The 72,089-nt window shown below is 38.7% G+C and overlaps 1 pseudogene; it reads right to left on the bottom strand.

The window, feature by feature from the left end:
* Positions 1 to 1,409: 1,409 nt before the first annotated feature.
* Positions 1,410 to 1,762, bottom strand: LOC147608415 (large ribosomal subunit protein eL28y pseudogene; annotated as a pseudogene).
* Positions 1,763 to 72,089: the final 70,327 nt, after the last annotated feature.

The raw sequence follows: 72,089 nt of genomic DNA, 5'->3' as shown, positions 1-72,089 counted from the left end.
TATTATTGTTGTGGCTACATGGGTGGGCGATAAGTTTGTCCCAATCTCCTAAGTACTAGGTTAGCTATCTGGTCTAGATTTACTAGTGCGCTAGACCCTGAACTTTGGTCATCACCCCACTGATCTCTAGGTTGCACCTCAGGGCCAGTACCATCTTGGAATTTGAAGTTATCTATGAAATCCATAGCATCATATCAACACTCATTGAAATTTGTATGCTTCTTTGCATAGAGATGTGTGTGTAGTGTTGAATTTTTGAGTCCTTTTAAGAAGAGAGAAATCAATCGACTCTGGGTGGGCTTCTCATCTTCTGGGCAACGATTAATGTATTGCTTCATCCTATTTACATAGTCTCTAACACTCTCAGTCTCGCCTTGCTTGAAAGAGTAGATGTTTGCTACTGTGTCATGCTGAATCCCCATCAAGGAAAAAGCAGCAATGAATCTCTCTTCCAAAACTCGTTAAAGAAGATTTGTCTGAAGCCTCTAGTGCCTGAAATCAAGCAAGGGCCTTTCCCTCGAGTGAGCCCAAATCCTTCAATTTGCGTATGCTTGTCACTTGCTCAGCTCGAACTACTTGCCTAAATGCTGCTACATGGTCATATGGATCTCTCGACCCTTCATACTTCTTTACCAGTTTCTGAAGAGTTGATGGCCTTACTCGTTGGGAATACTCATCATCAGGCCTACGGCCTCTCACTCTCAGTGGTTCCTTTCTTTCATAAGATGGTCCATATGCATCCCAACTTGGTGTGGGTCCCCTATTACCTACCTCACCAACCCTCTCCAAAGATCTTGTTACCCGCATTTCAGGAGGTGCATTTATGGGAGGCCGAGTTGGCTCCCATACCCTCCGATTGTCATAGTGAGAGAAACGTTATTGTGGTGTCGAAAAGTTAGAAAACCTCCCAATTTTTTGCGCCAAAAAATGAAAAATTTTCCAGACTTTTTTTTTGCACCCCTTTATCCGGTGTGTGGGTCTCTCCACGCGGTGCGCTATTCACGCACAGCCGACTTCTTTTATTATATATTTTTTCTTTTTTGAAGTGCGTACTCAATGCGTGCGTAGCTGTGAGATTTGCAACAACGAACTCAATGCGTGTGGCAGGGAACTCAATGCGTGTGCAGTTGTGAGATTTGCAGCGAATTCGAAATGTTCAATCTTCATGTGTGTACAGATTTCACTTTCTCTACAGGTGCAGGTTTAACAGAGAACTAAAATGTACAAAATTAAAGATGCAGAAAACTAAGCTAAGAACAGAAAATAAAACGAACATGCAAAAAATTGAAACTATAAAAATTAACCTCAGACAACAAAAATTCTCCTCAAACAGAATGAGAGAAATGCAAATTAGGCCTCTCTTTCGCACACAAATTAAAATTGGCAGGTTTAGCGCCTACCTCTAATCTTTAATCAGGGCGGTAGCCATTTTCACCAACCTGGTTTTCAAGAACCTTGGCCATGCGCCTAAAATCTCTCTTGAGGAGGGACCTGTTGATGCAGTCTTTGGGCTTGTAGCCCTTTTTAGTCTTCGAAGTACCAAGGACAACAGAAAGGTCAGCACCGCCAACAATGGAGACCGTCTTCTTGTTGGCTAAACCTGAGTACTTGAAGGTGTTGAGATTGTAGAGGTTATTTGGCTCGCTACTGAACTGCATAGAGGAACTGCAGTTGCCGTTCCTTTTCACCAGGAACTTGTTGTCTTTTTCACCAGTTGCCATAGCAGATCGGGAGAAACGCCAGCCATTCTAATGAGCAGTGCAGAACGAGCGTTCCCGGGCAGAGTTAGAGAGACGCGAACGTAAGAAGGGTGACTGGCCGGCTGTAGAGGAGAAATCAACGGCGACTGGCGACTCAAAGGAAGGCGGGCGCAAGCAAAAGGCAGTCGAAGCAGCTGACGTGGCCATGGAAGGAGGCGGCGTGTGGTAGCATCGAAGCAGCTAGCAGTTGAAGGCGTGTGGGAGGCGTGTAGGCGGGCTGTAGCTGCAGTTGTGAAGGCGGGCTGTGGGAGGTGTGCAGTTGGAGGCACAGCAGCAATTGGAGGCGCAGCAGCAGTCGGAGGCGAAGCGGTATTGGCCGGTGTAGGAGACTGGCCGATGAAGGAGTAAAAAAAAAAACGAGTGGTGGCTGCAAACTGGTCACGTGGAGTGAAGTCGCCTGCACAGCAGTTGAAGGCGGTGGGTGAAGGCCAGCTGTGAAGATCATCAAAGCCGAGCACGTGAAGGCAACGGGCTGCAGCACAGCAGGGGAATCCGGAGCTGATAAGGTTAGTGATTTTTTGTTTTTTTAATTATTTTTTAATTATTATTTATTTTTTGTTAATTTCCTTTTTAATTACAAAAAAAAATAAAATAAAAATAAAAATCATAAAACAAAAAATTTGAAAAAAAATTTAAAAAAAGGAGAGAAAAGAAAGAAAGAAAGAAAAAACAATTTTTGTGTTTGTATTTTGAGTCTATTTTTCATTTTTTAAATTTTTGTAAAATTTTGCATAATTAAAGTAACTTGCATTTTTTTAGAATTTCTATAATTTTGTACATAATTAGTATTTTTTTAGCGTAATTCATATTTTTGTGTAATTAGAAAAAAAGAAAAAAAAGAAGAGTAAAAAAAATAAAATCATTAAAAAAATAGGATAGGTACTTATACACATATTCATTTTAGTTGCATTTAGTGGTTAGGAAGGGTAAAAAAAATATATATATATATACATATATATATATATATATATAAACAAAAATAAAAAGAAAACAAAAAAGAAAAAAAACATAAAAAACCAAAAAACTTTGACCTTATGCACTTGCGGTCAGGGACGTCTTATAGACTCTGCCATAGGGCCTAGGGCACCTTCTAGAGTACCTACGCAGGAAAGTGGGACCCAATCGGTAGGAAATTTGGTAGATATTACTGAAACCCTTTTCGAATCCCAATCTGATACCCTTTCCTCCAGAACAACTAGCTCATTGTCCATGGACAATCTAGGGCCGTCAAATAGTCATCCCTTAGCCCCAAATAGAACACCCACAAGATCTTTTAATCCATTTGAAGCCGACACCATGGGGTTAACACTCAATGTGAGACTCCAATATGTCTACACGAATGCTCAAGGAGCTGAGATCTTTAGGGATCCACAACAACGGTATCTTGTTAAGATCGCCGACTTTTTCTCAGAACTTGTTGATAAAGCACCTCTAGTTAATGACCAAGGTAACATGTACATGGGTGGAGATGGTGTTCGCCCTACGAAGTCACCTATCATCCAGAGAATGTAGACAAATTAGGAGAGCTCTCTAAAACCGAGTTCTTAGACTTATCGAAGCTTTCCAAAGCAAGGGAGTCTAGAGATGACTGGCTCATTGAGCCAGACATGCCTGGACCCTCCAATGCCCCGTCCTCAAAGCCATCCATAGATGATTTACTTCTTGTAGATCTAAATTTGGAAAGGGATAGGAAAGGCAAGAGCAAAATGGATCAGGGGGCTGAGAACCAATGGGAGTTTGTACGACAAATTCCAGTGACAAAGGTCTTACAGGATGACCCACTTCAAGAGGTCTATAAGGACTCTTTAGAGGGATATTATGCCACAACTAGATTGCCAGAGCTAGATCTCCCTCTAGCACTGGTGGTGGTAGTTGAGAAGCTTGCAGGACACATGAACTGAATAATTGATAAATGGGCCAATGAATACCGAACCTTAGATTGGAAGGAGATTCGGGAGCTCACGTGGAAAGGACAACCATTATTCATGGAAGTTTTCTCAACAAATACAGCTAAACCAAGAGAGACAGCCTTTCTTGGAGAAACTGTTGCTCCTCCCCTACGAGAGTTCACTAGAGAGGGACCCTCAACATCAAAGTGGACAACTGCTGGTAGCCCAACTCTAGCACCAAGATATTGTCCTACGCCAAAAGTGCGACCTCAGATCACACCACAACAACGTCTTTCTCACTATGACAATCGGAGGGTAGGGGAGCCAACTCGGCCTCCCATAAATGCACCTCTTGAAATGCGGGTGACAAGATCTTTGGAGGGGTTTGGTGAGGCTGGTAATAGGGGACCCACACCAATTTGGGATGCATGTGGACCATCTTACCAAAGAGAGGAACAATTCCCACTGAGAGTGAGAGGCCGTAGGCCCTATGATGAGTATTCAAGACAAGTAAGGCCATCAACTCTTTAGAAACTGGTAAAGAAGTATGAAGGGTCGGGAGATCCATATGACCATGTAGCAGCATTTAGGCAAGCAGTTCGAGCATACTCAAATTGAAGGATTTGGGCTCACTCTTGAGGGAAAGGCCCTTGCTTGGTTCCAGGCATCAGAGGCTTCAGACGAATCTTCTTTACGAGTTTTGGAAGAGAGATTCATTGCTTCTTTTTCCTTGATGGGGATTCAACATGACACGGTAGCAAACATCTACTCTTTCAAGCAAGGCAAGACTGAGAGTGTTAGAGACTGTGTAAATAGAATGAAGCAGTACATTAATCGTTGCCCAGAAGATGAGAAGCCCGCCCAAAGTCGATTAATTTCTCTCTTCTTAAAAGGACTCAAAAATTCAACACTGCATGCACATCTCTATGCAAAGAAGCATACAAATTTCAATGAGTGTTGCCATGATGCTATGGATTTCACAGATAACTTCAAATTCCAAGATGGTACTGGCCCTGAGGTGAAACCTAGAGATCACTGGGGTGATGACCAAAGTTCAGGGTCTAGCGCGCTAGTAAATCCAGACTAGATAGCTAACCTAGTACTAAGGAGATTGGGACAAACCTATCGCCCACCCATGCAGCCACAACAACAGCAGCAGCAGAATGAGGAGTGTACTACCTAGAGGTCCTCATCTTTGTGGAGCATGTGGCGGTAACCATAAAATTGAAGAATGTAATACCTTTTCTCCTCTAGTCACAAACCAACCCACAAAAAAGTGGTGCCATACTGTGCTTGGAACTTTACCCATACCACACAGGAATGTACTCACATTGCAAGAATGAGACAGGAACGTGAGCAGCCAAGGGGTGGAGTGGCTCCACAAATGTATCAACATTATACTAATTTTGAACGTAAGCCACTGATGGCACAAGAGCAAGCACAACCTGTTCTTGGTGCTCAACCTCCTGCTCCTGGGACTGCTCCTGTGAGGGTTGTTGACTAACGACAATTCAAATATGTGTAGAGACTTGGTAAAACTAGGCTATGTGGAGGAGGAATACGCATCCAAGGAAAATCTCTTTGAAAGTCCCGCATACCCAAGCCAAGCACTTGGAGACTCAACCAGGGGAACAAAATTCTTTAATGTTGCTAGGCGGCTACCAACCTAGGACTCTAGGCCCCTCAGGTCAATGGCAGCAAAGGAAAGTAGAAGCCAAACTAATGGGCCCCTATTATGAGTGCGGAGAACCCCATTGGGCTCGTGATATTGTCCACATCGCTCAAGGCAAACAGCTTGATCCAATACAACAGTACCACAGTTTCCACCAATTGAAAGATATTGTCTAGGGTGTTGTGTAGAACACTTCCCAAAGGATTGTCTGCTGAAACCACATGAGGAAGGCACCTCTCAACCAAAGGTCTCACTCAACCTTGTAGGGGCAGTTCCATCACCACCTTCATCTGAGAATGAGGATGTCGTGCCACTTAGAGTCATGATGACTAGATCACAGACACGAAATGCCGAAATACAGACTGATGAGACACCTCAAACTAGGGATGCAAAGGCAAATCTAGTGGACAAGACCCTACAGTCCAATAGAAAAAAGACCACTAGGAGGAAAAAGAACCGCAACAAGCGAACTAAAAGTGCATCCACTAGTTCTCAAGAAGCCTCTAAACAAAACATGAGGGATCAAACTTTTACATCCCAAGAAGTGCATGAGGAGCATCTACCTCAACCTGGGCCTAGTGCTAAACAAGATGAGGCTAGTACGACTGAGGATAGTTCTGGGGGTTCTGTTTTTATGGATAAGGTGAATGAGACTTTAGATGCCATCATTGATGCTCATAGAAGTCGCATTGCAGCTTTATCTGAGCTACCCAAGAAGCTTCAAGAATACCCAAACCCTCGTGGGAGGAGAAGATCAATCTAGCTGTACATCAGCAACTCATTAGGGAAGCTCAGTCAATACTTGAGGGACCACCACCACCTATTCCTCGGGGCCCAACCTCTCTTAAGCCAACATTAGAAACCATACTAGAAGTGTCATCAAGTCGGGAAATGAGAAGTGAGCTCATCTCACAAGCTCATAGCAAGAGGTCTACACCAATTAACACCCCATTGAAAGAAGGAATTTTGCCACCACCTAGCCTTGTTTTCCCATGCAATGATGAAGTCATTGATGCTAACGAGGACATGGCAAATGAGATGTGGGCAGCAGTTCATGAGAAAGTTAATGAGAACATGTCCTCTATCAGTTCACCTCCATTCTCTGAGGTGGATTTTACCAGGGGCACGGAAAACAACTTTAGACGCCTAAGCATCCAGGAGGAAGTTCAAACAATTGTTTCTCCTAGAAGTAAGCATACAATGAAAACCTTACCGTCATATTTGGGAGAATATGAGGACTGTTCTCAAACCTTGAGGATACCCTCCATGCATAAAAGGTTGACAAAGGAGATGGATATGGGTATCGTGCAAGCTATTTTGTCAGCACGAGTGGCTTGTACCTTACCTTTTCTTGATGTGATAAAGCTTCAACGTGAGTTGTGGAATGATATTGCCACATGTTTGTCAGAGCAGGTATTGCTACAAAAGGGTCACCATCAGTGTACTATACTCCCTGAGGCAAAGCATGTTATGCCAATTCCTATCAACAAAGTAGGAAAATTTTGTGAGGACGATCAGGGAAATGCTACCCTCCCATTAGAAGTGCGAAAAGTAGCTTCAACTGCAATACTTGATAGTGGTGCAGGAGTGGGCATTGTGACAAGGTCCATTTGGGAAAAGTGGGGCAAACCAGCTATTAGGAGTACCAGGATGCGCTTGCAGCTAGCAGATGGAAGCTTAGAACATCCCCTTGGGCTGCTTGAGAACATATTGGTCACCACATGTGGGATTGAATATGAGCACACCTTTGCAGTAGTGGATTTTGGAAAACATCCAAACTATGAAGTGATATTGGGTAGACCATTCATGCGACAATTTCAAATGATTCAAGATTGGGGATACAATTATTTGTACCTCCGACATGATTCTGTCATCACAAGGGTCAACCTAAGGAATCACTCATATCGTGATGTAACAAGGTCTCCAATAGATGAGTTTGATTCTGCTTCATCTGAGGGCTCAAGAGTTACATTGTCAGACGGGCGAGAAGATCTGTGGATGTGTGGAGCCTCATGTAGGGATTTCAACACTGAGAGACTTAAGGGTAATCGAAGTGTATCAGATGAGGCATACATTCCCTGAGCATTTAATTGATCCACTAGAATGGACTCATGTCCTTGCAACATTATCAACATGTGCTTTACCTAAGCCAATTCAATTTTGTGACTCAGATGGATATGACATTATTCCTATACGAATGGTACAACCACGTGACCTTCTAGATGATTTGTACTATAGGAATGCATCCACAATAGCTCTGTAGGTAGAGGAAGTCTCAGTGGAGGATTTAACACTCAAATCTGCTAATGATGCTGATAAGGAAGATGGATGGGACTCTGATTTTGATAATGATGTGATAATCCCTGAGGAAGAGTTAGGAAAGGCACGCCTACTCTTGAGAGGAAGGGAGGTTAAAGTAGAGATCCCTCGAAGCCGACCCAAACGTAAATGCTGTAAGAGCCATAAGAGAATCCGTAAATAAGATGAGAGGGAACGACGCGAGAGACTAAAAAAAGAAAAGGAGGAGTCTAAGAGTGAACACTCTCGACCACCACCTCACTTCTCAGGAAAGAATGGATATCTATACTATGTCCAAGCACAAGATAGTATCAAAGACCAAGTAAAACGATCAGATGGATTCCAAGAAGAAGAAAAGCTAAAAACTGTTAGCAAAAATCGTAAAAAAATGAAGAAACAAAAACCAAAACTCAAGTCTAAAACCGATTCAAAAGAGAGTGTCGGAAGTGCAAAGACAACGGTTGAACAAAAAAATCCGATGCAAGATGGCAAAGGAGAGCTCAAAACCACATGGTCTTCAATGAGTGACGACTCAAGTGGACAAGAACAAGGTCTCAATGTTCTCCCCAACTTCACATAGTACACTCTTCAAGATCGGAAGATTGTTCTTCAACAGCCCATGCGACAAAAACCAAGCATGCCCAGGGGTTTCATATGATGGTCCAGAAGATGCAAAAAAGATTGATATTGCTAAGCCAGGAGAAGAGCCTCGCTATGTGTGGATTGCCACAGACTTGTCCTTAGATGAGGAGAAGTTATTAATTCAAACAATAAAGGAGTATCGCGATGTTTTTGCTTGGAGTTATAAAGACCTCAAAGGAGTTGATCCAAGCATATGTCAGCATACAATTCCATTGTGAGAGGATGCAAAGCCTTCCAAGCAACGTCCTTATACTTACAATGAGAATTTTGCACGGAAGATAAAGGAAGAAATAGACAAGCTCTTAGAGGCAGAATTTATCTATGAGATTGAACACACTGAATGGGTCTCCCCTATTGTAGTGGTGCCCAAGAAAAATGAAAAACTTTGAGTATGTGTAAACCTCAAGAAGGTAAATACTGTACGTGATCATTACCCACTTCCAAACAATCACGGATCATGTTCTGGAACGAGTTGCAGAGAAAAGGCATATAGTTTCTTGGATGGATTCTCCGGTTACAATCAAGTGTCAATTGATCCAAAGGATCAACACAAGACAACCTTTGCTACTGAAGATGGCATCTTTGCCTATCGTGTTATGCCATTTGGTCTAACAAATGCACCAGCAACCTTTCAGCGGTTAATGAGTCATGTATTCAAGGAGTACCTTAGGCAATTTCCTGAGATCTTCATGGATGATTTATGTGTTCACTCACAAGAGCGTGATGATCATATAGAACACCTCAGACTTGTGTTTCAAAAGTGTCAACTTTATCGTATATGCTTAAATCCTGACAAGTGCAAATTCATGGTAAGACAAGGGAAAATCTTGGGCCATATTGTTTCTCGCAATGGGATTTCAACGATGTCATTGTCTCATTACCTCGACCTATCAACCCTAAAGGGGTACAAACATTCATGGGACATTGTGGCTATTATCGTCGATTCATCTACATGTACGCCGTCCTAGCCAGACCATTATATGCTCTTCTTGTAAAGTTTAATTGGACTCAGTGAGTGTGAGGAATCCTTTGAAAAGTTGAAGCAAGCATTAGTGACTACACCCATCTTACGGGCACCAGATTGGAACCAAATCTTTCATGTCCATATTGATGCTTCAAACTTTGCAATTGGATGTATTTTGGCTCAATCGGGAGAACATAATAAGGATTTCCCAATCTCATATGCTAGTCGACAGTTGAACAGTGCTGAGAAGAATTACACCACAACAGAAAGAGAATGATTGTCCATGATATATGCAGTGAAAAAGTTTTGCCATTACCTATTGACAAACAAATTCATATTTTTTGTGGACCATCAAGCACTGCTATATTTGGTCAATAAGCCTTGTGCAACCGAAAGGATTGTGAGGTGTTTTATCATCCTTCTTGAGTTTGATTTTGAAGTGGCAGTCCAAAAAGGAACAACTCATCTTAGGGCAGATCATTTGTCTCGAATCACCTCTAGCGAAGCTCCTGTGGGGTGTGGATGATGATATGTTAGATTCAACACTTTTCCTTGTAGAGACAGCTCCTAGATGGTCTGAATCCATCTTAGAAATTTTGACAAGTGGGCAGATACAACTAGCGGGTCCTAATGTGGACCTATGGCGACCATTCAAGTTAATCTCAGGGAGATTATATCGTCAGGGTAATGATGGAGTGTTGCGGCTTATACCTAACCCTGACCAATATGAGGAGATCTTGGAATGGGCACATGCAGGTATCGGTGGAATCCATACATCAGCTACTACTTGTGTGCGATGTATATCTCAGGATGGGCAATGGTGGCCTACCATGCATGCGGATGCTGAAAAATTTGTTCGTAACTGTGCTTCATGTCAAATTCAACAACCAATTCATAATGTCACATTATTCCAAATTTCAACTACACCAAGTTGGAGTAAGTATATTGTGGACTATCTTCAGCATGGTCATACTGATCAAAAAATTCCTAAACATCGAAAGCGTGCTATTGAAGTTGAAGCGGGCAACTATCTACTGATAGAGAACCAACTCTACAAGAGGGGCAAGGATGGCAACTTACGCATGTGTGTATGTGAAGCTGACTACTTGAAAATCTTGACTCATGCACATGCAGGTGTCGGGGGTGGACACTTTTCGGACAATACCACAGCTAGGTTGATTAGGTGGTCTGGGCTTTGGTGGCCAACCTTACAAATGGATGCCGAAGAATATGTGAAACGTTGTGACGATTGTCAAAGGACCAAACCTCCCATCACAAAGGACAATATGCCATTGCGGCCTATGTTAAGCACACGTGCTTTTGCAAAATGGGGTATTGATTTCGTCGGTCCCATTAAACCTCCAGTTTGTCACACGCATGCAGAATATATTATAGTCATGCAACTGACTATTTGACCAAATGGGTAGAGGCAAAGGCTATAGTTAAAAATGATGCCAGAACCACAGCCAAGTTCTTGTATGAGTATGTGTTTACACGCTATGGCTTACCCATTAAAATCGTTAGTGATCAAGGTGTGCACTTTGTGAATGAGGTCATAGAGTTTTTGCTTCAAGAATTTATGGTAATTCATAAGCATTCTGCACCCTATCACCCCCAGACCAATGGACAAGCTGAGAGTACTAACAAGATTCTCTGCACAGCACTCACCAAGATTGTTGAGGGACATAGGACTGATTGGGAGCAAACGTTGCACTCAGTTCTTTGGGCGTATAGGACAGCCTATAAAACATCTGTGGGCACAACCCCATTTGAGCTTGCTTTTAGGCTAGATGAAATTCTTCCCATTGAATTTCTTATACCTACTCTTCGAGTTGCCAAACAATTGGATTGGACTGGTCATGAGCTTTCACAACGCATTGACGAATTGGAAAAGCTTGATGAGACCCGCTTATTGGCGGTAATGGGGATGTATGTTGAGAAGAGGAGACAAAAGCAATGGTATAATAGAAATGTAACAACTGGCCGATTCAAAAAAGGGGACCTTGTGCTCTTGTACACACTTAAGAAGCATAAGAGAAAGCTCAACAAACATGGCCTAGGACCGTTTGTGATTAATGAGCTTACTCCAAGTGGTGCAGTGCGTTTAGAGACACTAGAAGGTGAGCAAATGCCTAACTTCATTAATGGAAGTCGTCTCAAGAAATACAATGAACCATTAACTAAAGCCATGCTTCAACAAATGCATGTTGCACAAACACAGAAAGAATCATGTTGACACTAGAAGGTGAGCAAATGCCTAACTTCATTAATGGAAGTCGTCTCAAGAAATACAATGAACCATTAACTAAAGCCATGCTTCAACAAATGCATGTTGCACAAACATAGAAAGAAGAACTTGACCTACTTAAATGTCAGGCTCAAGAAGAGGCTAAAGCTAGAGTTGCAAAAGCTAAGGAGCGTCGCAAAGCTTCTATGTTGGCCTTACAATTGGCTATTGATGAACCATATGTCGATCCTTTCAATATTCAAGTGTTACTTCATCTTCATGAGACTACCTACTTTGTCTCTGCCTTAATTGACTCTGGTGCAAATTATAATGTTCTCTCGTTTGACACATGGAAAGCCTTGGGACAACCAACACTTGTGCACATTCCTGTTGACTTACGAAGCTTCTCAGGTGACGATAACCCTATAGAGGAAAAATGTGTCATTATGATGTCCATTCAGGATCACCAAATGTCAGTACCCTTTTATGTGGCAAGTAAGTCCAAGGCAGTGGTAGAGGCTATTCTCGGTCGATCGTGGTTAAGTGCTACCAATTGCTCATTAGATTGGAAGAATAGACAATATAAGTTGCAAATTGATTCTGATTGCATCTTGGGATCTGCTACTCCACGAGTGTAAGATCCCTGTTCCCACCGAGCAACAGGTTCGGGGTACTGGCAGCGGAAGTAGCGCTTCTCGTGCGGGACAGGGGTCCCACACTCAGGGCCTCGCCCACGGATATCCGGATAAGAGACTAATCCGTCAGTTGTTCCAAAACCGAACCCGGAAAAACTTTCTTAACCGGAAGCACAGGCGATTCCACCAGGATAACTTTTTACTCTAACATAGTCAAGATCGTTTCTGATCGAGATGATCCAATTACATCTAAAAGATACTTAGTCAGTTCAAGGAAGAAACTTGCACTTGCATCATTGGGATCAACGCTTTTTTCCCCATTCAAGAGGCACAGCCGTTGATTCCTATCCATAGAACAGTTACTATCCGGGAATTTTTTTTTCTATCGTAAAAACAAAAGTTTGAGTCTCGATTTACGGATCCATCAGTCCAGCCTAACCCCATCCAGTCCCATGGGTTAGCCAACCGCCCAACCACTGTAGTGATGGGATCCAATTAAGAATTTGGTTAGGTTTTGTCCCGGGTACCAAGGAAAAGAGTTCCAAGGCCCCCTAGCCGGAAGTTCATGCAAAATAAAACTAGTCACACCACTAACACACCCAATATGAAATTTCCTTTTTCAACCAGATTCAACCAGTTTAAAACAATCCTGTAATAAAACCATAGTATCACTGATCACAATCTTCCAATTTATCCAATTGATTCTTAATTTCCCATCATTCCTTCATCAGAGTATCTATGGCATCATTGGCAACTAGAACGCTCAGGGGCCGTTTCGATAGTTCCTAGCCCTTAATACTCGGCAATATAATCACTTATCAAGATGGACTCTCGTTGAAGATCAGCAAGATCAACCAACAGATCCATATAAGGAGCCATGGACTCATCCATTGAAGACCAGCAAGGTCAATCAACCAGATCCATGCCTGATTTCAGAAAACAACTCCAACTCTGTTCCAATATCTTCCTCGACGCACGCGTGGGTATCCTAGGCGACCCAGAGCCCGAGCACCGTATGGTCAGCACCCTCTAGGATCCTTCGCAGGTGACCTAGTGCTTCACGCATAGGCCGCTTCCTTGGCCCCTCATCCACCGTACCGGAAGCTCACCATTTTAATCGCACCGAGGCTGGTCAAGACCTCGGCCGACCTTGCTACGCGAGACGTCCTTCATTGACTCCCCGTCAGCAGTTGCAACTTTACCATCACGACTTTAATCACAAGACGGTCAAAATGCTCCCCCCAACATTCTTGACATAAAACAATCATTTACAAACAGTATTTACAAACAGTTTACAATACAATTTCTATTTTAACTTTCATTTTTCCACATTATCCCTCATCAATCTACATTACTTATTCCATATTCCATTTATATGTATACTCATCCCATCACATCATTTCCATCTCATCACTTCAGATTCCCTCACATCTCATATCGTATAATCACATCCATACATCCACATCTATATGCGTACATTCACATCTACATCTCTATGCATACATCCACATCCACATTCACATTCACCTCCATACATCTACATCTATATGCATATATCCACCTCCACATTCACATCCACACTATACATCTACATCTACATGCATACACCCCCACCTCTACATCCACATCTACATCTATACACCTACATCTACATGCATACATCCACATCTCCATTCACATCTACATCTATACATCTACATCTACATGCATACATCCACATCTCCATTCACATCTACATCTATACATCTACATCTACATGCATCCATCCACCTCCACATCCACATCTACATCTATACATCTACATCTACATCTACAGGTATACATCCACATCTCCATTCACATCTACATCTATACATCTACATCTACATGCATGCATCCATATCTCCATTCCCATCTACATCTATACATCTACATCTACATGCATCCATCCACCTCCACATCCACATCTACATCTATACATCTACATCTACATGTATACATCCACATCTCCATTCACATCTACATCTACATACATCCATCCACATCTCCATTTACATCCTCACCTACACATCTATTTCTACATGCATACATCCACATCTCCATGCATACATCTACCTCCACATTCACACTCACACCCATACCTCTACATCTACATGCAAACATCCATATCTCCATGCATAATAATATTCTTTTAATTAATCTAGGATGATAGTTCCTAGAATATGGTAGGAAGTCCTCTTTTTATGCTTTGAATGAAATTATTTTATGCGTAATTTCTATAAAAAATTTGCCATAGCTCCGCTACTATGACTGATAAATCTCAATTTCTTCTAAGGGATAAGCTTATCATTAAGGAAATAATTAGAATGGTCTCTAATTGGATCATCAATCCATAATGGATTGAATCATCAACATGCATAAACTAAAAGCATAGAAAAAAGCCATTAATTTGGTCTCAAGCATAGCTTAATCTTGGATTAAGGAAAAGCTTTATGAAAAGCTTCATTTGGATTGAGAATGGGTCATGAGTATGACCATTTCTTGAGTGAGAGAGAGAAATTACATAAAAACCATTAGAATTTAAACATAAATGGAAATTAACTTCAATAGCATTTATTAAATTATGTAACTCTTCACTACTATTCACCACTTAACTTCAATAGCATTTAAAAAACCATACCAATTAAGCTTCTCAAGCTTGAGAGGGGTTGAGAAGAGAGAATCATTGAGAAATTATAGAAAAGATCAAAATTCAATATACTTACCTTATAATTTGCTTGATTCTTTATTCACGGTAGAGGCCCCCAACCAATCAATTGGTTTAGTATGTTGATGGAGCCACCAATGGGGATTGAAGAACGAGAGAAGTATCAAAAACTAGTGAATTATTAAAGAATTCACAGTTCTTGGCTTAGGTAGAGTAGAGTAACAATGCATAAGACACTCTATATTTTGGCTTAGGTGGAGTAGAGTAACAAAGCATAAGACACTATATATTTTGGCTTAGGTGGAGTAGAGTAACAAAGCATAAGACACTATATATTTTGGCTTAGGTGGAGTAGAGTAACAAAGCATAAGACACTATATATTTTGGCTTAGGTGGAGTAGAGTAACAAGCATAAGACACTATATATTTTGGCTTAGGTGGAGTAGAGTAACAAGCATAAGACACTATATTTTTTTCAACAAGGGGAGGCTTCTATTTATAGGAAAATTTGAGCTCCTAACCAAACAAACTGATTCTAGAATTTTCCAAGTCAGTTTGGTCACTTTTTGACCATTTTTAGGTCAGTTAGGCTAACTTTTTGGAACTAGACTTGAATGAGGAGAGAGGAGAGATGAAATATCTCAATTTTTATGAGTTTAAAACTCATTCAAGCATGTGAAATATGCACCTCCTTTAAAGAACTCTCCTTCCTTACATATGTGTCATAGTTTTTTTATTAATAAACCTTGTACATTTTCAACTCTTCATCTTATGTGAAATATGCACCTCCTTTAAAGAACTCTCCTTCCTTACATATGTGTTTTTTTACTAATAAACCTTGTACATTTTCAACTCTTCATCTTATGTGAGCATTTACTCCTTTTTGGATACCCAAAATATCTCATATTTTTAATATTGCTCATAGTTTTTTACTAATAAACCTTGTACATTTTCAACTCTTCATCTTATGTGAAATATGCACCTCCTTTAAAGAACTCCTCTTCCTTACATATGTGTTTTTTTTACTAATAAACCTTGTACATTTTCAACTCTTCACCTTATGTGAGCATTTACTCATTTTTGGGTATCTTCTTTTTACAAATTGGATTTATCTCCTCCCTACACATGTATTGATGCTATTGGCCCATAGGAACCTTAATTGGACCATAGTCTAAAGATTTCTGAAAATCTAGACCCTTAGACTAAGGTTCTTTATACCTATTTCCAATTAATTCCAATTGCACATTTGAAAATTCTTTTTGAATTTCTGTTTCAGGGGAATTCATCTTAATTATATGAGATATTTTTCTATCTAAAAATATTCAAAATCTGAATATTCTCTCTCTAGAATATTTTCTCTCTCTAGGTTAAAACAGTTAGAAACAAGGTCTTTATATTTCTGAGGAGGGATTGATTACAGGGGAAGATACTAGACATCAAAAAGGGGTTGGGAGAGGAATCTTACATTCTACCCCACTTAAAAAACGCGAGATGTCCTCATCTCGCAACTTGGGATAATTTCGCAAGATGCACGAATATGAGACTTAGAGAAAAATTTTAATCAAGATTAACCACCAAGAAAAGTCTTAAGGAGGGCAAGATAAGAACAAGATTTAAACTTTATTCATTCTCGAAACTTATACAGTAAAGATAGAAGAACTCTTTACACTTCCATAAGCCCGTCCATCATATGGTCACAAAAGCAGTCCTCACAAGCTGCACAAGTATAGGGTAACTCATCTATGGGAATGATTCTGCTGGTTATTGCCGCACCTATCTCAGTGGTATGAGGTGATCTAACAAAAGGACCTCTGAGAGGTAAGCCAAAAACGGGGTAAAGGCATATCTTCTCATGAGGAAGAAAACACGCCAGTAAGAAGACCCGCTCAGAAAATCCAAGATGTCTTGATCTCATGACGCAGTAGTATCGGGGACCCAAACCCAAAGCTTCAATAACCATGGCTAAGCGGACATTGTTACGAAAGTGCTGCTGACCCCAGGGTGTTACCCTAGTTATGTTTTGATAGGTCCGCCATTTGGTCTGCGCTACAGAAGTTCCTAGGTGAGGAAAAAGTGAGCGCTCATACTGTTCTATAAAGTCTTTCTTCACAGACTCTCTTGCGTCTTGAAGGTGAGAAATCATCATGGATAAAACTAGTTCTTATTGCCAAGCCATGAAGGAGATTAAGAAAGAAAGGAGATTGATGGGAGTAAGATTACTGTGAGCGACAAGTAAAAGTTACGACTTATATAGAGGAAGGAGCTAGCGTAACCTAGAAGCCAACGGTAACTTGCCACTGAAGTTTTACCGTCTTTCCATGATTTGAGTTTGACACATTTTTCTATAGAAGGCATTAAGAATTTTGAGATGAGGAGATAAAAGAATCTTGTAGGCTAAGTCACCTACTTTCATTAACTTCAGATATAAGGCTCACAATATCTGGGGGATAACTTCTTATACTTCCCAAGAGATAAAGAACTTCTTTTGGGCCGTACTCGAATGAAATCCAAAACCTTGGTATCCAAAACACCGATTCTCACTTCTGAACTCATTGTTCTAAATCTTTAAAACAGGTGGGACTCCTGAGAGTATTCTAGGAAAAGGGTCTTCCTTTTTTTAAACAGAAACTTTCTTTTATTTTAGAGAGGGAATAATTATAAGATCAGAAAGGAAGATTCTTACTCCTGTATACCTCGAAGGCTGGGGAGGAATCTTACATTCTACCCCACTTAAAAAGTGCGAGATGTCCTCATCTCGCAAGGTATAGAGGACAGCTCTTTTTCTTAAGATCCAATTTTATTCTGGGACTCCTTATATTTTGGTCAACCCAACAGAACACTGGGATAAATATCCCTTATATAGAACTCATCATTAAATAACAATTCATTCAGATCATGTCATTCATATCTTTAACATGATAATGGTCCTTTAGACCAAAAGTTTCCTTTGAAACATTCCTCCACGGAAATTTCAGTCAAGCAAGTTCTCAATTTGACATCCCTTAACTTGATCTACCGGTCAAGTATTAACAGTAGCAATCTAACAGCACAACCCACTAACCTCATAGTGATTTGCTGAATTCATTATCATCATTCTAGTTATGAATATCATCACAGGGACTCGTCCCATTCCCCCTCATTGTGGTTTCATTATATTTCAACTAATTTTTAAAAATCAGCATTTTCAATCAGAATCCAAATCAATTCATCAATTCTCAAACAGAATTAAAAATCATATCAATCACATTCGAAATCATCATCTGGATAACATTAACGCTTATAATTTCAAGTCTTAGATTTACTCGTATATACTGTCAGTAAAGAGCTGCAGTATACTCTCGGTATATACGGGTAGTCACGGCCCTTGGAATTATAAGGTAAATACTATCATGTCTAGGCCTCAAGCAAGTCAGGGATTCTATATAATTGCGATACTTCCATCTGAAGTCCCAATTACCAAAATTATGAATTTCAGTTTGAATATCAAATTGTATGAATTATCTCACACAATTATAACCCTTTTGTGTTTCTTGATAAAATTTTGACATATTTGTCTTCTCAGTTAATCTTTATTAACCAAATGCTCTGATACCAACTGTAAGATCCCTGTTCCCACCGAGCAACGGGTTCGGGGTACTGGTAGCGGAAGTAGCGCTTCTCGTGCAGGACAGGGGTCCCACACTCAGGGCCTCGCCCCCACGGATATCCGGATAAGAGACTAATCCGTCAGTTGTTCCAAAACCGAACCCGAAAAAACTTTCTTAACCGGAAGCACAGGCGATTCCACCAGGATAACTTTTTACTCTAACATAGTCAAGATCGTTTCTGATCGAGATGATCCAATTACATCTAAAAGATACTTAGTCAGTTCAAGGAAGAAACTTGCACTTGGATCATTGGGATCAACGCTTTTTTCCCCATTCAAGAGGCACAGCCGTTGATTCCTATCCATAGAACAGTTACTATCCGAGATTTTTTTTTTCTATCGTAAAAACAAAAGTTTGAGTCTCGATTTACGGATCCATCAGTCCAGCCTAACCCCATCCAGTCCCATGGGTTAGCCAACTGCCCAACCACTGTAGTGATGGGATCCAATTAAGAATTTGGTTAGGTTTTGTCCCGGGTACCAAGGAAAAGAGTTCCAAGGCCCCCTAGCCGGAAGTTCATGCAAAATAAAACTAGTCACACCACTAACACACCCAATATGAAATTTCCTTTTTCAACCAGATTCAACCAGTTTAAAACAATCCTGTAATAAAACCATAGTATCACTGATCACAATCTTCCAATTTATCCAATTGATTCTTAATTTCCCATCATTCCTTCATCAGAGTATCTATGGCATCATTGGCAACTAGAACGCTCAGGGGCCGTTTCGATAGTTCCTAGCCCTTAATACTCGGCAATATAATCACTTATCAAGATGGACTCTCGTTGAAGATCAGCAAGATCAACCAACAGATCCATATAAGGAGCCATGGACTCATCCATTGAAGACCAGCAAGGTCAATCAACCAGATCCATGCCTGATTTCAGAAAACAACTCCAACTCTGTTCCAATATCTTCCTCGACGCACGCGTGGGTATCCTAGGCGACCCAGAGCCCGAGCACCGTATGGTCAGCACCCTCTAGGATCCTTCGCAGGTGACCTAGTGCTTCACGCATAGGCCGCTTCCTTGGCCCCTCATCCACCGTACCGGAAGCTCACCATTTTAATCGCACCGAGGCTGGTCAAGACCTCGGCCGACCTTGCTACGCGAGACGTCCTTCATTGACTCCCCGTCAGCAGTTGCAACTTTACCATCACGACTTTAATCACAAGACGGTCAAAATGCTCCCCCCAACATTCTTGACATAAAACAATCATTTACAAACAGTATTTACAAACAGTTTACAATACAATTTCTATTTTAACTTTCATTTTTCCACATTATCCCTCATCAATCTACATTACTTATTCCATATTCCATTTATATGTATACTCATCCCATCACATCATTTCCATCTCATCACTTCAGATTCCCTCACATCTCATATCGTATAATCACATCCATACATCCACATCTATATGCGTACATTCACATCTACATCTCTATGCATACATCCACATCCACATTCACATTCACCTCCATACATCTACATCTATATGCATATATCCACCTCCACATTCACATCCACACTATACATCTACATCTACATGCATACACCCCCACCTCTACATCCACATCTACATCTATACACCTACATCTACATGCATACATCCACATCTCCATTCACATCTACATCTATACATCTACATCTACATGCATACATCCACATCTCCATTCACATCTACATCTATACATCTACATCTACATGCATCCATCCACCTCCACATCCACATCTACATCTATACATCTACATCTACATGTATACATCCACATCTCCATTCACATCTACATCTACATACATCCATCCACATCTCCATTTACATCCTCACCTACACATCTATTTCTACATGCATACATCCACATCTCCATGCATACATCTACCTCCACATTCACACTCACACCCATACCTCTACATCTACATGCAAACATCCATATCTCCATGCATAATAATATTCTTTTAATTAATCTAGGATGATAGTTCCTAGAATATGGTAGGAAGTCCTCTTTTTATGCTTTGAATGAAATTATTTTATGCGTAATTTCTATAAAAATTTTGCCATAGCTCCGCTACTATGACTGATAAATCTCAATTTCTTCTAAGGGATAAGCTTATCATTAAGGAAATAATTAGAATGGTCTCTAATTGGATCATCAATCCATAATGGATTGAATCATCAACATGCATAAACTAAAAGCATAGAAAAAAGCCATTAATTTGGTCTCAAGCATAGCTTAATCTTGGATTAAGGAAAAGCTTTATGAAAAGCTTCATTTGGATTGAGAATGGGTCATGAGTATGACCATTTCTTGAGTGAGAGAGAGAAATTACATAAAAACCATTAGAATTTAAACATAAATGGAAATTAACTTCAATAGCATTTATTAAATTATGTAACTCTTCACTACTATTCACCACTTAACTTCAATAGCATTTAAAAAACCATACCAATTAAGCTTCTCAAGCTTGAGAGGGGTTGAGAAGAGAGAATCATTGAGAAATTATAGAAAAGATCAAAATTCAATATACTTACCTTATAATTTGCTTGATTCTTTATTCACGGTAGAGGCCCCCAACCAATCAATTGGTTTAGTATGTTGATGGAGCCACCAATGGGGATTGAAGAACGAGAGAAGTATCAAAAACTAGTGAATTATTAAAGAATTCACAGTTCTTGGCTTAGGTAGAGTAGAGTAACAATGCATAAGACACTCTATATTTTGGCTTAGGTGGAGTAGAGTAACAAAGCATAAGACACTATATATTTTGGCTTAGGTGGAGTAGAGTAACAAAGCATAAGACACTATATATTTTGGCTTAGGTGGAGTAGAGTAACAAGCATAAGACACTATATATTTTGGCTTAGGTGGAGTAGAGTAACAAGCATAAGACACTATATTTTTTTCAACAAGGGGAGGCTTCTATTTATAGGAAAATTTGAGCTCCTAACCAAACAAACTGATTCTAGAATTTTCCAAGTCAGTTTGGTCACTTTTTGACCATTTTTAGGTCAGTTAAGCTAACTTTTTGGAACTAGACTTGAATGAGGAGAGAGGAGAGATGAAATATCTCAATTTTTATGAGTTTAAAACTCATTCAAGAATGTGAAATATGCACCTCCTTTAAAGAACTCTCCTTCCTTACATATGTGTCATAGTTTTTTTATTAATAAACCTTGTACATTTTCAACTCTTCATCTTATGTGAAATATGCACCTCCTTTAAAGAACTCTCCTTCCTTACATATGTGTTTTTTTACTAATAAACCTTGTACATTTTCAACTCTTCATCTTATGTGAGCATTTACTCCTTTTTGGATACCCAAAATATCTCATATTTTTAATATTGCTCATAGTTTTTTACTAATAAACCTTGTACATTTTCAACTCTTCATCTTATGTGAAATATGCACCTCCTTTAAAGAACTCCTCTTCCTTACATATGTGTTTTTTTTACTAATAAACCTTGTACATTTTCAACTCTTCACCTTATGTGAGCATTTACTCATTTTTGGGTATCTTCTTTTTACAAATTGGATTTATCTCCTCCCTACACATGTATTGATGCTATTGGCCCATAGGAACCTTAATTGGACCATAGTCTAAAGATTTCTAAAAATCTAGACCCTTAGACTAAGGTTCTTTATACCTATTTCCAATTAATTCCAATTGCACATTTGAAAATTCTTTTTGAATTTCTGTTTCAGGGGAATTCATCTTAATTATATGAGATATTTTTCTATCTAAAAATATTCAAAATCTGAATATTCTCTCTCTAGAATATTTTCTCTCTCTAGGTTAAAAGAGTTAGAAACAAGGTCTTTATATTTCTGAGGAGGGATTGATTACAGGGGAAGATACTAGACATCAAAAAGGGGTTGGGAGAGGAATCTTACATTCTACCCCACTTAAAAAATGCGAGATGTCCTCATCTCGCAACTTGGGATAATTTCGCAAGATGCACGAATATGAGACTTAGAGAAAAATTTTAATCAAGATTAACCACCAAGAAAAGTCTTAAGGAGGGCAAGATAAGAACAAGATTTAAACTTTATTCATTCTCGAAACTTATACAGTAAAGATAGAAGAACTCTTTACACTTCCATAAGCCCGTCCATCATATGGTCACAAAAGCAGTCCTCACAAGCTGCACAAGTATAGGGTAACTCATCTATGGGAATGATTCTGCTGGTTATTGCCGCACCTATCTCAGTGGTATGAGGTGATCTAACAAAAGGACCTCTGAGAGGTAAGCCAAAAACGGGGTAAAGGCATATCTTCTCATGAGGAAGAAAACACGCCAGTAAGAAGACCCGCTCAGAAAATCCAAGATGTCTTGATCTCATGACGCAGTAGTATCGGGGACCCAAACCCAAAGCTTCAATAACCATGGCTAAGCGGACATTGTTATGAAAGTGCTGCTGACCCCAGGGTGTTACCCTAGTTATGTTTTGATAGGTCCGCCATTTGGTCTGCGCTACAGAAGTTCCTAGGTGAGGAAAAAGTGAGCGCTCATACTGTTCTATAAAGTCTTTCTTCACAGACTCTCTTGCGTCTTGAAGGTGAGAAATCATCATGGATAAAACTAGTTCTTATTGCCAAGCCATGAAGGAGATTAAGAAAGAAAGGAGATTGATGGGAGTAAGATTACTGTGAGCGACAAGTAAAAGTTACGACTTATATAGAGGAAGGAGCTAGCGTAACCTAGAAGCCAACGGTAACTTGCCACTGAAGTTTTACCGTCTTTCCATGATTTGAGTTTGACACATTTTTCTATAGAAGGCATTAAGAATTTTGAGATGAGGAGATAAAAGAAGCTTGTAGGCTAAGTCACCTACTTTCATTAACTTCAGATATAAGGCTCACAATATCTGGGGGATAACTTCTTATACTTCCCAAGAGATAAAGAACTTCTTTTGGGCCGTACTCGAATGAAATCCAAAACCTTGGTATCCAAAACACCGATTCTCACTTCTGAACTCATTGTTCTAAATCTTTAAAACAGGTGGGACTCCTGAGAGTATTCTAGGAAAAGGGTCTTTCTTTTTTTAAACAGAAACTTTCTTTTATTTTAGAGAGGGAATAATTATAAGATCAGAAAGGAAGATTCTTACTCGTGTATACCTCGAAGGCTGGGGAGGAATCTTACAACGAGCTTTATCATGTCAAAAGGGTGGTGTTTCTACCCTACGCAACCCACTTTCAAAATCTGCTCTTGAAGCTCCAACACAAATGATGTGGATAATTGATGATGAGTACTCAAGTAAGGGCCATGGTTGGCATGTTCCAACTACTCTAGTTGCTGCTCAAAGAAGGCCAGGCAAGAAGGAATTATAAATTTGGCTACCCAAAGATGCGTACAAACTTGTACCATCTAGCAAAGTTGCTAAGCCTCCTAAAAAGCACATCTTTTCCAAGCCTAAACCTCAGATTGTTACTCGTTGGGTCCCAAAGCATGTTCTTAGAGCACAAGGCTATTATGAGGGTGCAACAGCAATTTGGCTTCCTAAATGCCATGGTTTGCTAGGGGTAAAAGAGTGTATCAATAAGATTCCAAAAACCACCCTAGGTTTTCCATATCAATGGGTGAAAAAGAAATCAACACAACCTCTTCAAGATAGGATAGGTGGCTGTGATAGCACCTACAAATCTACTTGTGTTGATCTTCCTAAAACATGTATTGAAACACCAGTTGTCCCAATTTCTCCTTGTTACACAATTCCACCATCAACTTGTGTACCTAAGACAAGTCCAAATGAGTCTCATTTGAGCATAGATTCTAGCACTTCAATGCCTAAATCCTCTTATCTTGCTCAAATTCCTAGACAATTGCTAAAACTCCCACCTCTTAAGAAGGACATACCTAAAACCAAAGATAAGACATTAACACTACAATTGAAGCTCAAATTCCTAGACAATTGCTAAAACTCCCACCTCTTAAGAAGGACATACCTAAAACCAAAGATAAGGCATTAACACTACAATTGAAGCTCTTTGGTAGATCAATGTTTGAATAGTGTGGTTCCTTATGCCTTTAGAGGATTGTGTTCTTTTTTAGATGATCTTATCTAAAATGTTTTTGATTGGGATTGTAATGATGGATATGAGTGTTTTAAATTTCATTGTTCTACGTCCAGATAACTCCTGATGGATATTTGGCGAGATACATGTCCACCATGCATTGACCCTGATAGTACTCGACCTGATCATCGTCGCGGGGGTTATAGTGCTCCTCCTTTTCAAACTCATTCTAGGTACTTCTATGCTCCCTTAGGTGAAAATTGCTGTGGGCATCACTTTGTCACATTATTCTATCAACAGCATCACCCATTTCCACATTGTCAAGAGTGTGCACAACTCGTATTAGGAGAAGCTTCACACATTTGTTGGATATGCTGCTCTTACTTTAGACGATATGGCACGAGCCTAATGAAACAAATTGTGGAAATTACACCCCAACACCATAATCTTCTTAATGTGAGAATACCAGAGAGAGGACCAAATCAACGTAGATTACCTGAGGAGGTTGAAGCACAACAATGGAGGGATACAAGCTTAAATGACTTGCAACCACCGATCTTGCAAGCCCTCCTTCCCCAAGCCTCAACATGTCAATATTGGATCAATATGAGTACCTATATTGTGCAGTTCCAAAATCAAAATTGTCTGCTGAACCTTCCCATAGAACCAATGCCATATTTTAGTGAGGAAGCACTCCTTCCTCTACCACCTTCTCCAGAGGCCGATTTTTGTAAAGAGTTGTCCCTGCATCCTGAAGAAATTGATACCATCTTTCCAGCAGACGTGGACACGGATCCACCACCAGCGCAAGGGTAATCTCAGTGACTCCACAATAAGATCAACAAGCCAGGGCACTTTTCTCCCACTGGGTTTTTTTCCCTCGGCTATATTCGGTGATTAGCACCAATAACAAATTTTATTCCTTTCTTTTCTTTTCTTGTTTGTTAATAAACATTTTGCAAAGATCTCAGCTAAACAAGAGCATCAAACATGCCCCAACAGTCCACCTACCGTGCACACAAATTAGGAAGGGGGGAGACATGCAATGCCTACAAGAAGCAAAAAGAAGCAATCAGCAGCATCAGCAATGAATCAATGCAAACACACAACATCAACGAGCACTACAACAAGTGTATTCAAATCATAATCTTTTGTTCTTTATGTGCTTTTATCTTTTGAATATATGGTTTGCATGTTCACACATAGTTGGCTGGTTTAAATTTTAGATTAGTTGTTAAAATGTGGTGAGTGATTTCTAGGTTCTTAGAGGACTTAGTAGAAGATAATTCTATTTAAAGATAGTGTAGGATATATACCAATGGAGTATACCAAGTTCTTATGCTCTCAAGGTATATTAGTTATCCATGGGGTGAACACTGACGTCTAAAAACTTCAGAAAAAGACCTTCAAGGAATCTATCGCCTTGATAGATGTTGGTAGGACACTGGGGTACACTATGGGCCCTCAAGACCGATGCCCTCATCTTCATGGGGTACTCCTTATGTCATAAAAGAAAGAAAAGGGTCTGTCGCCCTTGAGATACTTAGCGGCCTTTAGATTCTCTTGGCGGAGGTCTCTTGGCCATTGCTTGGGTCTCATTGGGATGGAACCTTAATCTTTATCATCCTCTACACACACATCAAAAAAAAAAAGAAAAAAAAAAGAAGAGGTCCAATCACCATTGCTCATATTTAGGAGTAGGTTTGCCACTTAGGAATAACTTAAATACTTGTAGGACATTGAGACTGCGGTCATAACCTGTGGTGTGCAAGCACACTTGCCTTTGCATAGCACTATCTACCACTTAGTCTCACTTTGACTAGTCTTTACTCACCTATTTTAGTACTCTTTAAAAGTCTAATCAGCCTTTCACTTGTATGCTCACGTGTGAAATTATCATTGCTGTTTTTTTTTCTTTTCTTTTCTTTCCTTTTTTTTCAATAAAAGGCTTTACTTGTATCCATTGTTTTGCAGCGCTTGCTTCTACCGCGCTCGAGGACGTGTGCAAAATAGGAAGGGGGGAGTGTTGCGTGACGAGTGAAGATCAATGCAAGGATGCAACAAAAAGATACTTAGGGCTCTTGTAAAGAGTTCCAAGTTGTAGATGAATGTGGGAGTGGGCTTGACAATAATCCCACATGGGAACTTTTGGGAGTTTTAGAGTTTTTGTATAAAAAGTGGCTCATTTGAGAGCTTAGGGACACATTGGGCAAACTCATGTTTGAGCTCTCTTGAGACTAGCTCTCCCTCTTTTTCCATAGAGGTGCAAGCTCTTGTCTCTCCCCATCTACATTGTTGTAAGTTCTATTTTTTGTTAATTCAATGCAATGAGTTGATATTTGTCTCTCTTCTCATGTCAATTCTCTAGTGTGCATGTTTCTTATTGATAGCTTCAAGGTTTGTGTGCATGCTAGGGAAATGAGTATTTGAGAATGAAAAATGCTTTGATCTTGTGTATGCAATAGCTAAGCTTTCTTCTTGTTTGGATGCATGGTTGAGTGGAATGTGGAGATGAGTGAGCAATAGCAAGATTGAGCTTGTGTGTGTGTTAAGTCTATGTCAGTAGTAGTAGTATTCCTAGCATTCTCTCCATCAAATGGATAAGCTTTTGTGCACCAGTACGGGTTGAATCCCTAGCTCCGAAAGGGATGCAAATCCCATTGGATTGAGCTACGTGTGGATCATACTACTCTTGCTACAAGTGAGAGAGTTTTTCGTCTCTCCAGTGCCCAATGCCTTCGTTAAGATGTGAGCCACCTGATCCTCTATGCTAACGTATACCAGATCTACATCTCCTGATAGAACCTTGTCTCTCACAAAGTGATAATGCACCTCAATGTGCTTTGTTCTAGCATGATATACTGGGTTACTGGCCAATTGTATGCTACTCATGTTGTCACAATATATGACAACTGCCCTATCCACGGGCTCTCCCATGTGAGTAAAAGTAGCTTCTAAAACCAAGCTACCTCACAAGCTGCCATAGCAGCACCCCTGTACTCTGCCTCTGTACTTGACAAGGCAACTGTTGGTTGCTTCTTACTGCTCCAACTCACAGCTGTACTCCCAAATGAGAACATAAAACCATTGGTAGATCTCCTGTCTGCAATACTACCAGCCCAATCAGCACTGTGTACCCATGCAACTATATCTATGTACTAGCCTCATAGAAAAGTCCATAATCAACTGTGGACTTTATGTACCTAAGGATCCTTCTAGCTACATCCAAGTGTGGCTTCCTAGGGGCCTGCATAAACTGACTCACAAGTCCAGCAGCATAGCTCAAGTCTTGCCTCGTATGGTCATGTAGATGAAACTACCCACCACTATGCGCCTGCAGGTAGTGGGGTCCTCCAAAAGCTCACCTAGTATCTGCGAAAATCTTTGTGTTCTACTCCAATGGCACTGAAATAGGCTTACAGCCTATCATACCATACTTGGACAACATGTCCAAGCCATACTACCTCTACAAGCAAAATGCCATGAGGTGATATCACCACCCCTATGCCCAAGAAATACCATAGCTCACCCAAATCCTTCATTTCAAACTTCTGCTTCAAAAGCATCCTGACATCATGTATGTCTGCATCACTATCACCAGTGATAATCAAGTCATCCACATAGATGACTAATAACACGATCCCTCTATCTGGTTTTTTCACATATAGTGAAAAATTTGCATTGGATATCTGAAATTCAATGGTAACAAGATACTCCCCGATCTTGTTTGACCATGCTCTGGGTGCTTGCTTCAAGCCATACAAGGCTTTGCATAACCTGCCTTTATCTCAGACATGTTCACATCCAAAGTAAACATGCTACCATTTCTATTACCCTTTGAAACCAAGCGACACTTATTTTTGAAGTCTTCCATAAAACATCCTTGAGGATTAAACCTCACTTTGCAGACCCTGCTCAACGATCTGTCCACCAATAGAAACCAAGTTCTTTGTAATATTCGAAACATGAAGTACATCAGCCAAGTACTTCATTTTGCCATCCTGCATAGACAATGGCACTTTACCAACGTGTGCAATGGGATGCGCAGTATCATCACCTATTTTTATATAATCTAGTTTTTCCATTTTCTGCATATCTCTAAACCACTCAGCATGACTGGTCATGTGGTTAGAGGCGCCAGAATCCACATACCATATATCTTGAGATCTTGACACATCTCCTGTTATATGGAACTAAGCATGTGCTGCATCACAAACAGCTGCTCACTTCTGTTTGCGTATAGTTGCCTTATTAACTTCCCACTTTTAATGTCATTCTGCTTTTTGTAGTAGTCCTTTGCCATGTGTCCTAGTTTGCCACCACAATAAGAGCACTCTATGCTATTTGCATTCTGATTTCTTTACCAACAACCACCTTGGCCTTTTCGGCTCCCATTGCCTCTAGGCTAGCCTTTTTGGCTCCCATTGCCTCTAGACTAGCCTCTTCCATTTGTGTATGATTGCTATTGTGAATCATTGGACTATTGTTGTCCAGAATTTTGTCTTCCTTGTCGGCCACCAGCTTGGCCTCGTCGACCCATGGCCTCTACATCTACCTCTACCTGAATTAGAGTAGAAGGCTTGTTCTGATGTGTTCTTGCTTTGTGAAGAAGAATCCTTACCTAAAGCCTTTTCTTCTATGATCAGCATAGATATCAAGTCCCAAAAGTTGAGAATATTCTTCCTAACTCCAATGGAGGTATTGAATGGCTTGTACTCTTTGCCAAGCCCATTCAAAGAGACACTCACCAAATCATCACCATACATTGATAGACCCAAGGGATTCAACAATGCCCTTGATCTTTAACACTAGTTTGGTACCAAAACAGGACACTTGAGTGTCCTTTTTTGGGGGTCGCAGAAAAAAAAATCAAACTCCTAATGTAGGCTTTAAAAACCAAAATGCTTCATTGGGCATGTAGAACATAACCCTATGCTTATGTAAAAAATGCTAAACATATAAAATGCCTTTTTATTTGGAAGTACATAAGCAACAAAGTAGCATATGTCTTGAAAATGAACATTTTTCAGGATTTTTTCAAATATGCAAGCATCATTCTCTCAAAAAAAAATCCAATGATATCAATAGCATTTTTCCCAAGATATTTTGATAGCATACATCAGTCCAAGGAGGTAGAAGTTCACCAAAAAAATCATTTTTCTTTCCTAGAATTTTTTCCAAAAAAGTTGCATAAAATCAGCAAAAGTAATGCGTATTATCAAAACTCAATCATGCCACTAAAAAGTAATGTAGCCCTATCAATGAGAATGTTGATTATTAGTTTTCATGCTTGAGATGAGATAAATAAGCCATAATTTGATGTGTATGACACTAACTTAGCCTCCACTTAAGTAGGTTCTTATCGCCTAGTTCTAAAAAAACTGTAAAAAATAAAAATATAAAATTTGATCATCTTTTATCAAAAACTAATCATAACTATGCTTGCACAAGTAGTCTACACCTATAGTTACAACAAATAATGCACTTACACAGCTTTTCCCTTTTGATGAAAATCAAAATTAGGATCATAATTAGACATTTTATGTATTAAAAATAGGTTGCGCAAAAAGGCCATGTATGAGAAGAGGCCCAAAAAGTGGCTCTAAAGTTTTGGAAAATTCAAAACAAAGTAGTATTTACCCTATATAACATGGGTGCACCTCAAGTTTTACATTATTAGCTTGCATATGGAAGGAGAAAAATTCATGCTCCACCTGTATTAAAAAACGTCATTTCAATATTAGCGAGTCAAAAATTTATCCTATAATTGTCGTTTGATGATTCCAGGATTTAGTTTGCATCATGGGCTTTCCATCAAGCCAAGTTTCAAAACTATGTCCCTTCTAAAAGTTATGTCCAAATTACTACTATTTTGAAAACAGCAAAAATCATGCGTTTTATCAGCATGTGTCTAAGAAAATTAAAATATTGCCTTGTAAAAGCTAAGAAAAGTGCAATTTAAAAAATCTCAAGGATTTTTTGGGTCTTGAGGAACATCCGTGGATGTTAAGCATTTCAAAACTCTTAATAGATTGCCCACAAAAATTCAAGAAAAATGCTAACTTTTTAGGACACTTTAGTGTCTTAGGACACTTAAGTGTCCAATTACAGAACTAGTGTTAAGGCATATTCATTGATGGACATGCTTTTCTTTTCCACAGTATGTAACTCTTGCTTTAACTGCAACTTCTCTGCCTTTGTGTAGTCTAGAACATCTGAACCAGATTCTGCCATCATGCAATTGCTGGAGTGTTTGCATCATGTATGTGTCCTCTCATAGTGTCTGTGACACTAATTGAAAGCCAATACTACATGACTTTTCTTACACCCTGATTCCAATCCTTGAATGCCTTTATATTTACAGGAGTGGCATTCTCCTCAAATAACTCTGGAGGCACCTCATTGTCTCATTCTACATAATCCCAAAATCCTTTACCCATTAAGAACTTCCGGGGGCATGGAAGTTAATCTTATCCACCTTCTCAATAACAATCTGATTAATTTCGTCAGACATGTTTTCTTACAGCAATCAAATAACCTACAGACATACAACTTCTGTATGCAACTTGTAATACAACAGTATCTCCTGTAAAACTGAGTAGCAGTGGTACTTTAGCATAACCTGTGTGTCACCAAATGTGACTACAGTACATGTACATACACCCAGTATCAATAATACATGTGCAAACACTATCTTCACTTCCAAAATGCACTGTTACCAGATTTCAAAGCAGAAATAGTTCTCTACCAGAACTTCCAAAAAATACCGAAAATACCTTACAGTGTGACGAAACGGGGCTCGTAACATGCCCGAAATGCTTTTCTGGCTGAAAAATTTTGTCTAATAGGACGATATACCTACCTTGTAGCTCTGCTTGCGTGCGAAGACAGCTCCCCAATTGGAGATGTGTAGCTCCCAGCACTATTGAGGGGGTGTTGTACTTGAACCAAGAAGGGGAAAGAGATGATGATGCTTTTACCCGTGTAGTACCGCTTCCTTCCTTGCTTTTTCTTGCCTCTTGCTTGCCTCCTTAGCTCTCACATGAACTAGGCTCTAATACCATAAAGAGAATGTGGGGGAGAGGGAGGGATTCAAATCCTTGCAAGCAAACACACACGCACACACAAGAGAGAGCGACACAAGAGAGAGACGGATGGTTGAATTTTCTTCTATCTTCTTCTCCTCTACTCCACCAACATAACATAAAGATAAGAGTACACTATATGGGTTAGTACTCAACTACTACAACATACAAGGGTCGGTCCATAATGTGAACCCAACTAAATGGGCTGGTGCTATAACTGTGCCAGTCTCTAGTAATCCAAAATGGCTATCACACAGCCTGTCATCCCATTGGCCGCATATCACCCATAATCTCACCAACCATGCTAGTGGTGTAGATGTGGAAGCTATCACCAAGGCGGGGCATCAATATCTGCCATAGCACTAGTTGAGCTCGATGTCTCAATAAGAAGACCTTGGAGGATCTTGAGGGGTTACCTCTAAGCTAGCAACATTAGAGGCTTCAGTAGTCAGAGTCAAGATAGGTCCTAAGCTAACAAATTGTCATTTTTTTCCAATGCACAAGTTAGTTGCACAGGACCACAAAGACCCACTTGAAGATTATTTTGGCTCACTAGAAACTCTCTAATGTTGTTCGTATCATCAACAATAAAAGAAACAACATCATCTCTCTCTTCCCCTCTATAATCCACTGTATCATCAACAATGTTGTTCGTATCATCAATAATAAAAGAAACAACATCATCTCTCTCTTCCCCTCTATAATCCACCTTTAACACTTTGACACAAGACTTTTGACCTTTGAGAAGATTACCCTTGCTAGAGTGCCTAGCAATGATGAAAAAAAGACCACCATCCACCATCAACCCCAGAAAGACTTCACTCATGTTGAAGATAAGAAAGAGATTTAATTGATGCACCTACCTATACTGAGAGTTGAGGTCTATCTTTTGGTGCATTTATAAAACCATGAGTTCTTCCCGGGGGTACATAATATGTTGTTGTCTTTGTCCTAGCTCTCAGTGAAACAGACATAGGTTCATCCTCCTTCTGATTCTCTTCTTCATCTTCATCAACAGAGGATGGTGATGAAGCTATAAATCTCTTTTGGGTGAAGGCTTCAATCCTCGCTGCACCTCGGGGAGGAAAAGTGGCAATCACTACAAGAGGCGGGGCCATTATCCATGTTTTTTTTAATGCTTTAGAACTAAGCTTAAAATCCCCTAAACATCAAAATATGCGTTGAAAAAGCGTCAAAATGGAAACGTTGAAATAGGCGCTGAAATAAGCATCGAAACAAGAGTCAAAAAAGTAATTTTACCATGCATTTTTTGACATTATTTTTTATTTTGACTTTGATTTTGATTGATATTTCGACTCTGACTTTGACCGGCATTTTGACACTTATTTTGACTATCATTTAGACGCTCTTTTTGACGGATACATGAAACTTTCGACGCTATTTTCGATGGATGCAGGAAACTTTCGACGCTATTTTCGATGGATGCAGGAAACTTTCGATGCTATTTTAGACGGATGCAGGAAACTTTCTGTAAGATTCCTCCCCAGCCTCTCAGGATGTCAAGAATCTTCCCGTGTAATCAATCCCCTCTTCAGAAATATAAAAGATCTTGTTTCTGCCTGTTTTGGCCTAGAGAGAAAAAATGTTCTAGAGAAAGATTATTCAGATTTTGAATATTTTTGGATAGAAAAATTTCTCACCTTATTAAAATAATTTTCCCTGAAACAAAAGTTCAAAAAGAATTCCAGAAGTGTATTAGAAATCAAGTATAATCTGTTCAAGAGGCCTTACCCTAGGGATCTAGATTTTTGAAAAATTTTAAATTAAGGTTTTGAGGGACCAATCAGATTCATCCAAATGTGTAGAGAAGATAAATAGAAGAAATAAAGGAAATCTCCCCAAAAATGAGTAAATACTCACATAAGATGAAGAGTTGACTAAGGACAAGGTTAATAGTTAAAAAAGAGAGATATTTAGAACAAATGATGCATTTTTGACACCTCAGTATGGGGGAATTTCCCTCATGAAGGAGGTGCCTATTTCACATGCTTGAATGAGTTTTAAACTCCCAAATAATGAGATATTTTTCGCTCTCCTCTCTCCTGTTTCAACTAGATCCAAAAAGTGAGAAAAACTGACCTAAAAATGGTCAAAAATTGACCAAACTGATCCAAAAAAATCTAGAATCAATTTGCTTGGTTAAGATCACTTTTTCCTACAAATAGAAGCCTCCCCCTTTGTTAAAGCTTAATATTGTTTTTGCACTATTACCCTACTTCTCCGAAAAACCAAAAACTGTGAATTTAGTCATAATTCATTAGTTTTTGACCTTCCCTCTTCTAAAGATTGGTGGCCACTCTTTTTTCAAACAAGAGTAGAACCCTCAAACCATCAAGCCAAAGGAGATCTCTCAAATTCTCCATGTAAGTTGGAGATTCTTCTCTTTTCTATTCATTTTATGGTTTTTTATGATTTTTGTCTTCTCTAAAATGAATATGATGTTATGCCTCATTGAAAAAAGGCATTCCCCTCTCTTCTTTAGTAAATCCAACCATTCTTTATCCTAGATGAATGATTAATGGATAAAATCAAGTTTTTCATAATGTTTTTCTTAAATAAGTAGAAAATGTTTACATTAGAATGATTTAAATACTCTTGATGAAATTCTAGTTGATTTTAGAGAGTTAAAATTTAAAAAATGGTTGGCCATACAAAGGAGGTTATGGCAAAGTTTTCTAAAATTATGGAAAATATGTTTTATTTTTTTAATTCAAAAAGAGAAATTCCCATTGTATATGTATTCTTAAAGTGTTATTTTTTATACTAGGTATAGAAAAATGCATACTAAAAATATTTTATTATAAAAGTGTTACTTTCTTTAGAATTAAATTCTATGCATAGAAGGAAGCATATTGAAATTGTTATTTTGTAAAAGTGTGATTTTCATCATAAATGATTTTTATGCATAAATGGATGCATAAAAGAAATTCTTTTATATTAAAAGGTGATTTTCATCATAAATGATTTGTATGCATAAAAGATTTTTTTTATATATTAAAAGTGTGATTCTCATCATAAATGATTTTTATGCATAAATGGATGCATAAAAGAAATTCTTTTATATTAAAAGGGTGATTTTCATCATAAATGATTTGTATGCATAAACATATGCATAAAAGATTTTTTTGTATATTAAAAGTGTGAATTTCATCATAAATGGAATTTATGCATAAATTAGATGTATAAGAGAAATTCTTTTATTCTTAAAGTGTAATTCCTACTAAATTAAATTTATGCATGGAAAGATGCATAAAGAAGTTTTTTTAATCCAAAAGTGTTAATTTCATCAATTTTGATTTTATGCATAAATAGATGCATAAAGAATTTTATTTTTAATTTAAAAGAGTTATTTTCATCAATTTTGATTTTATGCATAAATTCAATGCATGAGAGAATTTCTTTTATTCTAAAAGTGTAATTCCTACTAAATTGGATTTATGCATAAATAGATGCATAAAGAATTTTATTTTTAATTCAAAAGAGTTATTTTCATCAATTTTGATTTTATGCATAAACAGATGCATAAAGAATTTTATTTCAAAAGAGTTTTTTTCATCAATTTTGATTTTATGCATAGAAAGATGCATAAAAGATTTATTTTTATTTCGAAAGTATTTTCATTGAAATTGAATTTATGCATAGATAGATGCATAAAAGATTTATTTTTATTTTGAAAGTGTTATTCTCATTAAAATGGAATTTATGCATAGTAAAATGCATAAAAGGTTTATTTTTAACTCGAAAGTGTTATTTTCATTAAAATAGAATTTATGCCTAAATAGATGCAAAAAAAGGATTTTTATAAAAGTGTTATTCCTACTAAAATTGTCTTTATGCCTAATTAGATGTGTAAAGAATCTTTATATCAAAAAATTAGAATTGTCATACATTCTAAAAATAGATGTACTGAGATGTGATAGGAATCAGATAGATGTAAATGGATGGATAGAAGTGATATGAATTAGATAAATGAAAATGGATGAATGGATGTGATATCCTGTGAATTAGGATGTGAATAAATTGGTATAGGATGTGAAGGAACGTGATGTCTTGTGAATTGTGGTATGAATGAATGATAAGGGTTGTGAATGAATGACGGCATGCGAATCTAATGTGAATGGATGATGTGGTTTGATGTGTGAATGATGTGGGTTGATGTAGATGGATGAATGGATGATGTAGTTTGATGTGTGAATGATGTGGGTTGATGTAGATGGATGAATGGATGTGTGGATGTATGAATGTAGATGTGGATGTGATGTATGAATGCGAATGTGGATGTGAAAATAGATGTGTGGATGTATGAATGTAGATGTGGATGTGATGTATGCAGGCGAATGTGGATGTGGATGTATGAATGTGAATGGGGATGTGGATGTATGAATGTAGATTTGGATGTGATATATGAATGTGAATGTGGATATGGATGTATAATTGTGAATGGGGATGTGGATGTATGAATGTGGGTGTGGATGTGGATGTATGGATGTGGATGTGGATGTATGGATGTATGGATGTATGGATGTGGATGTGGATGTATGAATGTGGATATGGATGTGGATGTATGAATGTGGAATGTGGATGTGGAAGTATGAATGTGGATGTGGATGTATGGATGTGGATGTATGAATGTGGATGTATGGATGTGGATGTGGATGTGGATGTGGATGTATGGATGTAGATATGGAATGTGGATGTGTATGTATGAATGCGGATATGGATGTGGATGTATGGATATGGATGTACGAATGTGGATGTGTATGTGGAAAAATGAATGCGAATGTGTATGTGAAATGATGTGACGATGATATGAATGAATCTGATGTGATGAGAAGAAAATTGATGTGATTGTATGAGAAGGAAATTGATGTGATTGGATGAGAATGGGTACATATATGAATTAAACGTGGAATAAGTAATGTGAACTAATGAGGGATAATGTGAAAGATGAGAGTTCATTATAGAAATTGTATTGTGTAGAATCAATTGAATAAAAAATCGGATTGAATCATAAATAAACAAACTTAACAATAATTTTCGTATTGATAGGAACATGGATCGAGGTCGTCGTGGTAGAAATATTAACCCCCAACTCGATGAAAAAGAGCTCGACCTGGATGTTCGTAAAACTCTTCATAGTTCGCAGTCTGGTCCCTTCAAGGGTGAAGGGGAACAGTTAGGTGAAGTTGTAAAAAAGTGGATTGAGGCCATGGAGGAATATTTTGATGTAACTGGCTACAATGAGAGAAGCAAGATGGATCTCACCATGGAGGAATATTTTGATGTAACTGGCTACTACAATGAGAGAAGCAAGATGGCTCTCGCCAGGTTAAAGATTGTGGAAACGGCCAGGGTTGCATGGAGGAATCACTGCAAGACAAACTGTCTCGATCGAAATACCCAAACCTGGACCGGCTTACCTCAGAAAGAGGTTTTGTCCCCTAGGCTTTCTTGAAACTAAGATGAATGAGTTCTTGGAACTAAAGCACGAAAATAAAAAAATTGACTACCATCAGGCTTTTTCCCTTCTCCTTAAATATTCCCCTCAATTGGATGAAGAGCAGCTGATGGCCAGCTTCATTCGGCGAATGAACGAGCCATTGGATACTTTAGTCAAGAATGCCAAACCTATCTCAATGGCCGAAGCAGTAAGAATGGCGAAGGATTTTGCCAAAACCTTTGATGTCAAAGTCCCGCCAAAACCAGCACCATCACCTTTCAAAAGGTTTTTATTCCCAAAAGGTGATTCCCTCCGCCTAAGAGATATCAGGGTCAAACCTAGGATATGGGAAGTTCCAGAATGGAAGAAATGTCCTTTTCCCGAAACTCAATCCCCTCGATTTCAACTTCAGAAGTTCCACCCTTGAACAAGAGAGTGAAATGCTATAACTATCAAGGAATTGGACATCGCAATATGGATTGCCCAACTCCTTTTGGATCAAGGTTTTCAAGGCAGGGAAATCAGGGATCAAGATTCCAGACTCCAGCCCCTTGCTTCTAGAGTAATCAGGGTTCTATCCACCAAAATCAGGGAAATCCCAGAGGTAGACCCTCTATCCAACCTACAGTTTCAATCCAAAGTAATGCAAGACCTCCACCTTAGAATAGGGGAAGCCAAAGAGAGTTGTTCCCAAATCGGTCATACACTTCCAAGGCAGTAACGCTGGAAGTGATTGAAGAAGAAGAAGAAGATGAAAGAGATCATACTCGACCTGCGAGATGAGGACATCTCGCGTTTTTTAAGTGGGGTAGAATGTAAGATTCCTCCCCAGCCTCTCAGGATGTCCAGAATCTTCCCTTGTAATCAATCCCCTCTTCAGAAATATAAAAGATCTTGTTTCTGCCTGTTTTGGCCTAGAGAGAAAATATTTTAGAGAGAGGTTATTCAGATTTTGAATATTTTTGAATAGAATAATTTTGCACCTTATTAAAATAAGTTCCCCTGAAACAAAAGTTCAAAAATAATTCCAAAAGGTGCATTAGAAATCAAGTATAATCTATTCATCAAGAGGCCTTACCCTAGGGGTCCAGATTTTTGAAAAAATTTAAATTAAGGTTTTGAGGGACCAATCAGATTCATCCAAATGTGTAGAAAAGATAAATAGAAGAAATAAAGAGAATCACCCCAAAAATGAGTAAATACTCACATAAGATGAAGAGTTGACTAAGGACAAGGTTAATAGTTAAAAAAGAGAGATATTTAGAACAAATGATGCATTTTTGACACCTCAGTATGGGGGAATTTCCCTCATGAAGGAGGAACCTATTTCACATGCTTGAATGAGTTTTGAATTCCCAAATAATGAGATATTTTTATCTCTCCTCTCTCGTGTTTCAACTAGATCCAAAAATCATAAATGGTTTTTATGCATAAATGGATGCATAAAATAAATTCTTTTTATTAAAAGGTGATTTTCATCATAAATGATTTGTATGCATAAACATATGCATAAAAGATTTATATATATATATATTAAAAGTGTGATTCTCATCGTAAATGATTTTTATGCATAAATAGATGCATAAAAGAAATTCTTTTATATTAAAAGGGTGATTTTCATCCTAAATGATTTGTATGCATAAACATATGCATAAAATATTTTTTGAATATTAAAAGTGTGAATTTCATCATAAATGGATTTTATGCATAAATTAGATGCATAAGAGAAATTCTTTTATTCTAAAAGTGTAATTCCTACTAAATTGGATTTATGCATGGAAAGATGCATAAAGAAGTTATTTTAATCCAAAGTGTTAATTTCATCGATTTTGATTTTATGCATACATAGATGCATAAAAAAATTTATTTTTAATTCAAAAGAGTTATTTTCATCCAATAGATTTATGCATAAATAGATGCATAAAGAATTTTATTTTTATTTAAAAAGAGTTATTTTCATCAATTTTGATTTTATGCATAAATTAGATGTATAAGAGAAATTCTTTTAATCTAAAAGTGTAATTCCTACTAAATTGGATTTATGCATAAATAGATGCATAAAGAATTTTATTTTTAATTCAAAAGAGTTATTTTTATCAATTTTGATTTTATGCATAAATAGATGCATAAAGAATTTTATTTCAAAAGAGTTATTTTCATCAATTTTGATTTTATGCATAGAAAGATGCATAAAAGATTTATTTTTATTTTGAAAGTATTATTTTCATTGAAATTGAATTTATGCATAGGTAGATGCATAAAAGATTTATTTTTATTTTGAAAGTGTTATTCTCATTAAAATGGAATTTATGCATAGTAAAATGCATAAAAGATTTATTTTCAATTCGAAAGTGTTATTTTCATTAAAATTAAATTTATGCCTGAATAGATGCAAAAATAAAGGATTTTTATAAAAGTGTTATTCCTACTTAAGTTGTCTTTATGAGTAATTAGATGCATAAAGAATCTTTATATCAAAAAATTCGAACTCTCTTACATTCTATAAATAGATGTGATGAGATGTGATAAGAATCAGATAGATGTAAATGGATGGATAGAAGTGATATGAATCAGATAAATGAAAATGGATGAATGGATGTGATATCCTGTGAATTAGGATGTGAATGAATGGTATAGGATGTGAAGGAATGTGATGTCATGTGAATCGTGGTATGAATGACTGATAAGAGATGTGAATGAATGACGGCATGTGAGTCGGATGTGATGGATGTGGATGTATGGATGTGGATGTATAGATGTGGATGTGGATGTGGATGTGGATAAGGATGTGGATGTGGATGTATGGATTATGGATGTGGATGTGGATGTGGATGTGGATGTAGATAAGGATGTGGATGTGGATGTATGGATGTATGGATGTGGATGTGGATGTATGAATGTGGATATGGATGTGGATGTATGAATGTGGAATGTGGATGTGGATGTGGAATTGGATGTATGGATGTGGATGTGGATGTGGATGTATGAATGTGGATGTATGGATGTGGATGTGGATGTGGATGTATGGATGTAGATATGGAATGTGGATGTGTATGTATATGTATGAATGTAGATATGGATATGGATGTATGGATATGGATGTACGAATGTGGATGTGTATGCGAAATAATGATTGCGAATGTGGATGTGTATGTGTATGTATGATTTCATATATGGATGTGGATGTATGGATATGGATGTACGAATGTGGATGTGTATGCGAAATAATGATTGCGAATGTGTATGTGAAATGATGTGACGAGATGATATGAATGAATCTGATGTGATGAGATGGAAATTGATGTGATTAGATGAGAATGGATACATATATGAATTGAATGTGGAATAACTAATGTGAACTGATGAGGGATAATGTGAAAGACGAGAGTTCATCATAGAAACTGTATTGTGACCTGTTTGTAAATGACTATTTTATGTCAAGAATGTTGGGGAAGCATTTTGACCGTTTTGTGAATAAGGTCGTGGAGACCTAACTGATAAAGTTGCAACAGCTGACGGAGAGTCAACAGAGGACATCTCACGTAGCAAGGTTGGCCGAGGTCTTGACCAGCCTCAGTTCGATTTAAATGGTGAGCTTCTGCTCTTCGGTGGATGAGGGACCAAGGAAGCGGCCTATGAGTGAAGTGGTAGGTGACTTGCAAAGGATCCTAGAGGGTGCTGACCATATGGTGCTCGGGCTCTGGGTCACCGAAGATACCCACACGTACGTCATGGAAGATATTGGAACAAGGAGTAAGAGTTGTTTTCTGAAAGCGGGCATGGATCTGGTTGATTGACCTTGCTGGTCCTCAAACGAATGAGTCCATGGTCCTCAAACGAATGAGTCCATGGCTCTTTTATATGGATCTGTTGGTTGATCTTGCTGGTCCTCAACGAATGATTCCATGGCTCTTTTATATGGATCTGTTGGTTGATCTTGCTGATCTTCAACATCATCTTGATTTTTATAAGTGAATATATTGTCGGGTACTATGAGCTAGGGACTATTGAAAAGGCCCCTGAGTGAGCAAGTGGTTTCTGGTTGCCAATGATGCCATAGATACTCCAATGAAGGAATGATTGGAATTTAAGATTCAACCGGATACTTTGAAAGATTATGATTGGTGACACTATGGTTTCACTAAATGATTGCTTTAAAGATAGTTGAATATGGGAAAAAGGCAATTTCATATTGGGTGTGTAAGTGTGGGTGTGTAAGTGGTGTGACTGGCATTAAATTTGCTTGAAATTCCAGCTAGGGGACCTGGGAACTCTTTTCCCTGGTACTCGGGACAAAACCTAACCAAATTCTTAACTAGATCCCATCATTACAGTGGTTGGGCGGTTGGCTAGACTGATGGATCTGTAAATCGAGACTCAAATTTCTATTTAGTTCGATAGATGAAGTAAATTCCGGATAAAAATTGTTCTATGGAAAAGAATCAACGACTGTGCCTCTCAATGAGGAAAAAAGCATTAGTCTCTATGATCCAAGTACAATCTTTTTCCCTGATCTGACTATGGGACTTATAGGTTTGGTCAGATGAGCTCAGTTAGTTAAGGCTTTTGACTACGTTAAAGAAAAGTTATCCTGGTAGAATCGCCCGTGCTTTCCAGGCAAGGGAAGTTTTTTCGGGTTTGGTTTTGGAAAAACCGATGGTTTAGTCTCTTGTCTCGATATCCATTGGCGAGGCCGTGAGTGTGGGACCCTACCCCACGCAAGAAGTGCTACTTCCACTGCTAGCACCCCAGAATTTGTTGCATAGTGGGGTCAGGGATCTTACACTTTCGACGCTATTTTCGACGGATGCAGGAAACTTTCGACAGTTATTTCGTTGCTTATTTGGAACGCATGCAAGTATTAAATTTTTTTTGGCATAATGGTGTATCCATCTACAGTCTTGTAGCTGGATGCACCATTATGCCAAATTTATAGAGTACCAAAGGCAATTGTACTACTCTGATGTGAAGAATGAAGCGAATTTGTTGAAAAAGTTAGAGAGAGTTCCATAACGTTTTCAACATTACAAAGTAGGTACACAATTCACACAAGTGCAAACAATGGCCAAATTATATTTCAAGATGTGAAATTTACATATCAAGCTCTGACAAGATAAGACAAAATTGAAATTTACATATCAAGCTCTGACAAGATAAGCCAAAATTGAAATTTATATATCAAGCTCTGACGAGATAAGCCAAAATTTGCATACAAGCTATACAAGCTCAAAAAAAGATGTGAGCTGACCAAAATATGTATGTACAAGGGAAAAGACATGGGCAAGGCCACTCTATGTGGAGACCTCACTCAGGATCAGGCATTGGTTCCTGCAAAAACCATACAAGACGCTTTGCCAAAACAACGATCTAACATGACATGGGAAAACAAGTATACAAATCATAAGGTTAAGGCTTGCCACACTTACTATATCTGCAATGCGCCCCCAATTGAGGTTGATGCCTTCTTGCTCAAGCTTCTCCAAAGAAAGTATGTGTTATGGTGTCGGCAAGCAATGTCCTCCTCTTCTCCCGTTTGCCAGCCGACCAACAACTTGATTCTAAAAGTACCAAAACAACAAGATAAGCATTGATACTTACAAAGTAGACATAACATCAAATGAAACATACAAGACAAGCATTGATACTTACAAAGTAGACATGGAATGCATCCCAACTGCCACTTCCAAAGTGAGAGGTTCCTACACTCTCCATTCGAGCTTTGGCCACATCCTCTTGTTGCTTATAGGGTTGGGGATTTCGAGCATGCTTTTGCTTCTCCTCATTCCAATCCTTGGTGCCCATGTACCAAGGCTTCTCACCCTCTGCCTTCACTCTCCTAGTTACATCTCCCCCCTGATGTTTCATGACATCCACCATGTGGTCCTTTATCCACCTTATGGGGATGACATCACTATCGTTGGCTGGCTTGTACTCATCCTTGATTTGATTTATGACTCTATCTTACTTATCTTTATCCAACTTTGGCCGTAAAGTCATAGTCATTTACAAAGACAATGTGGCAAAGCTCGCAGGCGGATGTGGCTCTTCATCTCTTGCCCAACATTATCCAAAACCATATTGCCATTGACAATTGTCTAATATTTTTCTCCATCGGTGGGTGTGGGCTGTGAGTCAAAATGTAACGTGATGATCATGAGCGTGGAGTGCTTCTGGCACTAGATGGGGAAGGATGCTCACGTGGGGGTGTAGACCCATCCGTGCCCTCGCTCAGATACAACCGCCTCCACCTCCACTACTCAAGCGTTGTCCTCTGTGAGTGGACGAGCGACTTGAGGGAGGGGTTCTAGCGGCTCTTTGTGGAGTTTCTATAGGTGAACTAGGGTTAGCGGTGGTGGTGTCGGATGGTGCTCGCCCCTCTCCCAAAATATTGTTGTGGATTGTGCTAAAAAACCCATAAATTGGTCAGGTGACATGGCATATGGAGAGAAGGATGGAGAGTAAGCCGCTATCTCATCTAGAGTGCGAGACATGTTTCTACACACACATAACAAAGCCCACATGGACACTTTAATAAGAGCATACACATGAATTATCCCTCAACATTCATTCATTTATGCATGAGGCCTTATGCATAAAGCTATGCATGAGGCTTTATGCATAAAGCTATGCATGAGGCCTTATACATGACGCCTTAAGCATGAGGCCTTATGCATGAGTCATTATACATGAGGCCTTATACATAAATCTATGCATGAGGCTTATGCATAAGGCCTTAAGCATGAGGCCTTAAGCATAAAACTATGCATGAGGCCTTATGCATAAAGCATACATGAGGCCTTATGCATAAAGCTATGCATGAGGCTTATGCATAAAGCATGAATGAGTATTATGCATAAAGCATTATGCATAATGCTTATGCGGAAATCCACAAAACAAATCCCGAGCACCCAAGGGTGCAATAATTATAGAGGAAAGAGAGGAAATATAGAAAAGCACTTACCTCTTTTTTGTGATGTTGAAAGAGAGGATTAAGCCTCATGCAAGCTATGCTTAAGCTTATGCATAAATCATGCATGAGGCCTTATGCAAAAAGCTTCAAGCATAAAGCTATGCATAAATCATGCATGAGGCCTTATGCATAAAGCTTCAAGCATAAAGCTATGCATGAGGCCTTATACATAAAGCCTATGCATAAAGCATTATGCATGAGGCTTATGTATAAAGAACTATGCAAGCCACACTATCCTAAATTAAATCGTATCCTGGCACTATGCATTAAGCATGCATGTATAGAGCTTAATGCATGAATAGAGCTGTATCTATGCATATATCTCGCATTATGAATGCGTGCACAGAGCTTAATCTATGCATTAAGATATACGGAGAGAGATTAATGCATAGATTAAGCTCTATTATTAGAGCTCTATGCATGTGCATTAAGCTCTATGCATAGAAGACCTACAAAACAAAACCCCTCTTTTTGGTGATAAAAATAGAGGAAAGAGAGGATAAAAAGATAGGAAAGCACTTACCTCTTTTTGGTGATGTTGAAAGAGAAGATTAGAAGACCTAAAAAAACAACAAAAGGGTGAGGAAAGGATTAGTAATGCATACATACAAAAGCCCTAAGAACCTAATGCATACATACACAATCGAAAAGAGAGGAAAGAGAGAAAAGAATTTACCTCTTTTTGGTGAAGTTGAAAGAGAGGATTAGAAGACCTACAAAACAAAACAAAAAGTTGAGAAAAGAATTAGTAATACAAAACCCTGAAGTGTGAATAGCATGGATATACAAGGAGGTTTATCCTTCAACACACACACACACCAATTTAACAACCAAGAGGAGAGGGGAGGGGAGGGGAGAGGAGGGGAGGGAAGGCAAAGAAGGAGGTGGAGAAGAGCTTGGGAGAGAGAAAGAACCTGCAAAACAAATGAGAAAGTAAAAAAACAAGAAAATTACTCATAATTACACACACAGACATTTTACATCACATGTACATGTAACCAAGAGGAGATGGGAGTGAGGGAAAAGGAGGCATACTTGGTAAGGAAACAAAACACATGCGCATGAAAAAAATGCAGAAAAAGAGAGTTTTTGTTACTATAAAAACCTGCGCCGTCGATATATGAGTCAAAATAAGAGTGGAAATCAGGGTGGAAAAAAGCATCAAAAAATACGTGTGGAAAATAGAGTGGAAATAAGAGTCAAAAAATAAAAATTCCCACAGGAGAATTTGTTTATCCAAAAATATCTCAATATTGAATTATCTCTCTCTAGAATTTTTTATCTCTCTAGGCAAAAACAAGGAAAAATAATATTTTCTTGTATTAAAAAATAGGGAATGATTACAGGGGATTGAAGTAAAGCTTATTCATTATTTAGGCTGAGGAGAAATCTTACATCCTCTCCCACTTGAAAAATGCGAGATGTCCTCATCTTGCAACGTGGGGGTAATCTTTCGCCAACTCTTCTTCTTTCTCCCAGGTGGCGTCTTCTAGAGGAAAGAGCTTCCACTTTACTAAAAATTCTCTGAGGACTCTTCTCCCAAATGTCAAGGATTTCCTCAGGTTGGAGTACCATCTGGCCTTGAAAAAGAGATCAATTGTTCATCATCAAGCAAGTGACTCGGGCCAGGTACATATTTCTTAAGCAAACTGACATGGAATACATTATGTACCTTGATATGGGGAGGCAGAAGAAGTTTGTAGGCTAGATTGCCCACTTTCTTTATAACAACATATGGCCCACAGTATCTGGGAGAGAGCTTCTTGTAGTTTCCTAAAGATAAGGAACTTCTCTTTGGTCGTACTCGAATGAAAACCATATCTGATTCTTTGGCCCACAGTACCTAGGAGAGAGCTTCTTGTAGTTCCCTAAAGATAAGGAACTTCTCTTTGGTCGTACTCGAATGAAGACGATATCTGATTCTTCAAACTCTCTCTCTGATCTCTTTTTATCTGTATACTACTTTTGCCTATCTTGGGCTGCCTTTATATCTTTACGGATTGTTTGCATTCACTACAAGACAATGCTGCCATACACGCGTTTCATACACGCGATAAATTACGAACGCGTGTATGGTCGCGCTTGTATTTGAATAGAATCGGGCGCGTGTATTTTAGCATTTAAGTTCGCGTGTATATTTGCATTTATCAACGCGTGTATAAGCGCGTTTATATACACGCAGTAATACACGCATAAATACACGATAATATTCACGGGCTAATACTCGCTATTATACATGGATAAATACACGCTACTATACACGGATTAATACACGCATGGCAGAGAAAAACTGAAAAAAAACTGAATTCCTTTACAAAATTAAAAACTATTTTCCTTAAACCATCTCATAGTACATTACAGTATACATCATTACACAATCCCACTACATGCATTTACAACAATGAAATATATTCAAAAATAAATCATGCATATGAGATGATAGAAATGTCATCAATTTAGAACATACAGTGACGGATTGGTTAGGGTTCGATCTCATCTTCAATAAGATCCATCCTTGCCAAACGATCAACATCAATATCCATTTGATCAATTGGTAAGGCTACGATTAAATTTATTCCACTATCGATATTCTGTACTCCATTGATAATGGTATCGATGTCCTGATCATCCTCATCAACATCACCATCATCCTCAATGGTAGGGTCATTCTCATGATCATGAGAAATGGCATGCTCATCCTCATTATCATGATCATCTCTTATTTCTTGATCATCGATCACAACATCTTCAATGGCATGTTCGACGTCATCTTCATTGCGGCTTGTTACATCCTCCATATGCTCCATATCAGTGAATGTATTATACATCACTTTGGAACGTGGTGCAATAGGGATGACGTACCACCATTTGATGTCATGCACCATTGGTAGATAGATAACCTACTCAAATACACACAGTACAATAATTAATTAGCATATCAAAAGTCAAGGGGTACGCGAGCTTAGATATATATGTACATGAAACACATTAGTAAAAAAATGCATACCTGCTCACATTGTTGTGGCAATACGAGCCTATCTTTCTTTGTTTGCCAGAACTTTGTAGAGTCAATAGTTACATATCCACTTGCATGGCGTTTTATCGAGGTACATCAAAACTCTTCATATCTGTTCTGTACCTTGCTTCACCACAAGTGGGACAATGTAGAGCCTCCTTATGCGTCCCACGAAAGAGAATGCAATCATTGACGCATGCATGTATTTTATCATAATCCAGTCCTCCAAGAGATGTCACATAGCGTCTCGCTATGTCTCTTGAGGTGGGTAGTCTATTTTCCTTTGGAAGCATGTTTGATAATAGCCTGCATCCAATATCATCAATTATAATTAGTCTTAAATCCTAAACCTTAAACCACTAATTCAAATTTATAAGTTAGAATGCTTACTTCAACAATGCGTCAAGACTTGCATTGCTCCATTCATAAACTGTTTGTATATTAAGTAGTTCAAGTGAAGCACGTAAAACTGAGAATGTGCACCCTTCAAACACCGGTGTCGATGAAGCCTTATAAAGATGCTCTTGTTCCATATCATCGTCGTCCATACCTTTGGGATCATCCTTAAAAAGATTCCGCACCATATCATCAAGCACCTCCTCTTCCACAACTTCGTGGGGTGCAGGGCTATTGTCGTCCCTTTCCCACTCATCTCTGACAATAGATCCCGAAGCTCCAGCATCATCTCGTCGACGCTTTACGTGCTCTCGTCGCGCGTAGGGTACCATGTTAGGGTGTGGTACTGCATCCTGCTTCAATTTATCAAATTATATGTTACAACTCTATTAATTTAATTTGGATACCATGAGTCATTTGAATACCATCAATTTACATCTACTCACCTCTAAACCTGTTTGATTCCATTCTCCATACATGGAGATGTGATTCAAGGTAATTCGACGTGCTCGTACAATGCATCCTTGACATCGATTACACATACATTTGATCCGTTGTCCCAACCACACATCGCGATTACGATGACGCATTGTCTCATCTTCCCCAGAACTGCTTGAAGAGGTTGATGACATCCTGTGTACAAATCAGAAAACACAAAATCATTATATGTTTTTAATGAAAGCACAAAATCGCGTGTATTGACGCGGCTATCTCCTAAAAATTCCGTGTATTAACGCGGCTACTTCCTAAAAATCGCGTGTATTCACGCGGCTAATTTCTACAAAACGCGTGTATAAACGCAGCTAAAATTACTTACACGCGAATATACCCGCATTTATAAACGCGCATATAAACGCGGCGGTATGTTTAAACTAAAAATAGCCCGCCTTCCCCAAATATAGATTTTGAACTAAGAAATCAACAGTGCATGCGTTTTCGCCTGTTTTCGCCTCTTCCAACAGCAAGGAGGGAGCAGAGAAAGGAGCACACACACGTGAGAAGGAGGGAGCAGAGAAGGAGCAGAGAGGACTCACTTTTCCAGAGGTGAGTCACTTTGTCCTGTGCCTTGTCTCTTTTGTCAGATTTGTTTACTTTGCTCTTTGCTCTTTGGGTTTATCTTTTTGCACACGATTGGGTTACTGCATCCTGACAGGGGCGACAATGGCTGGTCCTTTTATAAGGACATTCTGTCTTTGTCGGGGGGTCGGTCTTTTCGAGAAATTTTTTTCGCAGGTCGCGTGTACGAACGCGTGTAGAAGCGCGTGTAATCTGTCTGCAGAGTTTGTTCACGCGCATATACACGCGTTTTTGGACGGGTGTATACACGCATTTTTTGACGGGTGTATACACGCGTTTCTGCAGACAGAAAACTGCGGCGTTTCAGATGTCATGATTTGCAGGCAACTAACTTGAATGATGATATTTGTGTGAGTCAAGAGACAGCCCATGATGTACATGAAGATGTTTGTTGCAGGTTCTTTATGGATATTCCAGGTTCTTCATCCGATCCATTTGCGTACAGCAATTGGTTGATGGAGATGATGAATCACTTTGGGCGCCAACCTGGTCCGGTTGAGCTTACAGAGTATATGTATGCCCATCCCCCTCCTTCCCTGCCTGGTGTCTATACCCCTATCGCGAGTATCCAGGGCACTCCAGTGCCGTCTATTCCTCCGAGTCCGACGAGACGGCATGCAGCTTCTCCTCTTCCACGTCCACCGAGGAGACATACCTCGTCCCAGACACACTCACGTACACCCTCACAGCCACCATCACGTGCTCCCTCAGAGCCACCGTCACGTAGACAATCCCCCAGTCGTGACTCCACCCGCAGCAGTAGGAAGAGTGGGAGTGGAGGATGCGGCGGGTGCTTTGGTGGGGGAGGTGGGGGAGGTGGGGGAGGTAGTAGGGCACGCGGTGAGAGAGGAGATAGAGGGAGAAGAGTTAGAGGAGACAATTCGGAAGAGGAGGAGATGAGAGAGATGGAGAGAGTAGTTTGCTATGATGTGACGGATAGGGGCGGGATAGTGATGGATGCGAGGGGGAGGGAGGTAATGGAGTACATGCGTGGGGTAGTATCAAACTCATATAGAAATTGTTTTATTAAATTTAAAGATCAAAATAGCCGATTAGTTGGGGAGGTGATAGAGGCTGTACATAGTCGGTACCCCAATCCCCCACATGCTACATTCTCAGATGTATGGGGAAGGACGCGAATAAGGGAGATCTTAAGTAATAAAAGATCTCACCTTAAAAAACTCGCGTACGATGACCGGCTAAATGTAGCTGCGGGTGGCTATCCTGCCGAGAAACCTGCCACTGCGCACAAACGCGAGTGGAAGGAGGCAAAGAAACGAGCAGAGGGTGGCGTGAAGAGCAGGCAGCATGTGGAGGCACGACGGATCCAGATGGAGACCATTGGATCTTCGCATTTCGGATCTGGCGGCGTCGAGTCATGGGAGGCAGAGTTCGTAAGTATCCTGCCACTTTATTTGATTGTTTACTTAATTCATTGATTCTATGATTGTTTTAATCTTACAAATTGTGTTGATTATGATACAGCGACGGGTTACGGGGAGGAAGCCCACAACCCACGATACTGCGTATGCTCGTCGGCATAGCAGACGTGACACGTGGGCCATCTTCAGAGCCGAGGGACGTATTACGGACGCGCAGTTTGAGTTGGCCATGAGACCATACGGTCGACAGGTACTTGAAAATTCGTAACGAATGGTTTTGGTTTATTGAATTGCATATATATATACTTATATACTGTATATTACTTGAACAGGCACAAGCTGCTGATGATCCACCGGCCGCCGCTGCAGAGGGTGGACGTGAGCACTACTCCTCCGACATTCCGACCGATGTGAGCTCATCTGAGCATGGAGGGAGCACCGAGTCATCATCTGGGTCTGAGTAGTACTCAGACTTGTAGTATCACATTCCATATTGAGGATGTGATTGTATATATTTTTTTGTAAACTCAAGCCATGGGCTACTTCGAGATATGGACTCCCTTGTATACATGTATGAAATTTTGATAGTAATATTGAATTGATTGATCGATAGTATTACATTCATGTTTGTCTTGAATCGTGTAATGACAATGTATGCATTCATGTTGTTCTTGTCTTAATCTCCCTCGTGCATATGTTCTTCGTGGATGGTCTAATGGGATGGTCTAATGCACCAAAAACCCTAAACCAGAGAGTGCTATTGGGTGCTGGAATGCTGGAACAGTATTCAGGCACCAAATAGCACTCTCTGGATTTTTTTTTTGCTCTCTGTTCGCGTGTATAAACGCGTCAGAACTGCTAAAATTCGCGTGTATCTGCGCGGATATTCTGGAAATTACGCGTGTATTAATGCGTATAACCTGGCAATCACGCGTGTATAAGCGCATCTAAATTAAAGAAACGCGTGTATAGACGCAGGTATAAACGCGTCTGGGTAATTGGAATTGAACAGGATGCGGCTATACACCCGTGTATAAGTGCGTCTAATATAAGAAAAGCGTGTATAGTCGCGTGTATCAACGCGTCTGTAAAAAACGCGACTAAACACCCGTGTATAGGCGCGTCTGAGTGGTACTATACACGCGGTTTTACACGCATGTCTCTGGCCGCGATGATACACGCGCTGATACACGGGCCCGCTACTTTTTTTCATAAGTCATTTTTAGCGGCTAAGAGCGCGGGTATGAGCCCGATCCCTTGTAGTGATTTGTTGGTCCATGTCATCAAGCATTGGTCTAGACATTTCAACTCTGATCAATGGGTCAGACCAAGTCAACGGTGTAAGGCAATCTTGCCTATACAAAGCTTTGAAGGACTCATCCCAATGCTTCGATGATAAGAAGCATTGTAATAAAATTCAACCAGATGCAAATGGCTTAACCACTTCTTGGGTTCCCTGCCGCAACATGACTCTGAAGGATATCTTCTATTACTTGGTTCACTCTCTCAGTGTGGCCATCTATTTCGGGGTGATAGGCTGTACTGAGATCCAAGAAAGTTTCTACTGCTTTGAAGAATGCAGTCCAAAATTTTGATGTGAATTTGGGATCTTTGTCACTTACTATCCTCCTGGGTAAGCCATGCAATCTAAAGATCTCTTTAAGGAGAAAAACCCTGGCAACATCCACTGTAGTGTATGTTTCTTTCAGTGGAATCAGATGGGCAACTTTGGTTAGCCTATCAACTACCACAAAAATGGAGTTGTAACCTGATTGTACTTAAGGTAATCCAATGACAAAGTCCAACTTGATACATTTCCACTTCATCTCTGGAATGTCTAGTAGAGGGTGCAGTTTCCCTAGAATCTTGACTCTCTCTGCCTTGACTCTCTGACACATTAAGCATTTTCGCACATGATCAAGTACATCCTTTTTGAGTCCTAGCCAGAAGAAGCATTTCTTCACGGACATATAGGTTTTTATAAACCTTGGATGTCCAGCTATCAAGCTATCATGGGCTTCTCTCAGAATTCTTCCCTTTATTCCCTTATCATTGGGAATACATAGCCGATTATTATAATACATGCATCCTTCATCCAATTTGTACCCACCAAGAACTTAACTCATTTCCTTAGGAGTCTTGCTTTTCTGCATCAAAAGGGTAGCAACAATAGGGGCAAAGAATTTGTCCTGCATGATTTTCTCCTTTGCTTCACTGATCAATGGATTTGACACACTGTAATTGCAAGCAAGGAGGTTTTTCTACTGAGTGCATCTGCCACCACATTTTCTTTCCCCACTCGCTACTTAATTTTAAAATCGAATTCTTGCAGGGTCTGCATCCATCTCCTTTGACGCATGTTGAGATCCCTTTGGGTAAAGATCCACTTCAAACTTTGATGATTTGTCATCAAGGTGAACCTCTGTCCCAAAAGATAATGTCTCCACAACTTCAAACCTTGATGATTTGTCATCAAGGTGAACCTCTGTCCCAAAAGATAATGTCTCCACAACTTCAGAGCATAAACTACTGAGAGTAACTCCAAGTCATGTGGACAGTTAAATTTCTCTCATGTGTTCTGAGTTTTTTGGATTCATAGGTCACTGCATGACCTTCCTGCATAAGAGCACCGCTGCCTAAGGCAAACCCATAGACATCAGTAACTACCTCAAAGGGTTTGGTAAAATCTGGCAACTTAAGGACAAGGTTGGTTATTAAGGCTGTCTTCAGCTTGTCAAAGGCACTGTGACACATTGCAGTGAATGTGATGTGGGCTGAATGAGATGTGATGTGAGTGAATGTGATGTGGTCTGAAAATGAATAAGATGTGAATGAATGTGATGTGATGAGATGTGGATATGGGTAAATGCGAGTGGATGAGATTTGATAAGAGGATAATTGAGGAAAGAAGTGATGAGATAAAAAATGATGTGATTGGATGAGAATGGGAATTTATATGAAATGAATGTGGATTACGTAGTGTTGATTAATGTGGAAAGACGAGATTTCGTTATAGAAATTATTTTTATGACCTATTTTTAAATGACTATTTTATGTCGAGAATGCTGGGGAAGCATTTTGACTGTCTTGTGAATAAGGTCATAGAGACCTAGTTGATAAAGTTGCAACAGCTGCTGATGGAGAGTCAACGGAGGACGTCTCGCGTAGCAAGATCAGCTGAGGTCTTGACCATGGTGAGCTTCCAGTACGGTGCCATGAGGGAACAAGGAAGCGGCCTATGAGAGAAATGCAAGGTGACCTGCGAAGGATCCTAGAGGGTGCTGACCATACGGTGCTCGGGCTCTGGGTCACCGAAGATACCCAAAAGTACGTTGGGGAAAATATTGAATAAGGAGTAAGAGTTGTTTTGTGAATTCGGGCATGTATCTGGTTGATTGACCTTGCTAGTCCTCCTCAACGGATGAGTCCATGGCTCTTTTATATGGATCCGTTGGTTGACCTTGCTGATCTCTTCAATGGAGATTCCATTTTGATATGTGAATATATTGCCGGTTATTATGAGCTAGGAACTATCGAAAAGGCCCCTGAGTGGATAGGTGGTGAGCGTTCTGGTTGCCAAAGATTGTAGAGAGTGTCATTAAAAGTGTAATTTGTCCAGAAAGTTGTCATTAGAAGTGTCATTAAAGATGTCATTCAAGTTGTCTTCTAAAGTGTCATTAGGTTGGAATATGAAGGGTCATTTGGAATATGAAGAGTCATTAAAGAATCGGTTAGTCAATTATGGAAAGAGTCACCTAGGAGTCTTTTAAAAAGGCATAGCCTTCTTGTAATCGTGTAAGTGTGAGTGTGGGTGTGAGAAATCAAGAATCAAGAAATCACTTTCAGCTTTTTGTCTCTCTCTCAATTCTGTTATGGTACGATAGATGAAGTAAATCCTGGATAAAAATTATTCTATGGAAAAGAATCAACGGCTGTGCCTCTAAATGAGGAAAAAAGCGTTGGTCTCTATGATCCAAGTGTAATCTTTTTCTTGATCTGACTTTGATACTACGGGATCGGTCAGATCAATTCAATTTAGGTAAGGCTTTTGACTATGTTAGAGAAACGTTATCCTAGAGGAATCGCCCGTGCTTTCCGGGCAAGGGAATTTTTTTCGAGTTTGGTTTTGGAAGAATTGATGGATTAATCTCTTACGCAAGAAGTGCTACTTCCACTGCAAGCACCCCTGAACTCATTGCACGGTGGGGACAGGGATTGTAAGATCCCTGTTCCCACCGAGCAACGGATTCGGGTACTGGCAGCGGAAGTAGCGCTTCTCGCGCGGGACAGGGGTCCCACACTCGGGGCCTCACCCACGGATATCCGGATAAGAGACTAATCCGTCGGTTGTTCCAAAACCGAACCCGGAAAACTTCCTTTACCGGAAAGCACGGGCGATTCCACCAGGATAACTTTTTACTCTAACGTAGTCAAGATCATTTTTGATCGAGATGATCCGATTACATCTATAAGATACTTAGTCAGTTCAAGGAAGAAACTTGCACTTGGATCATTGGGATCAACGCTTTTTTCCCCATTCAAGAGGCACAGCCGTTGATTCCTATCCATAGGACAGTTTCTGTCCGAGATTTATTTTTTTTTTCTATCGTAAAAATAAAAGTTTGAGTCTCGATTTACGGATCCATCAGTCCAGCCTAACCCCATCCAATCCCATGGGTTAGCCAACCGCCCAACCACTGTAGTGATGGGATCCAATTAAAAATTTGGTTAGGTTTTGTCCCGGGTACCAAGGAAAAGAGTTCCAAGGCCCCCTAGCCGGATGTTCATGCAAAATAAAACTAGACACACCACTCACACACCCAATATGAAATTGCCATTTTCAACCAGATTCAACCAATGTAAAACAATCCTTTAATAAAACCATAGTATCATTGATCACCATCTTCCAATTTATCCAATTGATTCTTAATTTCCCATCATTCCTTCATCAGAGTATCTATGGCATCATTGGCAACTAGAACGCTCAGGAGCCGTTTCGATAGTTCCTAGCCCATAATACTTGGCAATATAATCACTTAACAAGATGGACTCTCGTTGAAGATCAGCAAGATCAACCAACAGATCCATATAAGGAGCCATGGACTCATCCATTGAAGACCAGCAAGGTCAATCAACCAGATCCATGCTCGATTTCAGAAAACAACTCCAACTCTGTTCCAATATCTTCCTCGACGCACGCGTGGGTATCCTAGGCAACCCAGAGCCCGAGCACCGTATGGTCAGCACCCTCTAGGATCCTTCGCAGGTAACCTAGCGCTTCACGCATAGGCCGCTTCCTTGGCCCCTCATCCACCGTACCGGAAGCTCACCATTTTAATCGCACCGAGGCTGGTCAAGACCTCGGCCGACCTTGCTACGCGAGACGTCCTTCATTGACTCCCCGTCAGCAGTTGCAACTTTACCATCACGACTTTAATCACAAGACGGTCAAAATGCTCCCCCCAGCATTCTTGACATAAAACAATCATTTACAAACAGCATTTACAAACAGTATTTACAAACAGTTTACAATACAATTTCTATTTTAACTTTCATTTTTCCACATTATCCTTCATCAATCTACATTACTTATTCCATATTCCATTTATATGTATACTCATCCCATCACATCATTTCTATCTCATCACTTCAGATTCCCTCACATCGCATATCGTATATTCACATCCATACATCCACATCTATATGCGTACATTCACATCTACATGCATACATCTACATCTCTATGCATACATCCACATCCACATTCACATTCACCTCCATACATCTACATCTACATGCATACATCCACAACTCCATTCACATCTACATCTATACATCTACATCTACATGCATCCATCCACCTCCACATCCACATCTACATCTATACATCTACATCTACATGCATACATCCATATCTCCATTCCCATCTACATCTATACATCTACATCTACATGCATCCATCTACCTCCACATCCACATCTACATCTATACATCTACATCTACATGTATACATCCACCTCCACATCCACATCCGTATCTATACATCTACATCTACATGTATACATCCACATCCACATCTATACATCTACATCTACATGCATACATCCACATCTCCATTCACATCTACATCTATACATCTACATCTACATGCATCCATCTACCTCCACATCCACATCTACATCTATACATCTACATCTACATGTATACATCCACCTCCACATCCACATCCGTATCTATACATCTACATCTACATGTATACATCCACATCCACATCTATACATCTACATCTACATGCATACATCCACATCTCCATTCACATCTACATCTATACATCTACATCTACATGCATCCATCCACCTCCACATCCACATCTACATCTATACATCTACATCTACATGCAAACATCCACATCTCCATGCATAATAAAATTCTTTTAATTAATCTAGGATGATAGTTCCTAGAATATGGTAGGAAGTCCTCTTTTTATGCTTTGAATGAATTTATTTTATGCGTAATTTCTATAAAAAATTTGCCATAGCTCCGCTACTATGACTGATAAATCTCAATTTTTTTCTAAGGGATAAAGCTCATTATTAAAGAATAATTAGAATGGTCTCTAATTGGATCATCAATCCATAATGGTCTCTAATTGGATCATTAAGAAAACAATTAGAATGGTCTCTAATTGGATCATCGATCCATAATGGTCTCTAATTGGATCATTAAGAAAACAATTAGAATGGTCTCTAATTGGATCATCAATCCATAATGGTCTCTAATTGGATCATTAAGAAAACAATTAGAATGGTCTCTAATTGGGTCATCAATCCATAATGGATTGAATCATCAATGTGCATAAACTAAAAGCATAGCAAAAGCCATTAATTTGGCCTCAAGCATAGCTTAATCTTGGATTAAGGAAAAGCTTTATGAAAAGCTTCATTTGGATTGAGAATGGGTCATGAGTATGACCATTTCTTGAGTGAGAGAGAGAAATTATAAAAACCATTAGAATTTAAATATAAGTGAAAATTAACTTCTATAGCATTTATTAAATTATGTAACTCTTCACTACTATTCACCAATTAACTTCAATAGCATTTAAAAAACCATACCAATTAAACTTCTCAAGCTTGAGAGGGGTTGAGAAGAGAGAATCATTGAGAAATCATAGAAAAGATCAAAATTCAATATACTTACCTTATGATTTGCTTGATTCTTTATTCACGGTAGAGGCCCCCAACCAATCAATTGGTTTAGTATGTTGATGGAGCCACCAATGGGGATTGAAGAAAGAGAGAAGTATCAAAAACTAGTGAATTATTAAAGAATTCACAGTTCTTGGCTTAGGTAGAGTAGAGTAACAATGCATAAGACACTATATATTTTGGCTTAGGTGGAGTAGAGTAACAATGCATAAGACACTGTATATTTTGGCTTAGGTGGAGTAGAGTAACTATATATTTTGGCTTAGGTGGAGTAGAGTAACAAAGCATAAGACACTATCTATTTTGGATTAGGAGGAGTAGAGTAACAAAGTATAAGACACTATCTATTTTGGCTTAGGAGGAGTAGAGTAACTATATATTTTGGCTTAGGTGGAGTAGAGTAACAAAGCATAAGACACTATATTTTTTTCAACAAGGGAAGGCTTCTATTTATAGGAAAATTTGAGCTCCTAACCAAACAAACTGATTCTAGAATTTTCCAAGTCAGTTTGGTCACTTTTTGACCATTTTTAGGTCAATTAAGCTAACTTTTTGGAACTAGACTTGAATGAGGAGAGAGGAGAGATGAAATATCTTAATTTTTATGAGTTTAAAACTCATTCAAGCATGTGAAATATGCACCTCCTTTAAAGAATTCCCCTTCCTTACATATGTGTCATAATGGAATCATTTTAATATTGCTCATAGTTTTTTACTAATAAGCCTTGTACATTTTCAACTCTTCATCTTATGTGAGCATTTAAGGGACTCCCCTTCCTTACATATGTGTCATAATAAAATCATTATTCCCAAAATATCTCATATTTTTAATATTGCTCATAGTTTTTTATTAATAACCCTTGTACATTTTCAACTCTTCATCTTATGTGAAATATGCACCTCCTTTAAAGAACTCTCCTTCCTTACATATGTGTCATAATGGAATCATTTTAATATTGCTCATAGTTTTTTACTAATAAGCCTTGTACATTTTCAACTCTTCATCTTATGTGAGCATTTAAGGGACTCCCCTTCCTTACATATGTGTCATAATAAAATCATTATTCCCAAAATATCTTATATTTTTAATATTGCTCATAGTTTTTTACTAATAAACCTTGTACATTTTCAACTCTTCACCTCATGTGAGCATTTACTCATTTTTGGGTATTTTCTTTTTACAATTTGGATTTATCTCCTCCCTACACATGGATTGATGCTATTGGCCCATAGAAACCTTAATTGGACCATAGTCTAAAGATTTCTGAAAATCTAGACCCTTAGGCTAAGGTTCTTTATACCTATTTCCAATTAATTCCAATTGCACATTGGAAAATTCTTTTTAAATTTCTGTTTCAGGGAAACTCATCTGAATTATAAGAGATATTTTTCTATCCAAAAATATTCAAAATCTGAATATTCTCTCTCTAGAATATTTTCTCTCTCTAGGTTAAAACAGCCACAAACAAGATCTCTTATATTTTAGAAAAGGAATTGATTACAGGGGAATATACTAGACATCAAAAAGGGGGTTGGGGGAGGAATCTTACATTCTACCCCACTTAAAAAACGCGAGATGTCCTCATCTCGCAACTTGGAATAATTTTGCAAGATGCACGAATATGAGACTTAGAGAAAAATTTTAATCACGATTAACCACCAAGAAAAGTCTTAAAGAGAGCAAGATTCAAAATAAGAACAAGATTTAAACTTTATTCATTCTCGGAACTTATACAGTAAAGATAGAGAAACTCTTTACACTTCCATAAGCCCGTCCATCATATGGTCACAAAAGTAGTCCTCACAAGCTGCACAAGTATAGGGTAACTCATCTATGGGAATGATTCTGCTGGTTATTGCCGCACCTATCTCAGTGGTATGAGGTGATCTAAGAAAAGGACCTCTGAGAGGCAAGCCAAAAACGGGATAAAGGCATATCTTCTCATGAGGAAGAAAACACGTCAGTAAGAAGACCCGCTCAGAAAACCCAAGATGCCTTGATCTCATGACGCAGTAGTATCGAGGACCCAAACCCAAAGCTTCAATAACCATGGCCAAGCGGACATTGTTACGAAAGTGCTGCTGACCCCAGGGTGTTACCCTAGTTATGTTTTGATAGGTTCGCCATTTGGTCCGCGCTACAGAAGTTCCTAGGTGAGGAAAAAGTGAGCGCTCATACTGTTCTATAAAGTCTTTCTTCACAGACTCTCTTGCGTCTTGAAGGTGAGAAATCATCAGGGATAAAACTAATTCCTGTTGCCAAGCCATGAAGGAGATTAAGAAAGAAAGGAGATTGATGGGAGTAAGATTACTGTGAGCGACAAGTAGAAGTTACGACTTATATAAAGGAAGGAGCTAGCGTAACCTAGAAGCCAACGGTAACTTGCCACTGAAGTTTTACCGTCTTTCCATGATTTGTGTTTGACACATTTTTCTATAGAAGGCATTAAGAATTTTGAGATGAGGAGATAAAAGAAACTTGTAGGCTAAGTCACCTACTTTCATTGAATTCAGATATAATGATCACAATATCTGGGGGATAACTTCTTATACTCTCCAAGAGATAAAGAACTTCCTTTTGGGCCATACTCGAATGAAAACCAAAACCTTGGTATCCAAAACACTGATTCTCACTTCTAAACTCATTGTTCTAAATCCTTAAAATAGGCGTGACTCCTGAGAAGTATTTTAGGAAAAGGGTATTCCTTTTTTAAACAGAAACTTTCTTTTATTTTAGAGAGGGAATAATTATAAGTTCCGAAAGGGAGATTCTTACTCCTATATACCTCGAAAGCTGGGGAGGAATCTTACATCCTACCCCACTTAAAAAGTGCGAGATGTCCTCATCTCGCAAGGTAGAGGACAGCTCTTATTCTTAAGATCCAATTTTATTCTGGGGTTCCTTATATTCTGGGTGGTCAACCCAATAGAACACTAGGATAAATATCCCTTATATAGAACTCATCATTAAATAACAATTCATTCAGATTATATCATTCATATCTTTAACATGATACTAGTCCATTAGACCGAAAAGTTTCCTTCGGAACATTCCTCCACACGGAAATTTCAGTCAAGCAAGTTCTCAATTTGACATCCCTTAACTTGATCTACCGGTCAAGTATTAACAGTAGCAATCTGACCGCACAACCCACTAATCCCATAGTGATTTGCTGAATTCGTTATCATCATTCTAGTTATGAATATTATCACAGGGACTCGTCCCATTCCCCCTCATTGTGGTTTTATTATATTTCAACTAATTTTTAAAAATCAACATTTTTTTTTTCAATCAGCATTTTCAATCAGCATTTTCAATCAGAATCCCAATCAATTCATCAATTCTCAAACAGAATTAAAAATCATATCAATCACATTCGAAATCATCATCTGGATAGCATTAACGCTTATAATTTCAAATCTTAGATTTACTCGTATATACTGTCAGTAAAGAGCTGCAGTATACTCTCGGTATATACGGGTAGTCACGGCCCTTGGGGTTATAAGGTAACTACTATCATGTCTAGGCCTCAAGCAAGTCAAGGATTCTCTATAATTGCGGTACTTCCATCTGAAGACCCAACTACCAAATTACGAATTTCAGTTTGAATATCAAATTGTATGAATTATCTCACACAATTATAACCTTTTTGTGTTTCTTGATAAATTTTTGATATATTTATCTTCTCAGTCGATCTTTATTAACCAAATGCTCTGATACCAACTGTAAGATCCCTGTTCCCACCGAGCAACGGATTCCGGTACTGGCAGCGGAAGTAGCGCTTCTCGCGCGGGACAGGGGTCCCACACTCGGGGCCTCACCCACGGATATCCGGATAAGAGACTAATCCGTCGGTTGTTCCAAAACCGAACCCGGAAAACTTCCTTTACCGGAAAGCATGGGCGATTCCACCAGGATAACTTTTTACTCTAACGTAGTCAAGATCATTTTTGATCGAGATGATCCGATTACATCTATAAGATACTTAGTCAGTTCAAGGAAGAAACTTGCACTTGGATCATTGGGATCAACGCTTTTTTCCCCATTCAAGAGGCACAGCCGTTGATTCCTATCCATAGGACAGTTTCTGTCCGAGATTTATTTTTTTTTTCTATCGTAAAAATAAAAGTTTGAGTCTCGATTTACGGATCCATCAGTCCAGCCTAACCCCATCCAATCCCATGGGTTAGCCAACCGCCCAACCACTGTAGTGATGGGATCCAATTAAAAATTTGGTTAGGTTTTGTCCCGGGTACCAAGGAAAAGAGTTCCAAGGCCCCCTAGCCGGATGTTCATGCAAAATAAAACTAGACACACCACTCACACACCCAATATGAAATTGCCATTTTCAACCAGATTCAACCAATGTAAAACAATCCTTTAATAAAACCATAGTATCATTGATCACCATCTTCCAATTTATCCAATTGATTCTTAATTTCCCATCATTCCTTCATCAGAGTATCTATGGCATCATTGGCAACTAGAACGCTCAGGAGCCGTTTCGATAGTTCCTAGCCCATAATACTTGGCAATATAATCACTTAACAAGATGGACTCTCGTTGAAGATCAGCAAGATCAACCAACAGATCCATATAAGGAGCCATGGACTCATCCATTGAAGACCAGCAAGGTCAATCAACCAGATCCATGCTCGATTTCAGAAAACAACTCCAACTCTGTTCCAATATCTTCCTCGACGCACGCGTGGGTATCCTAGGCAACCCAGAGCCCGAGCACCGTATGGTCAGCACCCTCTAGGATCCTTCGCAGGTAACCTAGCGCCTCACGCATAGGCCGCTTCCTTGGCCCCTCATCCACCGTACCGGAAGCTCACCATTTTAATCGCACCGAGGCTGGTCAAGACCTCGGCCGACCTTGCTACGCGAGACGTCCTTCATTGACCCCCCGTCAGCAGTTGCAACTTTACCATCACGACTTTAATCACAAGACGGTCAAAATGCTCCCCCCAGCATTCTTGACATAAAATAATCATTTACAAACAGCATTTACAAACAGTATTTACAAACAGTTTACAATACAATTTCTATTTTAACTTTCATTTTTCCACATTATCCTTCATCAATCTACATTACTTATTCCATATTCCATTTATATGTATACTCATCCCATCACATCATTTCTATCTCATCACTTCAGATTCCCTCACATCGCATATCGTATATTCACATCCATACATCCACATCTATATGCGTACATTCACATCTACATGCATACATCTACATCTCTATGCATACATCCACATCCACATTCACATTCACCTCCATACATCTACATCTACATGCATACATCCACATCTCCATTCACATCTACATCTATACATCTACATCTACATGCATCCATCCACCTCCACATCCACATCTACATCTATACATCTACATCTACATGCATACATCCATATCTCCATTCCCATCTACATCTATACATCTACATCTACATGCATCCATCTACCTCCACATCCACATCCACATCTACATCTATACATCTACATCTACATGTATACATCCACCTCCACATCCACATCCGTATCTATACATCTACATCTACATGTATACATCCACATCCACATCTATACATCTACATCTACATGCATACATCCACATCTCCAATCACATCTACATCTATACATCTACATCTACATGCATCCATCTACCTCCACATCCACATCTACATCTATACATCTACATCTACATGTATACATCCACCTCCACATCCACATCCGTATCTATACATCTACATCTACATGTATACATCCACATCCACATCTATACATCTACATCTACATGCATACATCCACATCTCCATTCACATCTACATCTATACATCTACATCTACATGCATCCATCCACCTCCACATCCACATCTACATCTATACATCTACATCTACATGCAAACATCCACATCTCCATGCATAATAAAATTCTTTTAATTAATCTAGGATGATAGTTCCTAGAATATGGTAGGAAGTCCTCTTTTTATGCTTTGAATGAATTTATTTTATGCGTAATTTCTATAAAAAATTTGCCATAGCTCCGCTACTATGACTGATAAATCTCAATTTTTTTCTAAGGGATAAAGCTCATTATTAAAGAATAATTAGAATGGTCTCTAATTGGATCATCAATCCATAATGGTCTCTAATTGGATCATTAAGAAAACAATTAGAATGGTCTCTAATTGGATCATCGATCCATAATGGTCTCTAATTGGATCATTAAGAAAACAATTAGAATGGTCTCTAATTGGATCATCAATCCATAATGGTCTCTAATTGGATCATTAAGAAAACAATTAGAATGGTCTCTAATTGGGTCATCAATCCATAATGGATTGAATCATCAATGTGCATAAACTAAAAGCATAGCAAAAGCCATTAATTTGGCCTCAAGCATAGCTTAATCTTGGATTAAGGAAAAGCTTTATGAAAAGCTTCATTTGGATTGAGAATGGGTCATGAGTATGACCATTTCTTGAGTGAGAGAGAGAAATTATAAAAACCATTAGAATTTAAATATAAGTGAAAATTAACTTCTATAGCATTTATTAAATTATGTAACTCTTCACTACTATTCACCAATTAACTTCAATAGCATTTAAAAAACCATACCAATTAAACTTCTCAAGCTTGAGAGGGGTTGAGAAGAGAGAATCATTGAGAAATCATAGAAAAGATCAAAATTCAATATACTTACCTTATGATTTGCTTGATTCTTTATTCACGGTAGAGGCCCCCAACCAATCAATTGGTTTAGTATGTTGATGGAGCCACCAATGGGGATTGAAGAAAGAGAGAAGTATCAAAAACTAGTGAATTATTAAAGAATTCACAGTTCTTGGCTTAGGTAGAGTAGAGTAACAATGCATAAGACACTATATATTTTGGCTTAGGTGGAGTAGAGTAACAATGCATAAGACACTGTATATTTTGGCTTAGGTGGAGTAGAGTAACTATATATTTTGGCTTAGGTGGAGTAGAGTAACAAAGCATAAGACACTATCTATTTTGGATTAGGAGGAGTAGAGTAACAAAGTATAAGACACTATCTATTTTGGCTTAGGAGGAGTAGAGTAACTATATATTTTGGCTTAGGTGGAGTAGAGTAACAAAGCATAAGACACTATATTTTTTTCAACAAGGGAAGGCTTCTATTTATAGGAAAATTTGAGCTCCTAACCAAACAAACTGATTCTAGAATTTTCCAAGTCAGTTTGGTCACTTTTTGACCATTTTTAGGTCAATTAAGCTAACTTTTTGGAACTAGACTTGAATGAGGAGAGAGGAGAGATGAAATATCTTAATTTTTATGAGTTTAAAACTCATTCAAGCATGTGAAATATGCACCTCCTTTAAAGAATTCCCCTTCCTTACATATGTGTCATAATGGAATCATTTTAATATTGCTCATAGTTTTTTACTAATAAGCCTTGTACATTTTCAACTCTTCATCTTATGTGAGCATTTAAGGGACTCCCCTTCCTTACATATGTGTCATAATAAAATCATTATTCCCAAAATATCTCATATTTTTAATATTGCTCATAGTTTTTTATTAATAACCCTTGTACATTTTCAACTCTTCATCTTATGTGAAATATGCACCTCCTTTAAAGAACTCTCCTTCCTTACATATGTGTCATAATGGAATCATTTTAATATTGCTCATAGTTTTTTACTAATAAGCCTTGTACATTTTCAACTCTTCATCTTATGTGAGCATTTAAGGGACTCCCCTTCCTTACATATGTGTCATAATAAAATCATTATTCCCAAAATATCTTATATTTTTAATATTGCTCATAGTTTTTTACTAATAAACCTTGTACATTTTCAACTCTTCACCTCATGTGAGCATTTACTCATTTTTGGGTATTTTCTTTTTACAATTTGGATTTATCTCCTCCCTACACATGGATTGATGCTATTGGCCCATAGAAACCTTAATTGGACCATAGTCTAAAGATTTCTGAAAATCTAGACCCTTAGGCTAAGGTTCTTTATACCTATTTCCAATTAATTCCAATTGCACATTGGAAAATTCTTTTTAAATTTCTGTTTCAGGGAAACTCATCTGAATTATAAGAGATATTTTTCTATCCAAAAATATTCAAAATCTGAATATTCTCTCTCTAGAATATTTTCTCTCTCTAGGTTAAAACAGCCACAAACAAGATCTCTTATATTTTAGAAAAGGAATTGATTACAGGGGAATATACTAGACATCAAAAAGGGGGTTGGGGGAGGAATCTTACAGGGATCTTACAGCTGGTATCAGAGCGATTTGACTAAAGTGGATCAATCGAGAAGCTAAGAATGTCATAAATTTATGAAGAAGCAGTAAAAGGTTGGAATTGTGTGATGAATTTCATACAAGTTGATATTTAGATTAAAATATTAAATTGATAATTGGGTCTTCAGATGGAAGCACTGTAATTATATAGAGTCCCTGACTTGCTTGAGGCCTAGACATGATGGTATTTACCTTATAGTTCCAAGGACCATGACTACCTATATATACCGAGGGTATAACTGCAGCTCTTTATTACTGGTGGCAGTATATACGAGTAAATCTAAGATCTTGAAATTATAAGTTAAAATGCTATACAGATGATGAATTCGAATGTGCTTGGTATGATTTTAAAATTATGATTGAGGACTGATGAGTTGAATTGAATTTTGATTGAAAAAAAAATTGATGATTCCTGAATTTTTGGTTGAAAAGCAATAAACTGAGCAAAACCACAATGAGGATGAATGGGACGAGTCCCTGTGTTGATGTTCGTAACTCGAATGACGATAATGACTTCAGCAAATCACTATGGGATTAGTGGATTGTGCGGACAGATTGCTACTATTAACTCTTGACCCAGTGGATCAAGTTAAGGGATGGCAAATTAAAAATCTATAAAATTGAAATCCCCCATGGAGTACTGCTTAGATGGAAATTTCGGTCTAATAGACCATTATTGTGTTAAAAATATGAATGATATGTTCTAAATGAATTGTTATCTGATAATGCGAGTATCTTTATCCCATGATTCTATGGGGAACCGACCTATCTAAAGAACCCCAGAATCAGATGAATCAAAAATTAGATTTGAATCATAAATAAAGGGACTTAACAAGATGTTTCGTATTGATAGGAACATGGATCAAGGTCGTCATGGTAGAAATGATCCCAACTCGATGAGGAAGAGCTCGACTTGGATGTTCATAAAACTCTTCATAGCTCGTAGCCTGGGTCTTTCAAGGGTGAAGGGGAAAACTTGGGCAAGGCTGTGGGGGGAGAAGTGGATCAAAACAATGGAAGAGTACTTTGATGTCACCGTGTACAATGAGAAGAGCAAAATGGCTCTTGCAAAAGGCTGAAGATAGTAGAAACAGCCAGAGTGGCATGGAGAAACCATTGTGAGACAAACCGTCTGGATCGGAATACCCAGACATGGAATGATCTGAAAATTTACCTAAGGACGAGGTTCTGTCCTCTCGGCTTTTTGGAAACAAAGATGAATGAATTCTTAGAGTTAACCCAAGGGAGCAGAACTATTGAAGTATATCACCAAGCGTTCGCTCTCCTCCTCAAATACTCGCCACCACTGAATGAAGAATAGCTGATGGCCAGGTTCATTCGGGGACTGAATGAACCTTTGAATATTTTGGTGAAGAACGCCAAGCCAGTTTCCATGGCCAAAGCAGTGCGGATGTGGAGGAAGTCCTAGAATGGAAGAAATGTCCTTTTCCTGAAACTCAATCCCCTGGAATTCAACTACTACAGAAGTTCCACCCTTGAACAAGGAAGTGAAATGCTATAACTGTAAAGGATTTGGAAATCGCAGTATGGATTGTCCAACTCCTTTTGGATCAAGGTTTCAGGGATCAAGATTCCAGACTCCAGCTATTTCCTTCCAGAGTAATTAGGTTTCTATCCAACACCAAAATCTGGGAAATCCCAGAGGTAGACTCTCTGTCCAACCCATAGTTTCAAAGCAAAGTAATGCAAGACCTCTGCCCCACAGAATAGGGAAAGTGAAAGAGAGTTGTTTCCAAATCGGCCGTCCACTTCCAAGGTAGTAACGCTGGAAGTGATTGAACAAGAAGAAGAACATGAAAGAGATCATACTCCACCTGCTGCTGCGAGATGAGGACATCTCGCATTTTTTAAGTGGGGTGGGATGTAAGATTCCTCCCTGAGCCCCTCAAGATGTCCAGTTTCTCCCCGTGTAATCAATCCCCTTTTCAGAATAATAATAGATCTTGTTTCTATCTGTTTTGGACTAAAGAGAGAAAATATTCTAGAGAGAGGTAATTTAGTTTCTAGATATCTTTGGATGGAAAAATATACCTTCTTAATAAAATGATTTTTCCTAAAACAGAAATTCAAAAAGAACTTTCCAGTGTACAATTGGAATAAATTGAAAATAGGTAAAAAGGACCTTAGCCTGAGGGTCCAGATTTTCTGTAAATTTTGGATTAAGGTTCCTATATGGACCAATAAGATTAATCCAAATGTAGGGAGGAGATAAATTGAAGAATAAAAGAAAAAGCTCCCAAAAATGAGTAAATATTCACATAAGATGAAGAGTTGACTAAGGAGAAGGTTATTAGTTAAAAAAGAAGAGATATTTAGAGGAAATGATTCATTTGTAACACCTCAGTGTGGGAAATTCTCCTCATGAAGGAGGCGCCTATTTCACATGTGTGGATGAGTTTTAAACTCACAAATAATGAGATATTTTCATCTCTCCTCTGTCCTGTTTCAACTAGAACCAAAAAGTAAGCTAAACTGACCTAAAAATGGTCAAAAAGTGACCAAACTGATCTCGAAAATTCTAGAATCAGTTTGCTTGGTTAGGGGCTCACTTTTTCCTATAAATAGAAGCCTCCCCCTTTGTAAAGGTTAATAGTGTTTTATGCAATGTTACTCTACTCCTCCCCAGAGCCAAAAACATTGAATTCATTGATATATCACTTGTTTTAGACTATTTTCTCTACAAAGAATTGGTGGCCACTCTTGATCCAAGCAAGATTAAAATCCTCAATCGCTCAAGCCAAAGGATAGCTCACAAAACTCCATGTAAGTTAGAAATTCTACTTTTTTCTAATTCTATTCTATGGTTTTATGATTTCGTGCTTCTTTTGAAGTGAAATTTTTCCCTTCTCTTCATTGAATTCAGTCCTTCTTTATCCAAGATGTGTAATCAAATAATTAGAGTTAAACTTTTCGTATTGTTTTCTCTTAAAAAAATGGGAATTGATTAAATTAGAGTGCTAAATTTATCTTGGGGTAAAATCTAAGTAGATTTAGAGTGTAAAAATTAAAAATAGGTCAGCCATACAAAGGAGGTTATGGCAAAATTTTCTTAAATTTTGTGGAAATAAGTTTTATCTTTATGTTATTCAAAAAGAGTAATCCCCTCCGTTTGAGTATTCTAAAAGTGTTATTTTCATTCTATGCATAGAAAGATGCAAAAAGATGCATATTGGAAATATTTTTATTGTAAAAGCATTATTTTCATTAGAATTAATTTTTATACATAGAAAGATGCATATTGGAAATTCTTTTTTTATAAAAGTGTTGTTTTCATTTAATTTTGATTTTATGCATAGAAAGATGCATAAAGGAATTTATTTTTAATTCAAAAGAGTCATTCTCATTAATTTTTATTTTATGCATAGAAAGATGCATAAAGGAATCTATTTTTATTTCAAAAGAGTCATTCTCATTAATTTTGATTTTATGCATAGAAAGATGCATAAAGGAATTTATTTTTATTTTGAAAGTGTTATTTTCTTGAAAATTACATTTATGCATAAATAGATGTATAAAATGATTTTTATAAAAGTGTTATTCCCACTGAAGTTGATTTTTATACAAGAATGAATGGATGGATAGATGTGATGTGAATAAGATAAATGTGAATGAATGGATGGATAGATGTGATGTGAATCAGATAAATGTGAATGAATGGATGGATAGATGAGATGTGAGTAGAAGTGATGAGATGTCATGTGAATCAGGATATAAATGAATGATATAGGATGGATGTGGATATATGTGAAAGGATGGATGTGGATGTATGTGAAGAATGGAAGTGGATGTATGAGAAAGAATGGATGTGGATGTATGTATGTGAAAGGATGGATGTAGATGTAGGTGAAAGGATAGATGTGGATGTGGATGTATGTGAAAGAATATATGTGGATGTGAATGTGATGAATATGAAGGAGAATAGAGGTGATGAGATGTGATGTAAATTGGTGGATAGATATGAATGATAAGGGTTGTGAATGAATGATATGGGATGTGAATGAATGTGATGGCATGTGAGTCAGGATGTGAAAAAATAATAAGGGATGTGAATGAATGTGACAGTCTCTTATGAATTGGGATGTGAATATATGATAAGGGATGTGAATGAATGTGATGGCATGTGAATTGGGATGAGAATGAATGGTATGAGATGTGATGTCATGTGAATCGGGATGTGAATGAATGATATGGGATTTGAATTGGAATAGATGTGAATGAATGTGATGTGGTCTGAATGAGATGTGTTGTGAATGAATGTGATCTGGTTTGAATGAGATGTGATGTGAGTGAATGTGATGTGGTCTGAATAAGATGTAATGTGAGTGAATGTGATGTGGTCTGAATGAGATGTGGTCTCAATGAGATGTGATGTGAGTGAATGTGATGTGGTCTGAATAGATGATTTGTGAATGAATGTGATGTGATGAGATGTGGATACGGGTAAATGCGAGTGGATGAGATCTGATGAGGATAATTGAGGATGTGTTCTGAATGTGATGTGATGTGGTCTGAATAGATGAGATGTGAATGAATGTGATGTGATGAGATGTGGATACAGGTAAATGCGAGTGGATGTGATGTGATGAGATGTGGATGCGGGTAAATGCGAGTGGATGAGATCTGATGAGGATAATTGAGGAAAGAAGTGATGAGATGAGAAATGATGTGATTGGATGAGAATGGGAATTTATATGAAATGAATGTGGATTAAGTAATGTTGATTAATGTGGAAAGACGAGAGTTTGTTATAGAAATTGTATTTATGACTTGTTTTTAAATGACTGTTTTATGTCAAGAATGCTAGGGAAGCATTTTGTCCGTCTTGTTAATGAGGTTGTAGAGACCTAGCAACAACAGGTGACGGAGAGTCAACGGAGGACCTCTCACGTAGAAAGATTGGCCGAAGTCTTAACCAGGCTCGGTTCGATTTAAATGGTGAGCTTCTAGTACGGTGGATGAGGGACCAAGGAAGCGGCCTATGAGTGAAGCGCTAGGTGACTTGTGAAGGATCCTAGAGGGTGCAGACCATATGGTGCTCGGGCTCTAGGTCGCCGAAGATACCCACAAGTGCATCGGGAAAGATATTGAATAAGGAGGAAGAGTTGTTTTATGAATTCGGGCATGGATCTGGTTGATTGACCTTGCTGGTCAACGGATGAGTCCATGGCTCTTTTATATGGATCCGTTGGTTGATCTTGCTGATCTTCAACGGAGATTCCATTTTGATATGTGAATATATTGCCGGTTACTATGAGCTAGGAACTATTGAAAAGGCCCCTGAGTGGAAAAGTGGTGAGCATTCTGGTTGCCAAAGATGCTATACGTACACCGATGAAGGAATGATTGGAAATAAGGATTTAACCAGAGATTTTGAGGATTATGATCAGTGACACCATGGTTTCATTAAATGATTGTTTTTAAAGATAGTTGATTATGTGAAAAAGGTAATTTTATATTGGGTGTGTAAGTGGTGTGACTAGTTTAAGTTTGCATGAATATCCGGCTAGGGGGCTTGGGAACTCTTTTCCCTGGTACCCGAGACAAAACCTAACCAAATTGATGATTGGATCCCATCACTATAGTGGTTGGGCGGTTGGCTAACCCATGGGACTGGATGGAGTTAGGGTGGACTGATGGATCCCTAAAATGAGACTCAATTCTGTTATGGTACGATAGATGAAGTAAATCCCGGATAAAAATTATTCTATGGAAAAGAATCAACGATTGTGCCTCTCAATGAGGAAAAAAGCGTTGGTCTCTATGATCCAAGTGCAATCTTTTCCTTGATTTGACTTTGATACTATGGGTTTGGTCAGATGAGTTTAGTTTAGTTAAGGCTTTTGACTACGCTAGAGAAAAGTTATCCTGGAGGAATTGCCCGTGCTTTTCGGGCAAGGGAAGTTTTTTCGGGTTCGGTTTTGGAAGAACTGATGGATTAGTCTCTTGTCCGGATATCCGTGGGTGAGGACCCGAGTGTGGGACCCTGCCCTGTGCAAGAAGTGCTACTTCCACTACAAGCACCCCTGAATTCGTTGCGCGGTGGGGACATGGATCTTACATGCCATGGACACTGGCTTGGCATTATTGACCAGTGTGCCTAATTTCATTCCCCAAATGAACCTGGCCATGAGTTGCTCTTCGTCTCGAGGTGGTGAATACTTGAGGAGAAGAGCAAATGCCTAGTGATATTTTTCAATGGTTTTGCTCCCCTGGTTTAGCTCCAAGAATTCATTCATTTTGGTTTCTAAAAACCTGAGGGGAAAAAATCTCTTCCTCAAATAGGTTTTAAGATCATTCCAGGATTGGGTATTTCTGTCCAGATGGTTGGTGTCACAATGGATTCTCCATGCCACCCTGGCTATTTCCACAATTTTTAGCCTAGCAAGAGCCATTTTGCTTCTCTCATTATAGCCGGTGACATCAAAATACTCCTCCATTGCTTCAACCCATTTTGCTACACCTTTACCCAAGTTCTCCCCTTCACCGAAGGGTCCTGGCTGATTTCTGTGAAGCTTCAACCCATTTTGCTACACCTTTACCCAAGTTCTCCCCTTCACCGAAGGGTCCTGGCTTCTGTGAAGAGCCTTGCGCACGTCAGGGGTCAAGCCCTTCTTCATTAGTGAGAGGGTTTGGCCGATGGCCACGGTTCCCTCGTCTCATGATTCTGCCAAAAATGATATATTATTAAACTTTTATTTTGATATCGTCCACGAGATCCTAA

Source organism: Cibotium barometz, chromosome 53 (assembly GCF_041138505.1).
Source record: "Cibotium barometz isolate CiBa-2024 chromosome 53, ASM4113850v1, whole genome shotgun sequence".
Classification (NCBI taxonomy): domain Eukaryota; kingdom Viridiplantae; phylum Streptophyta; class Polypodiopsida; order Cyatheales; family Cibotiaceae; genus Cibotium; species Cibotium barometz.
The sequence above is the reverse complement of the archived record's forward strand: the minus strand, read 5'-3'. Positions and strand labels throughout refer to the sequence as shown.